This window comes from Lampetra fluviatilis, unplaced genomic scaffold (genome assembly GCF_964198595.1).
Source record: "Lampetra fluviatilis unplaced genomic scaffold, kcLamFluv1.1 SCAFFOLD_253, whole genome shotgun sequence".
Lineage (NCBI taxonomy): Eukaryota > Metazoa > Chordata > Hyperoartia > Petromyzontiformes > Petromyzontidae > Lampetra > Lampetra fluviatilis.
Genome location: NW_027621807.1, coordinates 36,275 through 108,363, shown reverse-complemented (window position 1 = coordinate 108,363; position 72,089 = coordinate 36,275). Strand labels below are relative to the sequence as shown.

The following is a 72,089-nucleotide window of genomic DNA, read 5'->3' as shown; positions in this document are numbered from 1 at the left end:
TAATTCCTGCAGTCACGAAAGTTCTAAAATTAAGACGGGGTAGGTTAAAAACGGCCGGTAGATATCTTCCGGAAGAAGTAGAGAGACGGGGTAGGTTAAAAACGGGCGGTAGATATCTTCCGGAAGAGGCAGAGAGACGGTGGTAGGTTAAAAAAAAACAGGCGGTAGATATCTTCCGGAAGAGGCAGAAAAACGGGGTAGGTTAAAAAAAACGGGCAGTAGATATCTTCCGGAAGAGGCAGAGAGACGGGGTAGGTTCAAAGAAACAGGCGGTAGATATCTTCCGGAAGAGGTAGAGAGAAGGGGTAGGTTAAAAGAAACGGGCGGTAGATATCTTCCGGAGGAGGCAGCGATCTTCCGGAAGATGGTAGATATCTTCCGGAAGACGGCAGTCTCACACAAAAACAAACGGAAGACATCTTCCGGAAGATGTCAAACGGCTTCCGGACGTCGTCACTTAAAACAAATAAATAAATAAAATCCCCGCCACGCCATTGGTCGCCCGCGAAGCTCCTCCCCTTCCCCGACCCGCCTCACGTGACCGATCGCCAGCCAATCGCTGAGCTCCCCACCCCCCCCCCCCAACACCCACGGCGCTGTCGTTCCAGGCGGTCTTCGCAACCTTCGCAGGCCGATTTCATTAATCGATCGATTAATTATCGGTTCTTATTTGTTTCTGTTCGATCGAATCGTCATGTCGGCCGTCGCCGCCGGTCGCCTGGGGCTTCTGACGAGAGCGGCTCGAGCGTTGGTGACGAAAAACTGCGCCTACAGCGTCAGGTGAGACACCCCGGGGGGTGTTCAGGCCGAAGCCTCGGGCTCGCCTGAATTGCCTGCGGGGATCGAGCCCACCGGGCCCGGCGGGGGCTGAAGGGCGAAGTCGGCGGTTGCGATTCGCGGCCGACTCGAGAAGAAACAAACGGCGTCCGGGTTTCTGCGCGCGTGTGGGAGGGTCTGCGGGCCTCTGTGTGTGCGCGTCTGTGTGAGTGTGAGTCTGTGTTTTTGTGTGTGTGTGTGAGTCTGTGTGTGTGAGTCTGTGTGTGTGTGAGTCTGTGTGTGTGTGTGAGTCTGTGTGTGTGTGTGAGTCTGTGTGTGTGTGTGAGTCTGTGTGTGTGTGAGTCTGTGTGTGTGTGAGTCTGTGTGTGTGTGTGAGTCTGTGTGTGTGTGAGTCTGTGTGTGTGTGTGAGTCTGTGTGTGTGTGTGAGTCTGTGTGTGTGAGTCTGTGTGTGTGTGTGTGTTTAAGACTGTGACTCATGCAGCTGCAATGGCTGCTTTGGGTACGCGGTCCAGACCTCCCCGGGAACCCTGGCTGACGGAGGAGGTGTTCAGGTTAATTGAGAAAAAGCGACAGGCCCACTCTCATCGCCTACAGCATCCCACGTCAGAGAATGAGGAGGTTTACCGCAGCCTTCGCTCGGAGGTTCGGAGAGCCGTAAGGCGCTGTAAGGATGGGTGGTGGTCGCGGGTTGCTGAGGAGATGGAGTCTGCCTCAGTGGCCCGCGATCACAAATCACTATTTAACTCCATCAAAAAAGTAACCTGCAGCGCCACACCTATTACCATCATTAGAGGAAAAAACGGTGATCCAATCTCCGACCCCCAGGAACAGGTTTGCAGATTTGCTGAGCATTTCTGTGAGGTCCTGGGGGAGGGAAAATCTCTCAGCCAGGAAAACATCATGGCACAAAGTGGGGATAACCCTGCTGAGGCTGCGGTGCCTCAAATATTGGAAGAGGTCACCCCCTGTGAGTGGCTGGCTGAGGTACCGGCTGTTGAGGAAGTACTGAGGGCGATCCGGAGTCTGAGACCAGGGAAGGCACCGGGCAGAGATGATCTCCCAGGCGAAATGCTGAGGGAGGGTGGCGTTTGTGCACAGACTGCCCTATATGACATCATAACAACAGTCTGGACCACTGGACGGGTTCCGCAGGACTGGAAGGATGCCCTGGTGGTCCCCCTCTTTAAGAAGGGGGACCGCACAGACTGTAACAACTACAGGGGCATCTCACTCCTCAGTGTGCCGGGTAAGGTCCTGGCAAGGATTATTCAACATCGCCTTGCTAGGCATGCTGAGGAGAGGCTTGCGGAGCCCCAATGTGGTTTCAGGAAAGGGCGGTCCTGCACAGATGCCATATTTTCTGTCCGTCTGCTACAGCAGAGGTGTAGGGAATTCCAACAAGACCTACAACTCTGCTTTATTGACCTGGTCAAGGCCTATGATACCATCAGTAGGACTGGGCTCTGGGTTGTTCTTCGTGCTTTCGGAGTCCCTGACCCTCTGCTCACGATCATTAAGGACCTTCATGATGGTGAGCGGGCCCGGGTAAAACTACGTGGCCGGGAGTCGGAGCCTTTCCCTGTACACCTTGGGGTGCGACAAGGATGTCCTCTGGCTCCCACATTATTTAACATCTATTTCGACTGCGTAGTTCGTGAAGCCTTCAATAGCTGTACCGGGGGAATTACCATTTGGTACAGATATAATGGGAGGCTGATCGACGCCCGGGTGCGATCAAGGGATGGCTCCCTATTGGTCAACCACGTTATGTATGCCGATGATTTGGTAATAGCTGCTCATTCAGAAGAGGAGTTGGAGACGCTGCTGCTGAGACTGGAGTGTGCCACTAAGAGGTGGGGCCTTACCATCAGCCCCACCAAAACTAAGCACCTGCCTGGGTATTTTGTACCATCGGGCACTCCGCCCCCACAACTCCCAATCGGTGATGGGGCAGTTGTGGAGAGAGTAGAGAGTTTCCCATACCTGGGCAGTGTGCTCATGACCGGCTCCAGTTTATCAGCAGAGGTCTCACTCCGAATCAGTCGAGCGGCAATATCTTTTCATTGGTTGCGTAACGCTGTGTGGAAGCTACCTGGTCTGTCGCTCCGCACGAAGCTTCAGGTCTTCTCGGCCACGGTCATTCCCTCCCTTCTCTACGCTTGCGAAACGTGGACCCCCCTAGTGGAGCATCTTCGCCGGTTGGAAACATTTAGGCTGGCCTGCCTACGATCCATCCTGGGTTTAACCAGGCTGGATTGTGTGAGGAGCTCACAAGTCCTTGAAAGATCTGGGCAAAGTCCCATCAGTGAGCTCCTCCGGCAGGCAAGGCTGCGTTGGCTGGGTCATGTAGCCCGCATGCCCAGCCACCGCATGCCTAAACAGCTTTTGTTCGGCCGGATCGAGGGGGCTAAACGGGCGCGGCACGGGCTAGAGAAGAGATGGAGTGATGTGGTACAGGAGGACGTGGAGCTGAGTGGACTTGCCGATGACTGGTACCAGCGGTGTCAAGATCGGCCTCAGTGGAGGAGGCTCGTGAAGGACGCTACTGGGCAGTTGGAGGCAGTCGCCCTCCAACAACAACGGAGGGCGGAGGAGCGACGCTCACAACAACGAGCGGAGCGCCGGGTGGCTAAAGCACAGCAAGTTGGCACAGTAGGGGGCACAGGTGGTGCATCAGCCAGTCATCTCGGTCATCTCGGTCAGTCGACCCGTGGCACCTGGGTCTGCCCCGTGACCTCCTGCCAGCGGGCGTTCGACACTTCACGTGGCCTCAAGGTGCACATGGCCTGGCACAAGCGTCGTGGTGACGTCACCGCCACTTAGTGGCGAATGGCGGTTGTTGTTGTTGTTGTGTGTGTGTGAGAGTCTGTGTGTCTGTGTGTGAGTCTCTGTGTGTGTGTGAGTCTGTGTGTGTGTGAGTCTGTGTGTGTGTGAGAGTCTGTGTGTGTGAGTCTGTGTGTGTGTGTGAGTCTGTGTGTCTGTTTCTTTGTGTGTGAGTCTGTGAGTCTGTTTGTGAGTCTGTGTGTTTGTGTGTCTATGTGCGTGTATCTATGTGTGTGTGTGTGAGTCTGTGTGTGTGTGTGAGAGTCTGTGTGTGAGAGTCTGTGTGTGTGTGAGTCTGTGTGTCTTGTGTCTTTGTGTGTGAGTCTGTGTGTTTGTGTGTCTATGTGCGTGTATCTATGTGTGTGTGTGTGTGAGTGTGTGAGTGTGTGTGTGTGAGTCTGTGTGTGTGTGTCTATGTGCGTGTATCTATGTGTGTGTGTCTGTGTGTGTGTGTCTGTGTGTGTGAGTCTGTGTATGTGTCTGAGTCTGTGTGTGTGTGTGAGTCTGTGTGTGTGTGTGAGTGTGTGTGTGTGTGAGAGTCTGTGTGTGTGTGTCTATGTGCGTGTATCTATGTGTGTGTGTGTCTGTGTGTGTGTGTCTGTGTGTGTGAGTCTGTGTGTGTGTCTGAGTCTGTGTGTGTGAGTCTGTGTGTGTGTGAGAGTCTGTGTGTGTGTCTATGTGCGTGTATCTGTGTTAGTCTGTGTGTGTGTCTATGTGTGTCTGTGTGTGTGAGTCTGTGCTTGTGTGTGAGTCTGTGTGTGTGAGTCTGTGTGTGTGTGTGAATCTGTGTGTCTGTGTCTTTGTGTGAGTTTTTGTGTGTGAGTCTGTGTGTGTGTGTGTGAGTCTGTGTGTATGTGTGTGTGTGAGTCTGTGTGTCTGTGTGTGTGTCTGTGTGTGTGAGTCTGTGCGTGTGTGTGAGTCTGTGTCTGTGTGTGTGAGTCTGTGTGTGTGTATGTGTGTCTATGTGCGTGTATCTATGTGTGTGTGTATCTGTGTGTGAGAGTCTGTGTGTGTGCGTGTGAGTCTGTGTGTGCGTGTGAGTCTGTGTGTGCGTGTGAGTCTGTGTGTGTGCGTGTGAGTCTGTGCGTGTGTGTGTGTCTGTGTGTGTGAGTCTGTGTGTGTGTGTGTGTGTGAGTCTATGTGCGTGTATCTATGTGTGTGTGTATCTGTGTGTGAGAGTCTGTGTGTGTGCGTGCGAGTCTCTGTGTGCGTGTGAGTCTGTGTGTGTGCGTGTGAGTCTGTGTGTCTATGTGCGTCTATCTATGTGTGTCTGTGTGTGAGAGTCTGTGTGCGAGCCTGTCTGTGTGTGTGCATGTGAGTGTCTCTGTGTGAGACTCTGTGTGAGACTGTGTGCGAGTCTGTGTGTGTGTCTCTATGTGTGAAGCTATCGGACGGTGTGAATCTGTTTGTGTGTCAGTGTCTCTGTGTGTGAGTCTATGGGACTGTGTGAGTCTATTGTGTGTGTGTCTGTGTCTCTGTGTGTGAGTCTGTGTCTCTGTGTGTATGTCTCTGTGTGCGAGTCTATGGGACTGTGTGAGTCTATTGTGTGTGTGTCTGTGTCTCTGTGTGTGAGTCTGTGTCTCTGTGTGTATGTCTCTGTGTGTGAGTTTGTGGGACTGTGAGTCTATTGTGTGTGAGTCTGTGTCTCTGTGTGTGAGTCTGTGTCTCTGTGTGTATGTCTCTGTGTGTGAGTCTATGGGACTGTGTGAGTCTATTGTGTGTGTGTCTGTGTCTCTGTGTGTGAGTCTGTGTCTCTGTGTGTATGTCTCTGTGTGTGAGTCTATGGGACTGTGTGAGTCTATTGTGTGTGTGTCTGTGTCTCTGTGTGTGAGTCTGTGTCTCTGTGTGTATGTCTCTGTGTGTGAGTCTATGGGACTGTGTGAGTCTATTGTGTGTGTGTCTGTGTCTCTGTGTGTGAGTCTGTGTCTCTGTGTGTATGTCTCTGTGTGTGTCTATGGGACTGTGTGAGTCTATTGTGTGTGTGTCTGTGTCTCTGTGTGTGAGTCTGTGTCTCTGTGTGTATGTCTCTGTGTGTGAGTTTGTGGGACTGTGTGAGTCTATTGTGTGTGTGTCTGTGTCTCTGTGTGTGAGTCTGTGTCTCTGTGTGTATGTCTCTGTGTGTGAGTCTATGGGACTGTGTGAGTCTATTGTGTGTGTGTCTGTGTCTCTGTGTGTGAGTCTGTGTCTCTGTGTGTATGTCTCTGTGTGTGAGTCTATGGGACTGTGTGAGTCTATTGTGTGTGAGTCTGTGTCTCTGTGTGTATGTCTCTGTGTGTGAGTTTGTGGGACTTTGAGTCTATTGTGTGTGAGTCTGTGTCTGTGTGTGTGTCTCTGTGTGTGAGTCTGAGACTGTGAGTCTGTCTCTATGTGTGAGTGTCTGTGTGTGTGAGTCTGTGTGCGTGTCTATTTGTGTGAGTCTGTGTGTGAGTGTGTCCACTTGTCTTTGTTTTGTGTTTGAGTCTATGGGTCCTCAGTATGAGTCTATGGGTCTCAGTATGAGTCTATGGGTCTCAGTATGAGTCTATGGGTCTCAGTATGAGTCTGTGGGTCTCAGTATGAGTCTATGGGTCTCAGTATGAGTCTATGGGTCTCAGTATGAGTCTGTGGGTCTCAGTATGAGTCTATGGGTCTCAGTATGAGTCTATGGGTCTCAGTATGAGTCTATGTGTCTCAGTATGAGTCTATGGGTCTCAGTATGAGTCTATGGGTCTCAGTATGAGTCTATGGGTCTCAGTATGAGTCTGTGGGTCTCAGTATGAGTCTATGGGTCTCAGTATGAGTCTATGGGTCTCAGTATGAGTCTATGGGTCTCAGTATGAGTCTATGGGTCTCAGTATGAGTCTATGGGTCTCAGTATGAGTCTATGGGTCTCAGTATGAGTCTATGGGTCTCAGTATGAGTCTATGGGTCTCAGTGTGAGTCTATGGGTCTCAGTGTGAGTCTATGGGTCTCAGTATGAGTCTATGGGTCTCAGTATGAGTCTGTGGGTCTCAGTATGAGTCTGTGGGTCTCAGTATGAGTCTATGGGTCTCAGTATGAGTCTGTGGGTCTCAGTATGAGTCTGTGGGTCTCAGTATGAGTCTATGGGTCTCAGTATGAGTCTGTGGGTCTCAGTATGAGTCTGTGGGTCTCAGTATGAGTCTGTGGGTCTCAGTATGAGTCTATGGGTCTCAGTATGAGTCTATGGGTCTCAGTATGAGTCTATGGGTCTCAGTATGAGTCTATGGGTCTCAGTATGAGTCTATGGGTCTCAGTATGAGTCTATGGGTCTCAGTATGAGTCTATGGGTCTCAGTATGAGTCTATGGGTCTCAGTATGAGACTATGGGTCTCAGTATGAGTCTATGGGTCTCAGTATGAGTCTATGGGTCTCAGTATGAGTCTATGGGTCTCAGTGTGAGTCTATGGGTCTCAGTGTGAGTCTATGGGTCTCAGTGTGAGTCTATGGGTCTCAGTATGAGTCTATGGGTCTCAGTATGAGTCTATGGGTCTCAGTATGAGTCTATGGGTCTCAGTTTGAGTCTATGGGTCTCAGTTTGAGTCTGTGGGTCTGTTACTCTGTGGGTCTGCGTCTGTATGAGTCAATAGGACTGTGTGAGTTTGTCTCTGTGTGAATCTGTGTCTCTGTGTGAGTCTGTGTCTCTGTGTGTGAATATGTCTCTGTGTGAGTCTGTGTGTCTCTTTGTGAGTCTGTGTGTGTCTCTGTGTGAGTCTGTGTGTCTCTGTCCGTGTCTGTGTGTCTCTGTGTGAGTCTGTGGGTCTCTGTGTGTCTCTGTGTGTGTATCTGAGTCTCTGTGTGAGTCTGTGTGTCTCTGTGTGTGTCTCTGTGTGAGTCTGTGTGTCTCTGTGTGAATCTGTGGGTCTCTGTGTGAGTCTGTGTGTCTCTGTGCGTGTCTGTGTGTCTCTGTGTGAGTCTGTGTGTCTCTGTGTGAGTCTGTGGGTCTCTGTGTGAGTCTGTGAGTCTGTGTCTCTGAGTCTCTGTGAGTCTCTGTGTGAATCTGTGTGTCTCTGTGTGAGTCTGTGTGTCTCTGTGTGAGTCTGTGTGTCTCTGTGTGTGTCTGTGTGTCTCTGTGTGTGTCTCTGTGTGTGTCTCTGTGTGAGTCTATGTGTGTCTGTGTGTCTCTGTGTGTGTCTCTGTGTGTGTCTCTGAGTCTCTGTGTGAGTCTGTGTGTCTCTGTGTGTGTCTGTGTGTCTCTGTCTGTGTCTCTGAGTCTCTGTGAGTCTCTGTGTGAATCTGTGTGTCTCTGTGTGAGTCTGTGTGTCTCTGTGTGTGTCTCTGTGTGTGTCTTTGTGTCTCTGTGTGTGTCTCTGTGTGAGTCTGTGTGTGTCTGTGTGTCTCTGTGTGTGTCTCTGTGTGTGTCTCTGAGTCTCTGTGTGAGTCTGTGTGTCTCTGTGTGTGTCTGTGTGTCTCTGTGTGTGTCTCTGAGTCTCTGTGTGTGTCTCTGAGTCTCTGTGTGTGTCTGTGTGTCTCTGTGTGTGTCTCTGTGTGTCTCTGTGAGTCTGTGTGAGTCTGTGTGAGTCTGTGTGTGTCTGTGTGAGTCTGTGTGTGTCTCTGTGTGTGTCTCTGTGTGTCTCTGTGTGTCTCTGTGTGAGTCTGTGTGAGTCTGTGTGAGTCTGTGGGACCGATTGAGACACAGACGGAGTATTAACTCCCCCTACTCCCTCCCCTCCCTCCCTCCCTCTCCTCCCTCGCCTCTCTCCCCTCCCTCCCCTCCCTCCCCTCCCTCCCCTCCCTCCCCTCCCTCCCCTCCCTCCCCTCCCTCCCCTCCCTCCCCTCCCTCCCCTCTCTCCCCTCTCCTCTCTCCCTCTCTCCCTCTCCTCCCTCCCCTCCCCTCCCTCCCCTCTCTCCCCTCTCTCCCCTCCCTCCCCTCTCTCCCCTCTCTCCCTCTCCTCCCTCCCTCCCCTCCCCTCCCTCGCCTCTCTCCCCTCCCTCCCCTCTCTCCCCTCCCTCTCCTCCCTCTCCTCCCTCTCCTCCCTCCCTCCCCGCCCTCTCCTCCCTCCCTCTCTCCCCTCCCCTCCCTCCCCTCTCTCCCCTCCCTCCCCTCTCTCCCCTCCCTCTCCTCCCTCCCCTCCCCTCCCTCGCCCGCCTCTCTCCCCTCTCTCCCCTCCCTCTCATCCCCCCTCCCTCCCCCCTGCAAGGCGTTACCAGCGCAGCCTCCACACGGCAGTGGCTGACGGGTCACAGCGAGGAGTGAGCGGCCGACGAGTCGCCACCACCACCACCGCACCGATCACCACCATCACCACCACCACCGCACCGATCACCGCCATCACCACCACCACCGCACCGCTCACCACCACCACCGCCACACCGTTCACGACCTCCACCACCACACCGATCACCACCACACCGCTCTCCACCACCACCAACACCACCCGCCAACACCACCACACCACTCACCGCCACCAACACACCGCTCACCGCCACCACCACACCCCTCACCGCGCCCGACGACGCTCCGATGGCGTTCCTGAGCGGGCCCGGTGCCCCCGTCCGTTGGTCCGTGGCCAGGAGCTTCGGCCACGGACAGGAGCAGCCGCTGTGGCGCGCGGCGCTGCTCAGCGGGGCCATGGCGGCACTGCTGCTGTGGTGCGCCCTGCGCGGGGAGAGCGACGTGGACGCAAAGCTGGGACAGGTGCTAGCGCTGGGAGAAGGGGTGGACACGGGGGTGGACGCTAGGGTGGACGCGGGGGGGGTGGTTGTGGGGGTGGGGAAATGAGCGACGTGTGTGGAGAGGGGGGGTGGTGGAGTGGACACGGGGAGGCGGAGGAGGCGGTGGTGGTGATGGTGGTGGAGTTTGGTGGAGGCGGTGGTGGTGATGGTGGTGGAGTTTGGTGGAGGTGGTGATGGTGGTGGCGGTGGTGGTGATGGTGGTGGAGTTTGGTGGAGGCGGTGGTGGTGATGGTGGTGGAGTTTGGTGGTGGTGATGATGGCGGTGGAGTTTGGTGGAGGCGGTGGTGGAGTTTGGTGGAGGTGGTGGTGGTGATGGTGGTGGAGTTTGGTGGAGGTGGTGGTGGTGGTGGAGTTTGGTGGTGGTGATGGTGGTGGAGGCGGTGGTGGTGGAGTTTGGTGGTGGTGGTGATGGCGGTGGAGTTTGGTGGAGGTGGTGGTGGTGGAGTTTGGTGGAGGTGGTGGTGGTGATGGCGGTGGAGTTTGGTGGAGTTTGGTGGTGGTGATGGTGGTGGAGTTTGGTGGAGGCGGTGATGGTGGTGGTGATGGTGGTGGAGTTTGGTGGTGGTGATGGTGGTGGAGTTTGGTGGTGGTGATGGTGGTGGAGTTTGGTGGAGGCGGTGGTGGTGATGGTGGTGGTGATGGTGGTGGAGTTTGGTGGAGGTGATGGTGGTGGAGTTTGGTGGAGGCGGTGGTGATGGAGTTTGGTGGAGTTTGGTGGTGGTGATGGTGGTGGAGTTTGGTGGAGGCGGTGGTGGTGGAGTTTGGTGGAGGCGGTGGTGGTGATGGTGGTGGAGTTTGGTGGAGGCGGTGGTGGTGATGGTGGTGGAGTTTGGGTGAGGTGGAGGATACGGTGGTGGAGTTGTGTTTGTGTGAGTGTGTATGTGTGTGTGTGTATGGGTGTATGGGAGTGTGTGTGTATGGGGGTGTGTGTATGTGAGTGTGTGTGAGTGTGATTATGGGAGTGTGTGTGTAGTGTGTGTGTGTATGTGAGTGTGAGTTTGGGAGTGTGTGTGTATGTGAGTGTGTGTAGTGTGTGAGTTTGGGAGTGAGTGTGTATGTGAGTGTGTGTAGTGTGTGAGTGTGTGTGTGTAGTGTGTGAGTGTGTGTGTGTAGTGTGTGAGTGTGGGAGTGTGTGTGTGTAGTGTGTGAGTGTGTGTGAGTGTGAGTTTGGGAGTGTGTGTGTATGTGAGTGTGTGTAGTGTGTGAGTTTGGGAGTGAGTGTGTATGTGAGTGTGTATGTGAGTGTGTGTAGTGTGTGAGTGTGTGTGTGTAGTGTGTGAGTGTGTGTGAGTGTGAGTTTGGGAGTGTGTGTGTATGTGAGTGTGTGTAGTGTGTGAGTTTGGGAGTGAGTGTGTATGTGAGTGTGTATGTGAGTGTGTGTAGTGTGTGAGTGTGTGTATGTGAGTGTGAGTTTGGGAGTGTGTGTGTATGTGAGTGTGTGTCGTGTGTGAGTGTGGGAGTGAGTGTGTATGTGAGTGTGTATGTGAGTGTGTGTAGTGTGTGAGTGTGTGTGTGTGTGTAGTGTGTGTAGTGTGTGAGTGTGTGTGTGTAGTGTGTGAGTGTGTATGTGAGTGTGTATGTGAGTGTGTATGTGTGTGTGTGTGTAGTGTGTGAGTGTGTGTGTGTAGTGTGTGTAGTGTGTGAGTGTATGTGAGTGTGTATGTGAGTGTGTTTGTGAGTGTGTATGTGAGTGTGTGAGTGTGTGTGTGTAGTGTGTGAGTGAGTGTGTGTAGTGTGTGAGTTTGGGAGTGAGTGTGTATGTGAGTGTGTATGTGAGTGTGTGTAGTGTGTGAGTGTGTTTGTGAGTGTGTATGTGAGTGGTGGGTGTAGTGGTTAGCGCTACGCTGCGCTATGAACCTGTCGACCCGAGTTCGATTCCCGCTCACTGCCAACGCCGGTGACGATTATCTGAACGGTCCTGGGCCTCCCCTAGGTCGACTCAGCCTCAAATGAGTACCTGGTGCGGTGTGTGAGCATCGCCACTGGGGAGACAAAGGCGGCCGGGCGTGGTGCTGGGCACCCACCCCTCGTGTGCCGTGCCGGCCTTCATAGGTGCTCGCTAACAGCACTTGCCCCTACAGCCCTGCAAGAGGCTACCTGGGGGAGCTTTGTCTGTGTGTGGTGTGTGTGTGTAGTACATAGACACTGCTGCTGCTGCTAACAGCACTTGCCCCTACAGTCTGCAGGAGGCTACCTGGGGGAGCTTTGTCTGTGTGTGGTGTGTGTAGTACATAGACACTGCTGATACTACTCACTGCTACTCACAGCACTTGCCCCTACAGTCTGCGAGAGGCTACCTGGGGGAGCTTTGTCTGTGTGTGGTGTGTGTGTGTAATACATAGACACTGCTGCTGCTCTACTCACAGCACTTGCCCCTACAGTCTGCGAGAGGCTACCTGGGGGAGCTTTGCCTGTGTGTGGAGGTGCTGCATCTGCATTAAACGCCCTGTGCACTGCGAGTGTTGGAGCTGCAGGGATTGATCGTTGCCTCAGTGTCTCTGTGTGTGTGTCTGTGTGTGTGTCTGTGTGTGTGTGTGTGTCTGTGTGTGTGTGTCTGTGTGTGTGTCTGTGTGTGTCTGTGTGTGTGTGTGTGTCTGTGTGTGTCTATGTGTGTGTGTGTGTGTGTGTCTGTGTGTGTTTGTGTGTGTGTCTGTCTGTGTGTGTGTGTGTCTGTGTGTGTGTGTGTCTGTGTGTCTGTGTGTGTCTGTGTGTGTCTGTGTGTGTGTCACTGTGTGTGTCTATGTGTGTGTGACTGTGTGTGTCTGTGTGTGTGTCTCTCTGTCTGTGTCTGTGTGTGTGTGTGTCTGTGTGTGTGTCTGTGTGTGTGTCTGTGTGTGTGTGTGTCTGTGTGCGTGTGTGGAGCTGAGTGGACTTGCCGATGACCGCTTGCAAAAGGTGGACCCCCCCTAATGGAGCATCTTCGCCGGTTGGAAACATTTAGGCTGGCACTGCCTACGATCCATCCTGGGTTTAACCCGCAGGCTGGATTGTGTGAGGAGCTCACGAATCCTTGAAAGATCTGGGCAAAGTCCCATCGGTGAGCTCCGGCAGGCAAGGCTGCGTTGGCTGGGTCATGTAGCCCGCATGCCCAGCCACCGCATGCCCAAGCAGCTTTTGTTCGGCCGGATCGAGGGGGCTAAACGGGCGCGGCACGGGCTGGAGAAGAGATGGAGTGATGTGGTACAGGAGGACGTGGAGCTGAGTGGACTTGCCGATGACCGGTACCAGCGGTGTCAAGATCGGCCTCAGTGGAGGAGGAGGCTCGTGAAGGACGCTGCTGGGCAGTTGGAGGCAGTCGCCTCCAACAACAACGGAGGGCGGAGGAGCGACGCTCACAACAACGAGCGGAGCGCCGGGTGGCTAAAGCACAGCAAGTTGACTCGTGAAGGACGCTGCTGCTGCTGCTGCTACTGGGCCGTGCCAGGCTAGGTGCACCTTGAGGCTACTGGGGCAGTTGGGAGGCAGTCGCCCTCCAGCAACAACGAGCGGAGTGGCGGGCCACCGTCCCTCAGCAGTTCACTTTGTCCCACCACTCCTCCTTTGAACCTGTCCCTGTGGTCCAGACGCTTGTAGCGATGTCATCACAGATGTCACCCTCAGCAATTCGGCGGAGGTCATCCACATCTCCGGCGCAATTAACCAATTTCAAGACCCGGATCGCATTGCCTCAACAGATGGCGGACCGCTGTTTTATTTCCTTAAAGCAGGGCTGCGGGAGATTTTATATCTGCCAAGAGCTATTTGGATATTTGTAACAATGATGCGGGACATGCGAAATTAACAACTTAAAAATCAGCCTGTTAAATTTCGATGTCAAGCTTTCGTGACTGCAGGGGTTCATCTTCTTGGTTCTTTCGGTAAAGTCATCACGTAGAAGGGAAATAATAAAATAATAAAAATAAAACTTTTTAAAATACATTTCTCACGACGTTTCGGCCACAACGCAAGCAGCCGACCTCAGGTGAAGAACAGGTCTGTCGGAAAGACAGCGTCTGAATGAGCACCACCAAGCTTGGCAGCGTATATACTTAAATATATACTTAAATATACGCTGCCAAGCTTGGAGGTGCTCATTCAGACGCTGTCTTTCCGACAGACCTGTTCTTCTGAACACCACCAAGTTTGGCAGCGTATATATTTAAGTATATATTTAAGTATATACGCTGCCAAGCTTGGTGGTGCTCATTCAGACGCTGTCTTTCCGACAGACCTGTTCTTCACCTGAGGACGGCTGCTTGCGTTGTGGCCGAAACGTCGTGAGAATTGTATTCTATTATGTTTTATTTTTATTATTTTATTATTCCCTTCTACGTGGCGACTTTACCCAAAGAACCAAGAAGATGAATCAGCCAGTTATTTTTGGCCAAACATTTAATTAACTCGCCCCTAATGCGATGGCTGGAACAGACCAAATGATTTCGCGGACCGGACGATCCCCCCCCCCCCCGCCTCAGAGGGTTGGCGATAGGTGCAGGTGGCATTAAAAACAAGTATAACCCGTAAAAACAAAGTGTTTCACTCTAAATCCTTTATATGCGTGGCGGCTAGAGTCCTCTCGTCCTCTGGCTTGAGATGGCTGCCACCTATGGGTCAGATGATTGCATTGCACCATTAAGCAATTGGTAATTCAATATAATATTTTTGTCCTAAAAAGTGTAAAATTTTGGAATTTTTTTTTCAGGAACATCAATCGTCACGCACAACGAGTCTGTGTGCGAAATGTCAGCTCGATTGGATCACGGGAAGTGGGTTAAAAAACGACCGAAAGATTTGCACGGTCCTAAGCAAGCAAGCAAGTGAACTTAATATAAAGGATTTAAAAAACAAAGTTTTTTAAATCCTTTACATGCGTGGCGGCTAGAGTCTTCTCGTCCTCTGGCTTGAGATGGCTGCCACCTATGGGTCAGATGATTGTCTGCCATCATTAAGCAATTGGTAATTACATATTTAAAAAAAATTCCCTAAAAAGTGTAACATTTAGGAAAAAATTTTTCACGAAAATTAATTGTCACGCACAACGAGTCTGTGTGCAAAATGTCAGCTCGATTGGATCACGGGAAGTGGGTTAAAAAACGACCGAAAGATTTGCACGCTCCTAAGCAAGCAAGCGAGTGAACTTAATATAAAGGATTTAAAAATCTCCTTAAAAAGTTTTTTTTTTTTAAAACTCTTTGGTTCTTTGGGTAAAGTCCACGTAGGTAGAAATAAAGTTGTTCTATTTATAAAATAAAAATTGGTTTATAAAATAAATAAAATATTTACTCGCTTGAGGCTGAGTCGAAATAAAATATTTTATTTATAAAGTAAATATTTATAAAATACTTATAAAGTAAATATTTATTTAATAAATAAAATGTTATTTATTCAATAAATATTTGGTTATAAAATAAATACAATATTTATTTATAAAATACATATTTGGTTATAAAGTAAATATTTACTTATAAAATAAATAAAATATGTTTTCATAAAATACACATGTGTATAAAGTAAATATTTATAAAATAAATAAAACATGTATTTATAACATAAATATTTGCTTATAAAGTAAATATTTATTTACAAAATAAACAAAATATTTTGTTTCCCCCATCGCCCCTCCCCCCTCCTTCCACATGCCCCGCCCCTGGGCGTGGCTATCCGAGGCTTGCCGTGACGTCAGGGACCACGTGGTGAGTTGCAGGCAACGCGAGTTGAGCGTGGACAATCGCAGGCGTTGAAAACGATTGTTTAAAAATATATTTTATTTGTAACGATATAATATCGTATTATCGTCAGTATGAGTCAGTATGACGCAGCAAAATACCAAGTTTGCAGTCGATAGCGCATTGGGAATACGGTTAAAATTGTAATGGTAGGTTTTTACCCTTTTAACTGGTACAAAACTGACACCTTCATTCAAGGCATCATGTTTGCAATGACCACAACACAAGTAGTCAATAAAGCAAACAAAAAGAAGCAACTCTGATAAGGATGATAATATGCACTGTCCTTGAAGTTGATTGGCCCACACCCGAGACGGCTTTCTTTAGAGCCTAGTCCCCATTGGTGTAGGGCCAGATGACACCAGAAGGCGTACAACTCAAACACAGTGCAATATCAGAGTATTGAGAGTTCGGGTGAAACATTTACACTATGAGATCTCTTTTACCAGTGGCAAAATATAATGGTAGGTTTTTACCCTTTTAACTGGCACAAAACTGACACCTTTATTCAAGGCATCATGTTTGCAATGACCACAACACAAGTAGTCAATAAAGCAAACAAAAAGAAGCAACTCTGATAAGGATAATAATATGCACTGTCCTTGAAGTTGATTGGCCCACACCCGAGACGGCTTTCTTTAGAGCCTAGTCCCCATTGGTGTAGGGCCAGATGACACCAGAAGGCGTACGACTCAAAAACAGTGCAATATCAGAGTATTGAGAGTTCGGGGTAAACATTTACACTATGAGATCTCTTTTACCAGTGGCAAAATATAATGGTAGGTTTTTACCCTTTTAACTGGTACAAAATTGACACCTTGCAAACATGATGCCTTGAATAAAGGTGTCAATTGTGTACCAGTTAAAAGGGTAAAAACCTACTATTATATTTTGCCACTGGTAAAAGAGATCTCATAGTGAGGTTAAAATTGTGTTACAAGATTTGTGGATACACATAGCAAGTTGAATAAAAGCGTGCAAAAAGTTTAAACATACATGTTTTGGATTTGTTACGATAGAATATTGTGTTGTCATCAGTGATGCATTCATATACCAAGTTTGCAGTCGATAGCACATTGGGAAATAGGTACAAATTTAGTTACGAGACGTCTTTTTTGACGATACAATCTGCAAAGAACCCAAACGTCGTGATTTTTATTTTATTTTTATTTACTTAAATGTTTTACCTACGTCACTTTACCCCCCAAAAAAACCCTAAAAATATCACAGAGTTCTGCCATTACTCGTACGGTACATCAGAGGTTCGCAAACGGGTTTTGATTCCTTACCCGTACCTGTACCCGGCCGCACCAGGGTCGCAAACGGGTACCCGTACCCGGCCGTACCCGTACCCTACCCGGCCGGGTAACAGGTAGGGTACGGGTAGGGTACGGGTATCGGGTAGGGTACGGGTATCGGGTAGGGTACGGGTATCGGGTAGGGTACGGGTACGGGTAGGGTACGGGTAGGGTACGGGTAGGGTACGGGTATCGGGTAGGGTACGGGTATGGTACGGGTACGGGTACGGGTATCGGGTAGGGTATCGGGTAGGGTACGGGTATCGGGTAGGGTACAGGTATCGGGTAGGGTACGGGTATGGTACGGGTATCGGGTAGGGTACGGGCATCGGGTAGGGTACGGGCATCGGGTAGGGTACGGGTATCGGGTAGGGTACAGGTATCGGGTAGGGTACGGGTATCGGGTAGGGTACGGGCATCGGGTAGGGTACGGGCATAGGGTACGGGTATCGGGTATGGTACGGGTATCGGGTAGGGTACGGGTATCGGGTAGGGTACGGGTATCGGGTATGGTACGGGCATCGGGTAGGGTACGGGTATCGGGTATGGTACGGGCATCGGGTAGGGTACGGGCATCGGGTACCCGGTTGCAACCTCTGCCCCACAGCCCCCCAGGGTGTTCACCGTTTGCGGACGTGCTTGTGGACACCCCCCCCGTGTGCTTGACCGTGTTCCTTCCGGAACATCCACGGACACACGGCGGCACGCGTAGTCACCGCACCTGAGTAGGTGCCGCAAAGTTGTGGAATTGATTGGACGCCGGGAAGTGGACGAACTTCTGACTGCGAGATTTGACCACGAGAGGGGGATTTTCCATTTTCGATTGAAAGCTTTGCCAATTGCACACGCTAATTTCTCACTTTGACATCCTGCCAATTGTCTCACATGAACACGGCTTATTCAATGCTAAATTCCTCCGTTGATATGTAATCTCCTTTGTCAAGGCGCTCAGCATCCTCCCGACCGGCTTAAATATACGCTGCCGAGCTTAGCGGGTGTTCATTGGGGACGCTGTCTTTACGACAGCTACCTGTGTTTTCATCACCTGAGGACGGCTGCTTGCGTTGTGGCCGAAACGTCGTGAGAAATTAATGTTCTATTACACTGGTCAACACACTTTGTCCGGCACGAGGAAATTCCAATGGTTTTAAGGTAATTTTTGGGGTGCCGATTCCAAATCTGGCATCAGTTTTTGAGATATCACATCACGTTTTTGAGATGTCAAATATTTTAAATGAATGTGGATATCTACATAAAATGATATTATAAACACACTATCCTAAAAACACAGCACCGTATTTTAACACTAAAGCAAGTCACCGATTCGCAACCACTTACAATCATAAGCGACAGAGTTAATTTCGGGTAAAATCAATGAAAACGGGGTATGCCGATAGCATCAAAACGAGATGTGATCGAGCAAATCTGAGATCAGATTTGGAATCGGCACCCTGAACTTAGTCTAGAACAGCTGCAAAAGTCCAGGCCAAAAAAACACGTTTTTCTTTTGGTTGACCAGTGATATTTTATTATTTCCCTTCTACGTGACTTTACCGAAAGAACCACGAACACGACAGCGAAGTCAAGTTATACTAATGTGGTTTTTTCCCCTTTTTTCTGGCGACAAAACTGACGCCTTTTGCAAGGGAATCATGTTTAGGTTAAGCAAAACACACGCAGTCAGATGCAGACATCTGCTCGAACACCATATGAGACTAGGCTCTAAGGAAAGCTGTCTCTGGTGTGGACCAATCAGTTTCAAGGACAACGCATACATTATAAGAGTATTGGGGCAAAAGGAACCGAGGGGATTTACCATTGTAGCTCATTTGGAATATTTGATAACTCTAGACTGCTGTGCCAGGCTAGGTGCAGGAGGAGGTCACGGGACAGACCCAGCAGGTGCCGTGGTTTGACTGCTGTGCCAGGCTAGGTGCAGGAGGAGGTCACGGGACAGACCCAGCAGGTGCCGTGGTTTGACTGCTGTGCCAGGCTAGGTGCAGGAGGAGGTCACGGGACAGACCCAGCAGGTGCCGTGGTTTGACTGCTGTGCCAGGCTAGGTGCAGGAGGTCACGGGACAGACCCAGCAGGTGCTGTGGTTTGACTGCTGTGCCAGGCTAGGTGCAGGAGGTCACGGGACAGACCCAGCAGGTGCCGTGGTTTGACTGCTGTGCCAGGCTAGGTGCAGGAGGTCACGGGACAGACCCAGCAGGTGCCGTGGTTTGACTGCTGTGCCAGGCTAGGTGCAGGAGGTCACGGGACAGACCCAGCAGGTGCCGTGGTTTGACTGCTGTGCCAGGCTAGGTGCAGGAGGTCACGGGACAGACCCTGCAGGTGCCGTGGGTTGACTGCTGTGCCAGGCTAGGTGCAGGAGGTCACGGGACAGACCCAGCAGGTGCCATGGGTTGACTGCTGTGCCAGGCTAGGTGCAGGAGGTCACGGGACAGACCCAGCAGGTGCCATGGGTTGACTGCTGTGCCAGGCTAGGTGCAGGAGGTCACGGGACAGACCCTGCAGGTGCCATGGGTTGACTGCTGTGCCAGGCTAGGTGCAGGAGGAGGTCACGGGACAGACCCAGCAGGTGCCATGGGTTGACTGCTGTGCCAGGCTAGGTGCAGGAGGAGGTCACGGGACAGACCCAGCAGGTGCCATGGGTTGACTGCTGTGCCAGGCTAGGTGCAGGAGGTCACGGGACAGACCCAGCAGGTGCTGTGGTTTGACTGCTGTGCCAGGCTAGGTGCAGGTCACGGGACAGACCCAGCAGGTGCCATGGGTTGACTGCTGTGCCAGGCTAGGTGCAGGTCACGGGACAGAGCCTGCAGGTGCTGTGGTTTGACTGCTGTGCCAGGCTAGGTGCAGGTCACGGGACAGAGCCTGCAGGTGCTGTGGTTTGACTGCTGTGCCAGGCTAGGTGCAGGAGGTCACGGGACAGACCCATCAGGTGCCATGGGTTGACTGCTGTGCCAGGCTAGGTGCAGGAGGAGGAGGTCACGGGACAGACCCAGCAGGTGCCATGGGTTGACTGCCGTGCCAGGCTAGGTGCAGGAGGTCATGGGTTGACTGCTGTGCCAGGCTAGGTGCTGGGGGTCATGGTACAGACCCAGCAGGTGTCATGGGTCGACCGACCTGAGACGACTGGCTGATGCACCACCTGTGCCCCCTACTGTGCCAACTTGCTGTGCTTTAGCCACCCGGCGCTCCGCTCGTTGTTGTGAGCGTCGCTCCTCCGCCCTCCGTTGTTGTTGGAGGGCGACTGCCTCCAACTGCCCAGTAGCGTCCTTCACGAGCCTCCTCCACTGAGGCCGATCTTGACACCGCTGGTACCGGTCATCGACAGATAAACTCGGCTCCACATCCTCCCGTACCGCATCAACCCATCCCTTCTCCAGAGCCCTTGCCATTTAATCAACCACTCACCCACACACCGACCAGTCCATCCATTCTCCAGCCCGTGTCACTCACACACCCACCAACCCATCCCCCCTTCGACAGCCCGTGCCACTCACACACCCACCAACCCATCCCCCCTTCTCCAGCCAGTGCCACTCACACACCCACCAACCCATCCCCCCTTCTCCAGCCAGTGCCACTCACACACCCACCAACCCATCCCCCCTTCTCCAGCCAGTGCCACTCACTCACCCACCAACCCATCCCCCCTTCGACAGCCCATGCCACTCACACACCCACCAACCCATCCCCCCTTCTCCAGCCAGTGTCACTCACACACCCACCATCCCATCCCCCCTTCGACAGCCTGTGCCACTCACACACCCACCAACCCATCCCCCCTTCTCCAGCCAGTGCCACTCACACACCCACCAACCCATCCCCCCTTCTCCAGCCCTTGCCACTCACACACCCACCAACCCATCCCCCCTTCGACAGCCCTTGCCACTCACACACCCCACCAACCCATCCCCCCTTCGACAGCCCGTGTCACTCACACACCCACCAACCCATCCCCCCTTCGACAGCCTGTGCCACTCACACACCCACCAACCCATCCCCCCTTCTCCAGCCCTTGCCACTCACACACCCACCAACCCTTCCCCCCTTCGACAGCCCTTGCCACTCACACACCCACCAACCCATCCCCCCTTCTCCAGCCAGTGCCACTCACACACCCACCAACCCACCCCCCCTTCTCCAGCCCTTGCCACTCACACACCCACCAACCCATCCCCCCTTCGACAGCCAGTGCCACTCACACACCCACCAACCCATCCCCCCTTCTCCAGCCTGTCCCACTCACACACCCACCAACCCATCCCCCCTTCTCCAGCCCTTGCCACTCACACACCCACCAACCCATCCCCCCTTCGACAGCCAGTGCCACTCACACACCCACCAACCCATCCCCCCTTCGACAGCCCGTCCCACTCACACACCCACCAACCCATCCCCCCTTCTCCAGCCAGTGCCACTCACACACCCACCAACCCATCCCCCCTTCTCCAGCCAGTGCCACTCACACACCCACCAACCCATCCCCCCTTCGACAGCCCGTGCCACTCACACACCCACCAACCCATCCCCCCTTCGACAGCCCATGCCACTCACACACCCACCAACCCATCCCCCCTTCGACAGCCTGTGCCACTCACACACCCACCAACCCATCCCCCCTTCGACAGCCCGTGCCACTCACACACCCACCAACCCATCCCCCCTTCTCCAGCCAGTGCCACTCACACACCCACCAACCCATCCCCCCTTCTCCAGCCAGTGCCACTCACACACCCACCAACCCATCCCCCCTTCTCCAGCCAGTGCCACTCACTCACCCACCAACCCATCCCCCCTTCGACAGCCCATGCCACTCACACACCCACCAACCCATCCCCCCTTCGACAGCCTGTGCCACTCACACACCCACCAACCCATCCCCCCTTCTCCAGCCTGTGCCACCCACACACCCACCAACCCATCCCCCCTTCTCCAGCCAGTGCCACTCACACACCCACCAACCCATCCCCCCTTCTCCAGCCAGTGCCACTCACACACCCACCAACCCATCCCCCCTTCTCCAGCCCATGCCACTCACACACCCACCAACCCATCCCCCCTTCTCCAGCCCTTGCCACTCACTCACACACCCACCAACCCATCCCCCCTTCTCCAGCCCTTGCCACTCACACACCCACCAACCCATCCCCCCCTTCGACAGCCCGTCCCACTCACACACCCACCAACCCTTCCCCCCTTCGACAGCCCTTGCCACTCACACACCCACCAACCCATCCCCCCTTCTCCAGCCAGTGCCACTCACACACCCACCAACCCACCCCCCCTTCTCCAGCCCTTGCCACTCACACACCCACCAACCCATCCCCCCTTCGACAGCCAGTGCCACTCACACACCCACCAACCCATCCCCCCTTCTCCAGCCTGTCCCACTCACACACCCACCAACCCATCCCCCCTTCTCCAGCCCTTGCCACTCACACACCCACCAACCCATCCCCCCTTCGACAGCCAGTGCCACTCACACACCCACCAACCCATCCCCCCTTCGACAGCCCGTCCCACTCACACACCCACCAACCCATCCCCCCTTCTCCAGCCAGTGCCACTCACACACCCACCAACCCATCCCCCCTTCTCCAGCCAGTGCCACTCACACACCCACCAACCCATCCCCCCTTCGACAGCCCGTGCCACTCACACACCCACCAACCCATCCCCCCTTCGACAGCCCATGCCACTCACACACCCACCAACCCATCCCCCCTTCGACAGCCTGTGCCACTCACACACCCACCAACCCATCCCCCCTTCGACAGCCCGTGCCACTCACACACCCACCAACCCATCCCCCCTTCTCCAGCCAGTGCCACTCACACACCCACCAACCCATCCCCCCTTCTCCAGCCAGTGCCACTCACACACCCACCAACCCATCCCCCCTTCTCCAGCCAGTGCCACTCACTCACCCACCAACCCATCCCCCCTTCGACAGCCCATGCCACTCACACACCCACCAACCCATCCCCCCTTCGACAGCCTGTGCCACTCACACACCCACCAACCCATCCCCCCTTCTCCAGCCTGTGCCACCCACACACCCACCAACCCATCCCCCCTTCTCCAGCCAGTGCCACTCACACACCCACCAACCCATCCCCCCTTCTCCAGCCAGTGCCACTCACACACCCACCAACCCATCCCCCCTTCTCCAGCCCATGCCACTCACACACCCACCAACCCATCCCCCCTTCTCCAGCCCTTGCCACTCACTCACACACCCACCAACCCATCCCCCCTTCTCCAGCCCTTGCCACTCACACACCCACCAACCCATCCCCCCTTCTCCAGCCCTTGCCACTCACCCACACACCCACCAACCCATCCCCCCTTCTCCAGCCCTTGCCACTCACACACCCACCAACCCATCCCCCCTTCGACAGCCCGTCCCACTCACACACCCACCAACCCATCCCCCCTTCGACAGCCCGTCCCACTCACACACCCACCAACCCATCCCCCCTTCGACAGCCCGTGCCACTCACACACCCACCAACCCATCCCCCCTTCGACAGCCCGTCCCACTCACACACCCACCAACCCATCCCCCCTTCGACAGCCCATGCCACTCACACACCCACCAACCCATCCCCCCTTCGACAGCCTGTCCCACTCACACACCCACCAACCCATCCCCCCTTCGACAGCCCATGCCACTCACACACCCACCAACCCATCCCCCCTTCGACAGCCCGTCCCACTCACACACCCACCAACCCATCCCCCCTTCTCCAGCCAGTGCCACTCACACACCCACCAACCCATCCCCCCTTCGACAGCCAGTGCCACTCACACACCCACCAACCCATCCCCCCTTCTCCAGCCGTGCCACTCACACACCCACCATCCCATCCCCCCTTCGACAGCCAGTGCCACTCACACACCCACCAACCCATCCCCCCTTCGACAGCCTGTGCCACTCACACACCCACCAACCCATCCCCCCTTCGACAGCCAGTGCCACTCACACACCCACCAACCCATCCCCCCTTCTCCAGCCAGTGTCACTCACACACCCACCAACCCATCCCCCCTTCGACAGCCAGTGCCACTCACACACCCACCAACCCATCCCCCCTTCTCCAGCCCATGCCACTCACACACCCACCAACCCATCCCCCCTTCGACAGCCCGTCCCACTCACACACCCACCAACCCATCCCCCCTTCTCCAGCCCGTGCCACGCTCGTTTATCCGCCTCTATCCATCCAACCAAACAGAAGCATGTGTTGGCTGGGCATGCGGTGGTGCATGACCACTCGTACAAAGACACCCCCCTACCCCCCCCCATACAGCCTCAACAGACTGTTGGCACGAGAGGTGTTGGGCAGCAGCAGCAGCAGCAGCTGTGAAGAGCAGTCCTGGGCAACACAAGGGGATGTGGGGGGGTGGCACCACGCCCGACCGCCTTTGTCTCCCCAGTGGCGACGTTTATACACCGCACCAGGTACTCGTTTGAGGACGAGTGGACCTAGGGGGAGGCATGGCGCCCCACACAGCACACACTCGCCCACACGCTCGCCCACACGCTCACCCACACACTCACCCACACTCGCCCCCACGCTCACCCACACTCGCCCACACACACAGCGCCCCCACGCTCACCCACACTCGCCCCCACGCTCACCCACACTCGCCCACACACACAGCGCCCCCACGCTCACCCACACTCGCCCACACACACAGCGCCCCCCACGCTCACCCACACTCGCCCCCACGCTCACCCACACTCGCCCACACACACAGCGCCCCCACGCTCACCCACACTCGCCCACACACACAGCGCCCCCACACACTCGCCCACACACTCGCAGCACACACAGCGCTCCCACACACTCACCCACCCCACACACACAGCACACACCCCACACACCCCACACCCACACAGCTACGCAAAGGAGCCTGCTGCTGTTGTGAACCGGATCGTCATCTTTATTGTGGGCGGTGCAGCAGGAGACTGCTGCAGGAGACAGCTACAGCAGTAGCAGCTGCTGCAGCAGCTGCAGCAGCTGCTACTGCAGCAGCTGCTACAGCTGCAGCTGCTACAGCTGCAGAAGCAGCAGCAGTAGCAGCAGCAGTAGCAGCTGCAGCAGTAGCAGCTGCAGCAGCTGCAGCAGTAGCAGCTGCAGCAGCAGCAGTAGCAGCTGCTACTGCAGCAGTAGCAGCTGCTACTGCAGCAGTAGGAGGAGGGGCCCACAAGCCCCCACCACCACCCTCCACACACCACCCCACACACCCCCCAGCTCAGTTCTTGTAGCCTCTGCTCGCTCTGCGCCCACGAGCTCGCTCAAACTTGCGGCCCTTGGAGCGCACGTACGGCCTGCGGGTGGAGGGTGGGACAGACACAGTGGGTGGTGAGGGTGGGACAGACACGGTGAGGGTGGCGAGGGTGGTGAGGGTGGTGGGGGTGGTGAGCGTGGTGAGGGTGGTGAGGGTGGTGAGGGTGGTGAGCGTGGTGGGGGTGGTGGGGGTGGTGAGGGTGGGACAGACACGGTGAGGGTGGCGAGGGTGGCGAGGGTGGTGAGGGTGGTGAGCGTGGTGAGCGTGGTGAGGGGTGGTGAGGGTGGTGGGGGTGGTGAGGGTGGGACAGACACGGTGAGGGTGGTGAGGGTGGTGAGGGGTGGTGAGGGTGGTGGGGGTGGTGAGGGTGGTGAGGGTGGACAGACACGGTGAGGGTGGCGAGGGTGGCGAGGGTGGCGAGGGTGTTGAGGGTGGGACAGACACGGTGTGGGTGGCGAGGGTGGTGAAGGTGGTGAGGGTGGTGAGGGGTGGGACAGACACAGCGGGTGGTGAGGGTGGTGAGGGTGGGACAGACACAGCGGGTGGTGAGGGTGGTGAGGGTGGCACAGACACAGCGGGTGGTGAGGGTGGGACAGACACGGTGAGGGTGGCGAGGGTGGCGAGGGTGGTGAGGGTGGTGGGGGTGGCGAGGGTGGCACAGACACAGCGGGTGGTGAGGGTGGGACAGACACGGTGAGGGTGGTGAGGGTGGTGAGGGTGGTGGGGGTGGTGGGGGGTGGTGAGGGTGGCGAGGGTGGCGAGGGTGGTGAGGGTGGCACAGACAGCGGGTGGTGAGGGTGGGACAGACACGGTGAGGGTGGTGAGGGTGGTGAGGGTGGTGAGGGTGGTGGGGGTGGTGGGGGTGGTGAGGGTGGCGAGGGTGGCGAGGGTGGTGAGGGTGGCACAGACACAGCGGGTGGTGAGGGTGGGACAGACACGGTGAGGGTGGCGAGGGTGGTGAGGGTGGTGGGGGTGGCGAGGGTGGCGAGGGTGGCACAGACACAGCGGGTGGTGAGGGTGGGACAGACACGGTGAGGGTGGTGAGGGTGGTGAGGGTGGTGAGGGTGGTGAGGGTGGTGGGGGTGGCGAGGGTGGTGAGGGTGGCACAGACACAGCGGGTGGTGAGGGTGGGACAGACACGGTGAGGGTGGTGAGGGTGGTGAGGGTGGGACAGACACAGCGGGTGGTGAGGGTGGGACAGACACGGTGAGGGTGGTGAGGGTGGTGAGGGTGGTGAGGGTGGGACAGACACAGCGGGTGGTGAGGGTGGCGAGGGTGGGACAGACACAGCGGGGAGAGACACAGCGGGGTAGTGAGCGTGATGACGTGAGACCCGTGTGTGTAGGCGTCCCTGTACGTGTCGTCGTCCGTGTGTGTGGGCGTCCGTGTGTGTGGGCGTGTGTAGTGTCTGTGTGTGAGAGTGTGTGCCAGTGTGTGTGTAACTTTGTGCGTGACTGTCACTGTGTGAGTGTGTCTGTGCGTGTGTGTATGCCACTGTCAGCGTGTGTTTTGTTGTGTGACTGTGTGTGTGACTGTGTGTGTGACTGTGTGTGCGAGTACACTGTGTGACTGTGTGTGTGTACACTGTGTGACTGTGTGTGTGTACACTGTGTGACTGTGTGACTGTGTGTGTGTACAGTGTGACTGTGTGTGTGTGACTGTGTGTGTGTGTGTGACTGAGTAACTCACTTGGTGTGCGAGTGTGTACACTGTGTGTGTGACTGTGTGTGTGTGTGACTGTGTGTGCGACTGTGTGTGCAAGTGTGTGCAAGTGTGTGTGTGTACACTGTGTGTGTGACTGTGTGTGTGTGACTGTGAGTAACTCACTTGGTGTGCGAGTGTGTGTGCGAGTGTGTGTGTGTACACTGTGTGTGGCTGTGTGTGTGAGTGACTGTGTGTGACTGTGTGTGTGTGTACACTGTGACTGAGTGACTCACTTGGTGTGCGAGTGTGTGCACTGTGTGTGACTGTGTGTGACTGTGTGTGTGTGACTGTGTGTGTGTGTGTACACTGTGACTGAGTGACTCACTTGGTGTGCGAGTGTGTGCACTGTGTGTGACTGTGTGTGTGTGACTGTGTGTGTGTGTACACTGTGACTGAGTGACTCACTTGGTGTGCGAGTGTGTGCACTGTGTGTGACTGTGTGTGTGTGACTGTGTGTGTGTGTACACTGTGACTGAGTGACTCACTTGGTGTGCGAGTGTGTGCACTGTGTGTGACTGTGTGTGTGTGACTGTGTGTGTGTGTACACTGTGACTGAGTGACTCACTTGGTGTGTGACTGTGTGTGTGTGACTGTGTGTGTGTGTACACTGTGACTGAGTGACTCACTTGGTGTGCGAGTGTGTGCACTGTGTGTGACTGTGTGTGTGTGACTGTGTGTGTGTGTACACTGTGACTGAGTGACTCACTTGGTGTGTGACTGTGTGTGTGTGACGGTGTGTGTGTGTACACTGTGACTGAGTGACTCACTTGGTGTGCGAGTGTGTGTGTGTGACTGTGTGTGTGTGTACACTGTGACTGAGTGACTCACTTGGTGTGCGAGTGTGTGCACTGTGTGTGACTGTGTGTGACTGTGTGTGTGTGACTGTGTGTGTGTGTACACTGTGACTGAGTGACTCACTTGGTGTGCGAGTGTGTGCACTGTGTGTGACTGTGTGTGTGTGACTGTGTGTGTGTGTACACTGTGACTGAGTGACTCACTTGGTGTGCGAGTGTGTGTGTGTGACTGTGTGTGTGTGTACACTGTGACTGAGTGACTCACTTGGTGTGCGAGTGTGTGCACTGTGTGTGACTGTGTGTGACTGTGTGTGTGTGACTGTGTGTGTGTGTGTACACTGTGACTGAGTGACTCACTTGGTGTGCGAGTGTGTGCACTGTGTGTGACTGTGTGTGTGTGACTGTGTGTGTGTGTACACTGTGACTGAGTGACTCACTTGGTGTGCGAGTGAGGCACGCCGGGTGCCGGCCCAAAGTGGCGGTAGGCTTCACGCCCTTTACGTGGCCCTGGGGGGGAGGGCAGGAGGAGAGACGGGGGGGGGGAGAGACACGGGGGAGGGGGGGAGGAGAGACGGGGGGGGGGGGGAGGAGAGACGGGGGGGGGGGACACGGGGGAGGGGGGGGGAGACACGGGGGGGGGGGGGAGGAGAGACGGGGGAGGGGGGGAGGAGAGACGGGGGGGGGGGGAGGAGAGACGGGGGGGGGGGGACACGGGGGAGGGGGGGGAGACACGGGGGGGGGGGGAGGAGAGACGGGGGGGGGGGACACGGGGGAGGGGGGGGGAGACACGGGGGGGGGGGGAGGAGAGACGGGGGGGGGAGGGACACGGGGGAGGGGGGGAGGAGAGACGGGGGGGGAGGGAGGAGAGACGGGGGGGGGGACACGGGGGAGGGGGGGGAGACACGGGGGGGGGGGGAGGAGAGACGGGGGGGGGGGGAGGAGAGACGGGGGGGGGGGACACGGGGGAGGGGGGGGAGACACGGGGGGGGGGGGAGGAGAGACGGGGGGGGGAGGGACACGGGGGAGGGGGGGAGGAGAGACGGGGGGGGGGGGGAGGAGAGACGGGGGGGGGGGACACGGGGGAGGGGGGGGAGACACGGGGGGGGGGGGAGGAGAGACGGGGGAGGGGGGGAGGAGAGACGGGGGGGGGGGGAGGAGAGACGGGGGGGGGGGACACGGGGGAGGGGGGGGAGACACGGGGGGGGGGGGGAGGAGAGACGGGGGGAGGGGGGGAGGAGAGACGGGGGGGGGGGGGAGGAGAGACGGGGGGGGGGGGACACGGGGGAGGGGGGGGAGACACGGGGGGGGGGGGAGGAGAGACGGGGGGGGGGGACACGGGGGAGGGGGGGGAGACACGGGGGGGGGGGGGAGGAGAGACGGGGGGGGGAGGGACACGGGGGAGGGGGGGAGGAGAGACGGGGGGGGAGGGAGGAGAGACGGGGGGGGGGGACACGGGGGAGGGGGGGGAGACACGGGGGGGGGGGGAGGAGAGACGGGGGGGGGGGGAGGAGAGACGGGGGGGGGGGACACGGGGGAGGGGGGGGAGACACGGGGGGGGGGGGGAGGAGAGACGGGGGGGGGAGGGACACGGGGGAGGGGGGGAGGAGAGACGGGGGGGGGGGGAGGAGAGACGGGGGGGGGGGACACGGGGGAGGGGGGGGAGACACGGGGGGGGGGGGAGGAGAGACGGGGGAGGGGGGGAGGAGAGACGGGGGGGGGGGGAGGAGAGACGGGGGGGGGGGACACGGGGGAGGGGGGGGAGACACGGGGGGGGGGGGGAGGAGAGACGGGGGAGGGGGGGAGGAGAGACGGGGGGGGGGGGAGGAGAGACGGGGGGGGGGGACACGGGGGAGGGGGGGGAGACACGGGGGGGGGGGGGAGGAGAGACGGGGGGGGGGGACACGGGGGAGGGGGGGGGAGACACGGGGGGGGGGGGGAGGAGAGACGGGGGGGGGAGGGACACGGGGGAGGGGGGGAGGAGAGACGGGGGGGGAGGGAGGAGAGACGGGGGGGGGGGACACGGGGGAGGGGGGGGAGACACGGGGGGGGGGGGGAGGAGAGACGGGGGGGGGGGGAGGAGAGACGGGGGGGGGGGACACGGGGGAGGGGGGGGGAGACACGGGGGGGGGGGGAGGAGAGACGGGGGGGGGAGGGACACGGGGGAGGGGGGGAGGAGAGACGGGGGGGGGGGGGAGGAGAGACGGGGGGGGGGGACACGGGGGAGGGGGGGGGAGACACGGGGGGGGGGGGAGGAGAGACGGGGGGGGGAGGGACACGGGGGAGGGGGGGAGGAGAGACGGGGGGGGGGGACACGGGGGAGGGGGGGGAGACACGGGGGGGGGGGGAGGAGAGACGGGGGGGGGAGGGACACGGGGGAGGGGGGGAGGAGAGACGGGGGGGGGGGGGGAGACACGGGGGGAGGGGCAGGAGACGGGGGGGGGGGGGAGACACGGGGGGGAGGGGCAGGAGACGGGGGGGGGGGAGGGGCAGGAGAGACAGGGGGGGGGGGGAGAGAGACGGGGGAGGGGGGGGGGGACACGGGGGGAGGGGCAGGAGACGGGGGGGGGGGGCAGGAGAGACAGGGGGGGGGGAGAGAGACGGGGGAGGGGGGGGGGGACACGGGGGAGGGGGGGGGAGACGGAGGGGCAGGAGAGACACGGGGGGGAGGGGCAGGAGAGACGGGGGGGGGGGGCGAGGTGGTCAAGCAATGCTCACCGACACACCAGAACCTTTGCGAAGGTACCAAACAAAATAGACTAAACTGACCGAGGCAATTTGATATTTTATTTCTGCGACACTTTTTTTCCCCCAGCCAGGGGGGGGTGTGGACTCAAAACTCCGCGACTGGGGTACCCACCCAATCAATCGGAAATCTGTGACACAATCCGCGATGACGAAACGGCAAACATTAGCAGGAGAGAATATCCGTCATCGAAAAATGTCTCACTTTCAAGAGCGCGCACAGTGTACAGACGAGACGATTGCCGACCATCAGACTAAAGATGACTGCATCACGGACATTGCACTGTGCATCAACAAACTACATTCACCATTGGAACCTCATTTGCCAGTAGCAAAATATGATAATTGGTTGTTTACCCTTCTATCTGGCAACAAAACTGACACCTTTTTTACAAGGAGTCATGTTTGCATAGACCACAATACCTGCAGTCGTAATGCAAACAAAACACACAACTCTGATAATGTGTGTGCACTGTCCTTGAAGTTGATTGGTCCACACCCGAGACAGCTTTCCTTAGAGCCCAGCCTCACATGGTGTTGGACCAGATGACGCCAAAAGGCGCACAACTCAAAGACAATGCACCATTTATATCATTGGAACCTCCTTTGCCAGTAGAAAATATGATAATAGTTTTTTTACCCTTCTATCTGACAACAAAACTGACACCTTTTTTACAAGGAGTCATGTTTGCATTGACCACAATACCTGCAGTCGTAATGCAAACAAAAAACACACAACTCTGATAATGTATGCACTGTCCTTGAAGTTGATTGGTCCACACCCGAGACAGCTTTCCTTAGAGCCTAGTCTCACATGGTCCTTGAAGTTGATTGGTCCACACCCGAGACAGCTTTCCTTAGAGCCTAGTCTCACATGGTCCTTGAAGTTGATTGGTCCACACCCGAGACAGCTTTCCTTAGAGCCCAGTCTCACATGGTCCTTGAAGTTGATTGGTCCACACCCGAGACAGCTTTCCTTAGAGCCTAGTCTCACATGGTCCTTGAAGTTGATTGGTCCACACCCGAGACAGCTTTCCTTAGAGCCTAGTCTCACATGGTCCTTGAAGTTGATTGGTCCACACCCGAGACAGCTTTCCTTAGAGCCCAGTCTCACATGGTCCTTGAAGTTGATTGGTCCACACCCGAGACAGCTTTCCTTAGAGCCTAGTCTCACATGGTCCTTGAAGTTGATTGGTCCACACCCGAGACAGCTTTCCTTAGAGCCTAGTCTCACATGGTCCTTGAAGTTGATTGGTCCACACCCGAGACAGCTTTCCTTAGAGCCCAGTCTCACATGGTCCTTGAAGTTGATTGGTCCACACCCGAGACAGCTTTCCTTAGAGCCTAGTCTCACATGGTCCTTGAAGTTGATTGGTCCACACCCGAGACAGCTTTCCTTAGAGCCTAGTCTCACATGGTCCTTGAAGTTGATTGGTCCACACCCGAGACAGCTTTCCTTAGAGCCCAGTCTCACATGGTCCTTGAAGTTGATTGGTCCACACCCGAGACAGCTTTCCTTAGAGCCTAGTCTCACATGGTCCTTGAAGTTGATTGGTCCACACCCGAGACAGCTTTCCTTAGAGCCCAGTCTCACATGGTCCTTGAAGTTGATTGGTCCACACCCGAGACAGCTTTCCTTAGAGCCTAGTCTCACATGGTCCTTGAAGTTGATTGGTCCACACCCGAGACAGCTTTCCTTAGAGCCCAGTCTCACATGGTCCTTGAAGTTGATTGGTCCACACCCGAGACAGCTTTCCTTAGAGCCTAGTCTCACATGGTGTTGGACCGGATGATGTTACAATTATCCAAATGCCCCTTGGCAGAAAAAAGCTCCCCCCACCGCTGACGTGGTGAGCGAGTGGTGGGTGAGCGCGTGGGGGGTGAGCGCGTGGGGGGTGAGCGCGTGGGGGGTGAGCGAGTGGGGGGGTGAGCGTGTGGGGGGTGAGCGTGTGGGGGGTGAGCGCGTGGGGGGTGAGCGCGTGGGGGGTGAGCGAGTGGGGGGTGAGCGTGTGGGGGGTGAGCGTGTGGGGGGTGAGCGTGTGGGGGGTGAGCGTGTGGAGGGTGAGCGTGTGGAGGGTGAGCGTGTGGGGGGTGAGCGTGTGGGGGTGAGCGTGTGGGGGTGAGCGTATGGGGTTGAGCGTGTGGTGACTGAGCATGTGGGGGGTGAGTGGGGGGTGAGTGGGGGGTGAGTGGTGAGTGAGTGGTGAGCGTGAGTGGTGAGCGTGAGTGGTGAGCGTGAGTGGTGAGCGCGAGTGGTGAGCGAGTGGTGAGCGAGTGGTGAGCGGGTGGTGAGTGGGTGGTGAGTGAGTGGTGAGTGAGTGGTGAGTGAGTGGTGAGTGAGTGGTGAGCGTGTGAGTGGTGAGCGTGTGAGACTCACCAGACAGCAGCACAGTGTTCTGGCCACGGGGAGACAGCAGGGCGAGCTGGTCCAGGGTGAGTGGTGAGTGAGTGGTGAGTGAGTGGTGAGTGAGTGGTGAGTGAGTGGTGAGCGAGTGGTGAGTGAGTGCTGAGTGAGTGGTGAGTGAGTGGTGAGTGAGGGGTGAGCGTGTGAGACTCACCAGACAGCAGCACAGTGTTCTGGCCGCGGGGAGACAGCAGGGCGAGCTGGTCCAGGGTGAGTGGTGAGTGAGTGGTGAGTGAGTGGTGAGTGAGTGGTGAGCGAGTGGTGAGCGAGTGGTGAGTGAGTGCTGAGTGAGTGGTGAGTGAGTGGTGAGTGAGGGGTGAGCGTGTGAGACTCACCAGACAGCAGCACAGTGTTCTGGCCGCGGGGAGACAGCAGGGCGAGCTGGTCCAGGGTGAGTGGTGAGTGAGTGGTGAGTGAGTGGTGAGTGAGTAATGAGTGAGTGGTGAGCGAGTGAGTGGTGAGTGAGGGGTGAGCGTGTGAGACTCACCAGACAGCAGCACTGTGTTCTGGCCGCGGGGAGACAGCAGGGCGAGCTGGTCCAGGGTGAGCACCTCGCCGCCGGCTCTCAGAATTCGGTCTCTCGCCTTCGCCGTCACACGCAGAGCGCACACCTACACCACCACCACAACAACCACCACAACCATTACCACCACCACCACCACCACAGTAGCAGCGCACACCTAAACACAACAACCACCACCACTACAACAACCACCACCACCACAACAACCACCACAACCATTACCACCACCACCACCACAGTAGCAGCGCACACCTACACACAACAACCACCACCACAACAACCACCACAACCATTACCACCACCACCACCACAGTAGCAGCGCACACCTACACACAACAACCACCACCACAACAACCACCACAACCATTACCACCACCACCACCACCACAGTAGCAGCGCACACCTACACACAACAACCACCACCACAACAACCACCACAACCATTACCACCACCACCACCACCACAGTAGCAGCGCACACCTACAACAACGCACCACAACCACAACAACCACCGTCACCACCACCACATCATCAACCACAGTAGCAGAGCGCACACCTGAGCGAGTGAGTGGTGAGCGAGTGCGTGAGTGTTGGTGAGTGGGTGAGTGTTGGTGAGTGGGTGAGTGTTGGTGAGTGGGTGAGTGTTGGTGAGTGGGTGAGTGTTGGTGAGTGGGTGAGTGTTGGTGAGTGGGTGAGTGTTGGTGAGTGGGTGAGTGTTGGTGAGTGGGAGTGGTGAGCGAGTGAGTGGTGAGCGAGTGGGTGAGTGTTGGTGAGTGGGTGAGTGTTGGTGAGTGGGTGAGTGTTGGCGAGTGGGTGAGTGTTGGTGAGTGGGTGAGTGGGTGAGTGTTGGTGAGTGGGTGAGTGTTGGCGAGTGGGTGAGTGTTGGCGAGTGGGTGAGTGTTGGCGAGTGGGTGAGTGTTGGTGAGTGGGTGAGCGAGTGGGTGAGCGAGTGGGTGAGTGTGTGTAGTGAGCGAGTGGTGAGCGAGTGAGTGAGTGGTGAGCGAGTGAGTGGTGAGCGAGTGGGTGAGTGTTGGTGAGTGGGTGAGTGTTGGTGAGTGGGTGAGTGTTGGTGAGTGGGGGTAGTGAGCGAGTGAGCGAGTGGGTGAGTGTTGGTGAGTGGGTGAGTGTTGGTGAGTGGGAGTGGTGAGCGAGTGAGTGGTGAGCGAGTGGGTGAGTGTTGGTGAGTGGGTGAGTGTTGGCGAGTGGGTGAGTGTTGGCGAGTGGGTGAGTGTTGGCGAGTGGGTGAGTGTTGGCGAGTGGGTGAGTGTTGGCGAGTGGGTGAGTGTTTGTGAGTGGGTGAGTGTTGGTGAGTGGGTGAGTGTTGGTGAGTGGGTGAGTGTTGGTGAGTGGGGGTAGTGAGCGAGTGAGCGAGTGGGTGAGTGTTGGTGAGTGGGAGTGGTGAGCGAGTGAGTGGTGAGCGAGTGGGTGAGTGTTGGTGAGTGGGTGAGTGTTGGTGAGTGGGTGAGTGTTGGTGAGTGGGTGAGTGTTGGTGAGTGGGTGAGTGTTGGTGAGTGGGTGAGTGTTGGTGAGTGGGTGAGTGTTGGTGAGTGGGTGAGTGTTGGTGAGTGGGTGAGTGTTGGTGAGTGGGTGAGTGTTGGCGAGTGGGTGAGTGTTGGCGAGTGGGTGAGTGTTGGCGAGTGTTGGTGAGTGTTGGTGAGTGGGAGTGGTGAGCGAGTGGGTGAGTGTTGGTGAGTGGGTGAGTGTTGGTGAGTGGGTGAGTGTTGGTGAGTGGGTGAGTGTTGGTGAGTGGGTGAGTGTTGGTGAGTGGGTGAGTGTTGGTGAGTGGGTGAGTGTTGGTGAGTGGGTGAGTGTTGGTGAGTGGGTGAGTGTTGGTGAGTGGGTGAGTGTTGGTGAGTGGGTGAGTGTTGGTGAGTGGGTGAGTGTTGGTGAGTGGGTGAGTGAGTGTTGGTGAGTGGGAGTAGTGAGCGAGCGAGCGGTGAGCGAGTGGGTGAGCGAGTGGGTGAGCGAGTGTTGGTGAGTGGGAGTAGGAGTGGTGAGCGAGCGGGCGAGCGGTGAGCATCGCACCTTGATCTTGGGAATGGTGAAGATCCTGGGGTCATCGGTGATGGTGCCAATCACCACGGCAACCTTCCCCTCCCGACCGCCCATCTTCATCTTGCGTACCTACAGAGACAAAGGTCCCCCGTACAGCCATCAATAGACTGTTGGGGCAAGTGGTGTCCCGTAGCGAGTAGCAGCACCTATGTACGCAGACACACACACACTAGTAGACACACACGCAGACACACACTAGTAGACACACACACTAGCAGACACACACACTAGCAGACACACACACTAGCAGACACACACACTAGCAGACACACACACTAGCAGACACACACACTAGCAGACACACACACTAGCAGACACACACACTAGCAGACACACACACTAGCAGACACACACACTAGCAGACACACACACTAGCAGACACACACACTAGCAGACACACACACTAGCAGACACACACACTAGCAGACACACACACTAGCAGACACACACACTAGCAGACACACACACACGTGTAGACACACACACAGTGGCAGACACACACACACAGTGGCAGACACACACACAGTGACAGACACACACACACAGTGGCAGACACACACACTAGCAGACACACACACTGGCAGACACACACACTGGCAGACACACACACACACAGACACACACAGAGACACACACACACAGTGACAGACACACACACTAGCAGACACACATACTAGCAGACACACATACTAGCAGACACACATACTAGCAGACACACACACTGGCAGACACACACACACAGTGGCAGACACACACACACACAGACACACACAGAGACACACACACACAGTGACAGACACACACACTAGCAGACACACATACTAGCAGACACACATACTAGCAGACACACATACTAGCAGACACACACACTGGCAGACACACACACACACTGGCAGACACACACACACACAGACACACACAGAGACACACACACACAGTGACAGACACACACACTAGCAGACACACATACTAGCAGACACACATACTAGCAGACACACATACTAGCAGACACACACACTGGCAGACACACACACACAGTGGCAGACACACACACACAGTGGCAGACACACACACACAGACACACACACAGAGACACACACACACTAGCAGACACACACAGTGGCAGACACACACACACTAGCAGACACACACAAAGATAAAGATCCCCCGTGTAGCCTTAACAGACTGTAGGGGCAAGTGCTGTTAGCGAGCACCTATGAAGGCCGGCACGGCACACGAGAGGGTGGGTGGCCAGCACCACGCCCGGCCGCCTTTGTCTCCCCAGCGGCGATGTTTACACACCGCTACACCAGGTACTCATTTAAGGCTGAGTCGACCTAGGGGAGGCCCAGGACCGGTTCAGATTATCGCCACTGGTGTTAGCCGTGAGCGGGAATCGAACCCGGGTCGCCAGGTTCATAGCGCAGCGCTACACCACCGCAGACACACACACTGGCAGACACACAAACACAGTGGCAGACACACACAGAGACACACACACATACAGAGACACACACACACGAGCAGACACACACACAGAGACACACACACAGAGACACACACACACACTAGCAGACACACACACTAGCAGACACACAAACACAGTGGCAGACACACACAGAGACACACACACAAGCAGACACACACACTGACAGACACACACACACACTGGCAGAGACACACACACACAAGCAGACACACACACAGAGACACACACACAAGCACCAGACATCTGTGAAAACACCAGCCCATTTGTGAAAGAGCTTCATAAGCTCATCGGATTCCTCCAGTACAACAACATTTTCCCGTTCGTTCGGCCTCTAAAACGCGCGCAGACGCGCACGCTAGCATCCCCTCAGCCTCGTTTAAATCAGATCAGCCCCCCACTCCCACACAGACCCCCCCAGCTCGCATGGGCCCCCCCCCAGCGCAGGACGCGCCAATTGGGGGGGGCACGCGGCACGGAGGGGCGGAGAGGGGGGTCAGGTGACACGCACGAAGGACTCATCATCGGGGAGCCGTGTGGGCAATTAGACACCCTCCTTCCGTTCTCTGGAGTAGCCACTGCCGTTAGCTACCGTCACCGCTACCGTCACCGCCACCGCCACCGTCACCGCCACCACCACCGTGAACTACCGTCACCACTAGCGTCACCACTAGCGTCACCACTAGCGTCACCACCAGCGTCACCACCAGCGTCACCGCCAGCGTCACCGCCAGCGTCACCGCCAGCGTCACCGCCAGCGTCACCGCCAGCGTCACCGCCAGCGTCACCACCAGCGTCACCACCAGCGTCACCACCAGCGTCACCACTAGCGTCACCACTAGCGTCACCACTAGCGTCACCACTAGCGTCACCACTAGCGTCACCACTAGCGTCACCACTAGCGTCACCACCAGCGTCACCACTAGCGTCACCACCACCGTCACCACCACCGTGAACTACCGTCAACTACCATCACCATCAACTACTGAAACTACCATCACCACACGTCCGTCGCCTACACCCCCACGCTCTACAACGTCACCACCATCACCACCATCACTCACCATCTCCACCACAATCACCGCAATAATCACCTTCGCACAATGCACAGCAACAAGAGTTGACGGCAGTGGTGGTTGATGATGTGGATATAGGTGGGCGATGGAGATGGGTGGGATGGGTGGTACGAGATAAGATGTTGATGTAGGTGACGTGGTAGTGATGTAGTGGTGACGGTAGCAATGGTGGCGATGGTAGGTGACTACCTTAGTGATGGTGGTGATGTCGTAGCGATGTAGGTAGCGATGTAGGTAGTGATGTAGGTAGTGATGTAGGTAGTGATGTAGGTAGCGATGTAGGTAGCGATGTAGGTAGTGATGTAGGTAGTGATGTAGGTAGTGATGTAGGTAGCGATGTAGGTAGCGATGTAGGTAGTGATGTAGGTAGTGATGTAGGTAGTGATGTAGGTAGTGATGTAGGTAGTGATGTAGGTAGCGATGTAGGTAGCGATGTAGGTAGTGATGTAGGTAGTGATGTAGGTAGTGATGTAGGTAGTGATGTAGGTAGTGATGTAGGTAGTGATGTAGGTAGTGATGTAGGTGGTGATGTAGGTAGCGATGTAGGTAGTGATGTAGGTAGCGATGTAGGTAGTGATGTAGGTAGTGATGTAGGTAGTGATGTAGGTAGCGATGTAGGTAGCGATGTAGGTAGTGATGTAGGTAGTGATGTAGGTAGTGATGTAGGTAGTGATGTAGGTAGTGATGTAGGTAGCGATGTAGGTAGCGATGTAGGTAGTGATGTAGGTAGTGATGTAGGTAGTGATGTAGGTAGTGATGTAGGTAGCGATGTAGGTAGCGATGTAGGTAGTGATGTAGGCAGTGATGTAGGTAGTGATGTAGGTAGTGATGTAGGTAGTGATGTAGGTAGTGATGTAGGTAGCGATGGTGGTGATGTAGGTAGCGATGTAGGTAGTGATGTAGGTAGTGATGTAGGTAGCGATGTAGGTAGCGATGTAGGTAGTGATGTAGGTAGTGATGTAGGTAGCGATGTAGGTAGCGATGTAGGTAGTGATGTAGGTAGTGATGTAGGTAGCGATGTAGTAGCGATGTAGGTAGTGATGTAGGTAGCGATGTAGGTAGTGATGTAGGTAGCGATGGTGGTGATGTAGGTAGTGATGTAGTAGTGATGTAGGTAGTGATGTAGGTAGTGATGTAGGTAGCGATGTAGGTAGTGATGTAGGTAGTGATGTAGGTAGCGATGTAGGTAGCGATGTAGGTAGTGATGTAGGTAGTGATGTAGGTAGTGATGTAGGTAGTGATGTAGGTAGTGATGTAGGTAGTGATGTAGGTAGCGATGTAGGTAGCGATGTAGGTAGTGATGTAGGTAGTGATGTAGGTAGTGATGTAGGTAGTGATGTAGGTAGTGATGTAGTAGTGATGTAGGTAGTGATGTAGGTAGTGATGTAGGTAGTGATGTAAGTAGCGATGTAGGTAGCGATGTAGGTAGTGATGTAGGTAGTGATGTAGGTAGCGATGTAGGTAGCGATGTAGGTAGCGATGTAAGTAGCGATGTAGTAGTGATGTAGGTAGTGATGTAAGTAGCGATGTAGGTAGCGATGTAGGTAGTGATGTAGGTAGCGATGTAGGTAGCGATGGTGGTGATGTAGGTAGCGATGTAGGTAGCGATGTAGGTAGCGATGTAGGTAGCGATGTAGGTAGCGATGTAGGTAGTGATGTAGGTAGCGATGTAGGTAGTGATGTAGGTAGCGATGTAGGTAGTGATGTAGGTAGCGATGTAGGTAGCGATGTAGGTAGCGATGTAGGTAGCGATGTAGGTAGTGATGTAGGTAGTGATGTAGGTAGCGATGTAGGTAGCGATGTAGGTAGCGATGTAGGTAGTGATGTAGGTAGTGACGTAGGTAGCGATGTAGGTAGTGATGTAGGTAGTGACGTAGGTAGCGATGTAGGTAGCGATGTAGGTAGTGATGTAGGTAGCGATGTAGGTAGTGATGTAGGTAGTGATGTAGGTAGTGATGTAGGTAGCGATGTAGGTAGCGATGTAGGTAGCGATGTAGGTAGCGATGTAGGTAGCGATGTAGTAGTGATGTAAGTAGCGATGTAGGTAGCGATGTAGGTAGCGATGGTGGTGATGTAGGTAGCGATGTAGGTAGCGATGTAGGTAGCGATGTAGGTAGTGATGTAGGTAGTGATGTAGGTGGCGATGTAGGTGGCGATGTAGGTAGCGATGTAGGTAGCGATGTAGGTAGCGATGTAGTAGTGATGTAGGTAGTGATGTAGGTAGTGATGTAGGTAGCGATGTAGGTAGTGATGTAGGTAGCGATGTAGGTAGCGATGTAGGTAGCGATGTAGTAGTGATGTAAGTAGCGATGTAGTAGCGATGTAGGTAGCGATGTAGGTAGCGATGTAGGTAGCGATGTAGGTAGCGATGTAGGTAGCGATGTAGGTAGCGATGTAGGTAGTGATGTAGGTAGTGATGTAGGTAGTGATGTAGGTAGCGATGTAGGTAGCGATGTAGGTAGCGATGTAGGTAGCGATGTAGGTAGTGATGTAGGTAGCGATGTAGGTAGCGATGTAGGTAGCGATGTAGGTAGTGATGTAGGTAGTGATGTAGGTAGCGATGTAGGTAGCGATGTAGGTAGCGATGTAGGTAGCGATGTAGGTAGCGATGTAGGTAGCGATGTAGGTAGTGATGTAGGTAGTGATGTAGGTAGTGATGTAGGTAGTGATGTAGGTAGCGATGTAGGTAGCGATGTAGGTAGCGATGTAGGTAGTGATGTAGGTAGTGATGTAGGTAGCGATGTAGGTAGCGATGTAGGTAGCGATGTAGGTAGTGATGTAGGTAGTGATGTAGGTAGCGATGTAGGTAGCGATGTAGGTAGCGATGTAGGTAGCGATGTAGGTAGTGATGTAGGTAGCGATGTAGGTAGCGATGTAGGTAGCGATGTAGGTAGTGATGTAGGTAGTGATGTAGGTAGTGATGTAGGTAGTGATGTAGTAGTGATGTAGGTAGCGATGTAGGTAGCGATGTAGGTGGTGATGTAGGTAGCGATGTAGGTAGCGATGTAGGTGGTGATGTAGGTAGTGACGTACCAGGCGTGCGATGAGATAGGGGGGCAGGGTTGATACGAGACACGGAGTAGGTGATGGTGGTAGTAGCTACCTTAGTGATGGTGATGTAGTAGCGATGTAGGTAGTGATGGTGGTGATGTAGGTAGTGATGGTGGTGATGTAGTAGCGATGGTGGTGATGTAGGTAGCGATGTAGGTAGTGATGTAGGTAGCGATGGTGGTGATGTAGGTAGCGATGTAGGTAGTGATGTAGTAGTGATGTAAGTAGCGATGTAGGTAGCGATGTAGGTAGCGATGTAGTAGTGATGTAAGTAGCGATGGTGGTGATGTAGGTAGCGATGGTGGTGATGTAGGTAGCGATGGTGGTGATGTAGGTAGCGATGTAGGTAGTGATGTAGGTAGCGATGGTGGTGATGTAGGTAGCGATGTAGTAGTGATGTAGTAGTGATGTAAGTAGCGATGTAGGTAGCGATGTAGGTAGCGATGTAGTAGTGATGTAAGTAGCGATGGTGGTGATGTAGGTAGCGATGGTGGTGATGTAGGTAGCGATGTAGGTAGTGATGTAGTAGTGATGTAAGTAGCGATGTAGGTAGCGATGTAGTAGTGATGTAAGTAGCGATGTAGGTAGTGATGTAGTAGTGATGTAGGTAGCGATGTAGTAGTGATGTAAGTAGCGATGTAGGTAGCGATGTAGGTAGCGATGTAGTAGTGATGTAAGTAGCGATGTAGGTAGCGATGTAGGTAGCGATGTAGGTAGCGATGTAGGTAGCGATGTAGGTAGCGATGTAGGTAGCGATGTAGTAGTGATGTAGGTAGCGATGTAGGCAGTGACGTACCAGGCGTGCGATGGAGATAGGGGGCCGGTTGGTACGAGACATGAACAGCCTCTTGAGCACCACCTTGTTGAAGGGGGAGCTTGTGCGGCGAGCGAGGAAGCGGTAAAGCTGAGAACACAACAGCGACATCAGTCAACACAACACACACAACATCGTCAGCGTGGGGCACCTACGGAGGCCGGCAAGGAAACACGAGGGGGTGGGTGGCCAACTTACGTACACACAGCCACACGCACGTACAGCCACACGCACACACACACACACGCACACACATACAACCACACACACACGTACAGCCACACGCACACACACAACCAAACACACACACAACCACACACACATACAACCACACACACACACGTACAGCCACACGCACACACACACAGCCACATGCACACATACACACACATAACCACACAGCCACATACACAACCACACACACACACATACAAACACATACATACATACAACCACACACACACGTACAGCCACACACACACAACCACACAAACACACAACCACACACACACACAATGTCGTCACAACACAACAACGCCACAACACACATCACATCAAACACCACAACGATACAACACGGTGAAACAACATCGAACACAATTCTAGATTTGAAGCTTTCGTGACTGCAAGGATTCGTATTCTTAGGGTTGTTTTTTAAGGTAAAGTTACCATGTAGGTACAAAAATTAAAATTAATAAAATACAAATAAAAGAAAAATCACGACGTTTCGTATTTGTTTATTAAATTTTATTAATTTTAATTTTTTACTCATGTGACTTAACCGAAACAACCTAACAATATTAAACACAATATCATCACAGCAACAACAAACACCACCACCACATCACCACACACCACCACACAGCATAACAATACTACATCATCACACCATAACACCACCACCACATCACCACACACCACCACACAGCATAACAATACTACATCATCACACCACCACCACATCACCACACACCATAACGCAGCATAACAATACTACATCATCACACCATAACACCACCACCACATCACCACACACCACCACACAGCATAACAATACTACATCATCACACCACCACCACATCACCACACACCATAACGCAGCATAACAATACTACATCATCACACCGTAACACCACCACCACATCACCACACAGCATAACACAGCATAACAATACTACATCACACCGTAACACCACCACCACATCACCACACAGCATAACACAGCATAACAATACTACATCTTCACACCATAACACCACCACCACATCACCACACAGCATAACACAGCATAACAATACTACATCATCACACCGTAACACCACCACCACATCACCACACACCACCACACAGCATAACAATACTACAACCTCACACCACAACACCATCACCACATCACCACACACCATAACACAGCATAACAATACTACAACCTCACACCGTAACACCACCACCACATCACCACACACCATAACACAGCATAACAATACTACAACCTCACACCGTAACACCACCACCACATCACCACACACCATAACACAGCATAACAATACTACAACCTCACACCGTAACACCATCACCACATCACCACACACCATAACACAGCATAACAATACTACATCATCACACCATAACACCACCACCACATCACCACACACCACCACACAGCATAACAATACTACATCATCACACCATAACACCACCACCACATCACCACACACCACCACACAGCATAACAATACTACATCATCACACCATAACACCACCACCACATCACCACACACCACCACACAGCATAACAATACTACATCATCACACCATAACACCACCACCACATCACCACACACCACCACACAGCATAACAATACTACATCATCACACCACAACACCATCACCACATCACCACACACCATAACACAGCATAACAATACTACATCATCACACCATAACACCACCACATCACCACACAGCATAACAATACTACATCATCACACCATAACACCATCACCACATCACCACACACCATAACACAGCATAACAATACTACATCATCACACCGTAACACCACCACCACATCACCACACACACCATAACACAGCATAACAATACTACATCATCACACCATAACACCACCACCACATCACCACACACACCACCACACAGCATAACAATACTACACACACCATAACACCACCACCACATCACCACACACCATAACACAGCATAACAATACTACATCACCACACCATAACACCACCACCACATCACCACACACCATAACACAGCATAACAATACTACATCACCACACCATAACACCACCACCACATCGCCACACACACCATAACACAGCATAACAATACTACATCATCACACCATAACACCACCACCACATCACCACACAGCATAACAATACCACAACTTCACACCATAACACCACCACCACACCACCACCACATCACCACACACCATAACAATACTACAACATCACACCATAACACCACCACCACACAGCATAACACAGCCTAACAATACCACAACTTCACACCATAACACCACCACCACATCACCACACACCATAACACAGCATAACAATACTACAACTTCACACCATAACACCACCACCACGACAGCAAAAACACAATCGGCAAACAAGACAAGAAGTCTCACACGCACAGGCCAAAGAGGTTACAGCCGACAACGCTAATGTAACACAATCAACACGCTAACGGAACATTCATTCATCCGTGAGCAGAGGTCGCAAACCGGTTTTGGTTCCTTACCCGTACCCGGCCGCACACGGGTACCCTACCCGTACCCTACCCGGCTACCCGTACCCTACCCGTACCCGGCTACCCGTACCCGGCCAGGTAGGGTACGGGTATCGGGTACCCGATTGCGACCTCTGTGATGAAGCCACGTTGCAGGCGTGGGTGGGTTGATTCTAGGAACTTGAATTGTGAGAAGAGACAAGACGTTGGGAAATGAGTGACAATCCCGGTGACTCACCAGTGACTCACGGCCTACCCGTACCCGGCTGGGTACGGGTAGCCGGGTATCGGGTAGGGTATCGGGTAGGGTACGGGTATCGGGTAGGGTACGGGTATCGGGTAGGGTACGGGTATCGGGTAGGGTACGGGTATCGGGTAGGGTACGGCTATCGGGTAGGGTACGGCTATCGGGTAGGGTACGGGTATCGGGTAGGGTACGGCTATCGGGTAGGGTACGGGTATCGGGTAGGGTACGGGTATCGGGTAGGGTACGGGTAGGGTACGGGTATCAGGTAGGGTACGGGTATCGGGTAGGGTACGGGTATCGGGTAGGGTATCGGGTAGGGTATCGGGTAGGGTATCGGGTAGGGTATCGGGTAGGGTATCGGGTAGGGTACGGGTATCGGGTAGGGTATCGGGTAGGGTATCGGGTAGGGTATCGGGTAGGGTACGGGTATCGGGTAGGGTATCGGGTAGGGTACGGGTATCGGGTAGGGTACGGGTATCGGGTAGGGTACGGGTATCGGGTAGGGTACGGGTATCGGGTAGGGTACGGGTATCGGGTAGGGTACGGCTATCGGGTAGGGTACGGCTATCGGGTAGGGTACGGGTATCGGGTAGGGTACGGCTATCGGGTAGGGTACGGGTATCGGGTAGGGTACGGGTATCGGGTAGGGTACGGGTAGGGTACGGGTATCAGGTAGGGTACGGGTATCGGGTAGGGTACGGGTATCGGGTAGGGTATCGGGTAGGGTATCGGGTAGGGTATCGGGTAGGGTATCGGGTAGGGTATCGGGTAGGGTACGGGTATCGGGTAGGGTATCGGGTAGGGTATCGGGTAGGGTATCGGGTAGGGTACGGGTATCGGGTAGGGTATCGGGTAGGGTACGGGTATCGGGTAGGGTACGGGTATCGGGTAGGGTACGGGTATCGGGTAGGGTACGGGTATCGGGTAGGGTACGGGTATCGGGTAGGGTACGGGTATCGGGATAGGGTACGGGTATCGGGTAGGGTACGGGTATCGGGTAGGGTACGGGTATCGGGATAGGGTACGGGTATCGGGTAGGGTACGGGTATCGGGTAGCCGGGTATCGGGTACCCGGTTGCGACCTCCGGGAGGCATCCCATGATGCCCAGCAGCGTACACAACCAACGCACCACCACCGTTACACACGCACATACAAAGACAACTAACCCCCCTGTAGCCTCTTGACTGTAGGGGCAAGTGCTGTTAGCGAGCACCTATGAAGGGCGGCACTGTGGCACACGAGGGGATGGGGGGGGTGGCCAGCACCACGCCCGGCCGCCTTTGTCTCTCCAGTAGCTATGCTTAGTACACACCGCACCCGGTAGTCACTTGAGGCTGAGTCGACCTAGAGGAGGCCCAGAAACGGGTTCTTAGCGCGGCTTAGCGTCAACCGCTGCACCACCGCTCCCCACAATACACAAAGATCCCCCATGTAGCCTTGACAGATTGTTGGGGCAAGTGCTGTTAGCGTGTAGCACCTACGAAGGCCGGTACGGAAACACGAGGGGGTGGGTGGCCAACATACGTACACACAGCCACACGCACGTACAGCCACACACACACACATACAGCCACACACACACACATACAGCCACACACACACACATACAGCCACACACACACAGCCACACACACAGCCACACACACACATACAGCCACACACACACATACAGCCACACACACACACATACAGCCACACACACACACATACAGACACACACACACAACCACACACACACATACAGCCACATACACACACATACAGACACACACACACAACCACACACACACACATACACACACACACATACAGACACACACATACAGACACACACACACATACATACACACACATACATACAACAACAACAACCGCCATTCGCCACTAAGTGGCGGTGACGTCACCACGACGCTTGTGCCAGGCCATGTGCACCCTGAGGCCACGTGAAGTGTCGAACGCCCGCTGGCAGGAGGTCACGGGGCAGACCCAGGTGCCACGGGTCGACTGACCGAGATGACTGGCTGATGCACCACCTGTGCCCCCTACTGTGCCAACTTGCACACATACAACCACACACACACATACAGCCACTCACACACAACCACACACACACACAACCAACCACACGCACACACAACCAACCACACGCACACACAACCACACGCACACACATGCACAACCACACACACACAAACACATACAACCACACACACATACAGCCACACACACACACAACCACACATACCTGTGAACGTATTCTTGTACAGGGAAATTGAATTCAGGTCCACATGGCGTACAGCCGTGTCAATACGGACAACATTTGTTGTGTCTATGTGTTTCTCCCTTGTGATGGTGGGACTTTGTAGGATGAACGTTGAGATGCATAAGAGGCACGGGGTGACCGGTAAGGTCTGAGTTGGTCTGTAATGAGGTAGGGCCACTGATAAGGGGTTGACTGGTATGTAGTGGTGAGTGTACTAGTGAGTGTAGTGGTGAGTGTAGTGGTGAGTGTGGTGGTGAGTGTAGTGGTGAGTGTGGTGGTGAGTGTGGTGGTGAGTGTAGTGGTGAGTGTACTAGTGAGTGTGCTAGTGTTAAGTGTAGTGGTGAGTGAACTAGTGAGTGTAGTGGTGAGTGCAGTGGTGAGTGTAGTGGTAAGTGTAGTAGTGAGTGTACTAGTCAGTGTACTAATGAGTGTGCTAGTGGTGAGTGTAGTAGTGAGTGGTGAATGCTAGTGAGTGTAGTGGTAAGTGTACTAGTGGTGAGTGTAGTAGTGGTGATTGTCTATGTGTGTGTGTTTATCCCTTGTGATGGGACTTTGTAGGATAAACGTTGAGATGTATATAAGGGGCACGGGGTGACCAGTAAGATCTGAGTTGGTCTGTAATGAGGTAGGGCACTATGAGACATCCCTTTACCAGTGGCAAAAAATAGTAGTAGGTTTTTACCCTTTCAACTGGTACACAAACTGACACCTTTATACAAGGCATCGTGTTGGCAATAACCGCAACACAAGCAGTCAAAATGCAAACAAAAAGAAACAACTCTGATGATGATAATGATATGCACTGTCCTTGAAGTTGATTGGTCCACACCCGAGACAGCTTTCCTTAGAGCCTAGTCTCACATGGTGTTGGACCAGATGACGCCAAAAGGCGCACAACTCAAAGACAATGCACCATCAGAGTATTGAGAGCTCGGGGTAAAGCATTTACACTATGAGACATCTCCTTACCAGTGGCAAAATATAATAGTAGGTTTTTACCCTTTCAACTGGTACACAAACTGACACCTTTATACAAGGCATCATGTTTGCAATAACCACAACACAAGCAGTCAAAATGTAAACAAAAAGAAACAAGTCTGATGATGATTTGAGTTGTGCGCCTTTTGGCGTCATCTGGTCCAACACCATGTGAGACTGGGCTCTAAGAAAAGCTGTCTCGGGTGTGGACCAATCAACTTCAAGGGCAGTGCATATCATTATCATCAGAGTTGTTTCTTTTTGTTTGCATTTTGTCGGCTTGTTTTGCGCTTATTGCAAACACGATGCCTTGTATAAAGGTGTCAGTTTGTGTACCAGTTGAAAGGGTAAAAACCTACTACTACACTAAGGTAGTCCACTGATAAGGGGTTGACAGGTGTCCACACGTGTGTCCACATCATCCACAAGCAACATTGAATGATCTTACGCACTCTTCATTTGCGATGGACCAATTAACGAGTTAATTAATTAACAGCAGACTACCCGCGGCTCAAACCTTCTACGTAGCCAGGCGCCTCAGTAACGAGGAATTCAACTTTTCCATTCTCAGCCAAGAGCTCAGGTGAGAGAAGGATCATCATCGGCGCCTTTGTCTGGCTCTGTGAGCCTCGGTGATCAACACTGAACCCTGTGCGAGCCTCAGTCTGGCTCTGTGAGCCTCGGTGATCAACACTGAACCCTGTGCGAGCCTCAGTCTGGCTCTGTGAGCCTCAGTGATCAACACTGAACCCTGTGCGAGCCTCAGTCTGGCTCTGTGAGCCTCGGTGATCAACACTGAACCCTGTGGGAGCCTCAGTCTGGCTCTGTGAGCCTCGGTGATCAACACTGAACCCTGTGGGAGCCTCAGTCTGGCTCTGTGAGCCTCGGTGATCAACACTGAACCCTGTGGGAGCCTCAGTCTGGCTCTGTGAGCCTCGGTGATCAACACTGAACCCTGTGGGAGCCTCAGTCTGGCTCTGTGAGCCTCGGTGATCAACACTGAACCCTGTGGGAGCCTCAGTCTGGCTCTGTGAGCCTCGGTGATTAACACTGAACCCTGTGGGAGCCTCAGTCTGGCTCTGTGAGCCTCGGTGATCAACACTGAACCCTGTGGGAGCCTCAGTCTGGCTCTGTGAGCCTCGGTGATTAACACTGAACCCTGTGGGAGCCTCAGTCTGGCTCTGTGAGTCTCGGTGATCAACACTGAACCCTGTGGGAGCCTCAGTCTGGCTCTGAGCCTCGGTGATTAACACTGAACTCTGTGGGAGCCTTAGTCTGGCTCTGTGAGCCTCAGTGATTAACATTGAACCCTGTGGGAGCCTCAGTCTGGCTCTGTGAGTCTCAGTGATTAACACTGAACCCTGTGGGAGCCTCAGTCTGGCTCTGTGAGCCTCGGTGATTAACATTGAACCCTGTGGGAGCCTCAGTCTGGCTCTGTGAGTCTCAGTGATTAACACTGAACCCTGTGGGAGCCTCAGTCTGGCTCTGTGAGCCTCGGTGATTAACACTGAACCCTGTGGGAGCCTCAGTCTGGCTCTGAGCCTCGGTGATTAACACTGAACTCTGTGGGAGCCTTAGTCTGGCTCTGTGAGCCTCAGTGATTAACATTGAACCCTGTGGGAGCCTCAGTCTGGCTCTGTGAGTCTCAGTGATTAACACTGAACCCTGTGGGAGCCTCAGTCTGGCTCTGTGAGCCTCGGTGATTAACATTGAACCCTGTGGGAGCCTCAGTCTGGCTCTGTGAGTCTCAGTGATTAACACTGAACCCTGTGGGAGCCTCAGTCTGGCTCTGTGAGCCTCGGTGATTAACACTGAACCCTGTGGGAGCCTCAGTCTGGCTCTGTGAGCCTCGGTGATTAACACTGAACCCTGTGGGAGCCTCAGTCTGGCTCTGTGAGCCTCGGTGATTAACACTGAACCCTGTGGGAGCCTCAGTCTGGCTCTGTGAGCCTCGGTGATTAACATTGAACCCTGTGGGAGCCTCAGTCTGGCTCTGTGAGTCTCAGTGATTAACACTGAACCCTGTGGGAGCCTCAGTCTGGCTCTGTGAGCCTCGGTGATTAACACTGAACCCTGTGGGAGCCTCAGTCTGGCTCTGTGAGCCTCGGTGATTAACACTGAACCCTGTGGGAGCCTCAGTCTGGCTCTGTGAGCCTCGGTGATTAACACTGAACCCTGTGGGAGCCTCAGTCTGGCTCTGTGAGCCTCGGTGATTAACACTGAACCCTGTGGGAGCCTCAGTCTGGCTCTGTGAGCCTCGGTGATTAACACTGAACCCTGTGGGAGCCTCAGTCTGGCTCTGTGAGCCTCGGTGATTAACACTGAACCCTGTGGGAGCCTCAGTCCGGCTCTGTGAGCCTCAGTGATTAACACTGAACCCTGTGGGAGCCTCAGTCTGGCTCTGTGAGCCTCAGTGATTAACACTGAACCCTGTGGGAGCCTCAGTCTGGCTCTGTGAGTCTCAGTGATCAACACTGAACCCTGTGGGAGCCTCAGTCCGGCTCTGTGAGCCTCAGTGATTAACACTGAACCCTGTGGGAGCCTCAGTCTGGCTCTGTGAGCCTCGGTGATCAACACTGAACCCTGTGGGAGCCTCAGTCCGGCTCTGTGAGCCTCAGTGATTAACACTGAACCCTGTGGGAGCCTCAGTCTGGCTCTGTGAGCCTCAGTGATTAACACTGAACCCTGTGGGAGCCTCAGTCTGGCTCTGTGAGTCTCAGTGATCAACACTGAACCCTGTGGGAGCCTCAGTCCGGCTCTGTGAGCCTCAGTGATTAACACTGAACCCTGTGGGAGCCTCAGTCTGGCTCTGTGAGCCTCGGTGATCAACACTGAACCCTGTGGGAGCCTCAGTCCGGCTCTGTGAGCCTCAGTGATTAACACTGAACCCTGTGGGAGCCTCAGTCTGGCTCTGTGAGCCTCGGTGATCAACACTGAACCCTGTGGGAGCCTCAGTCTGGCTCTGTGTAATATACACCACACTACTATTACAACTACTTCACACTACACTACTATATACACTACGATATACTTGCTACACACTGCTACACACTATACACTGCTATACACTACTATACACTATACACTACTATACACTACTATACACTACTATACACTACTATACACTACACTATACACTACTATACACTACACACTACTATACACTGCTATACACTACACACTGCTATACACTACACACTGCTATACACTACACACTATACACTGCTATACACTAGACTCTACACGCTACTATACATTATACACTACACACTACTATACACTAGACTCTACACACTACTATACATTATACACTACACACTGCTATACACTACTTTACACTAGACTCTACACGCTACTATACATTATACACTACACACTACTATACACTAGACTCTACACACTACTATACATTATACACTACACACTACTATACACTAGACTCTACACACTACTATACATTATACACTACACACTGCTATACACTACTATACACTAGACTCTACACACTACTATACATTATACACTACACACTACTATACACTACACACTACTATACATTATACACTACACACTACTATACACTAGACTCTACACTACTATACACTACTATACACTAGACTCTACACACTACTATACATTATACACTACACACTACTATACATTACACACTACTATACATTATACACTACACACTGCTATATAATATACACTAGACTCTACACTACTATACATTACACTACACACTACTATATACTACTATACATTATACACTACACACTACTATACATTATACACTACACACTACTATATAATATACACTAGACTCTACACACTACTATACATTATACACTACACACTACTATACATTATACACTACTATACACTAGACTCTACACACTACTATACATTATACACTACTATACACTAGACTCTACACACTACTATACATTATACACTACTACACACTGCTATATAATATACACTAGACTCTACACACTACTATACATTATACACTACACACTACTATACACTGCTATACACTAGACTCTACACACTACTATACATTATACACTACTACACACTGCTATATAATATACACTAGACTCTACACACTGCTATACATTATACACTACTACACACTATACATTATACACTACTACACACTATACATTATACACTACTACACACTATACATTATACACTACTACACACTATACATTATACACTACTACACACTATACATTATACACTACTACACACTATACATTATACACTACTACACACCAGAGGTGGGACAAAGTCATTGTTATGCAAGTCCAAGTCGAGTCGCAAGTCATCAAATTCATGACTCGAGTCTGACTCGAGTCCAAGTCACATGACTCGAGTCCACACCTCTGCTACACACTATACATTATACACTACTACACACTATACATTATACACTACTACACACTGCTATATAATATACACTAGACTCTACACACTACTATACATTACACTATACACTGCTATACACTACACACTACTATACATTATACACTACACACTACTATACATTATACACTACTATACACTACACACTACTATACATTATACACTACACACTGCTATATAATATACACTAGACTCTACACTACTATACATTACACTACACACTACTATATACTACTATACATTATACACTACACACTACTATACATTATACACTACACACTACTATATAATATACACTAGACTCTACACACTACTATACATTATACACTACTATACACTAGACTCTACACACTACTATACATTATACACTACTACACACTGCTATATAATATACACTAGACTCTACACACTACTATACATTATACACTACACACTACTATACACTAGACTCTACACACTACTATACATTATACACTACTACACACTGCTATATAATATACACTAGACTCTACACACTGCTATACATTATACACTACTACACACTATACATTATACACTACTACACACTATACATTATACACTACTACACACTATACATTATACACTACTACACACTATACATTATACACTACTACACACTATACATTATACACTACTACACACTGCTATATAATATACACTAGACTCTACACACTACTATACATTACACTATACACTGCTATACACTACACACTACTATACATTATACACTACACACTACTATACATTATACACTACACACTACTATACACTACACACTGCTATATAATATACACTAGACTCTACATGCTACATTCTAAACTCATTGTCTGTAGAACCGCTTCTCCACCTCGTAGTTGTGAGGAGTTTGCGTACGGTGCCATAGAAATTCTGCGTACTGTACGTACAGTGGCAGCAGCGCGCCACCTCCACTGCTGGATGAGCTCCACGTGGAGCAATATTGTTGTTGTTGTTTTAAGCGATTTTTTATTAACTAAAACATCACTTTTCACGTGAAACGTTACCACGTTTAGCCGTCACCAATGGCCCATTAATCGTCGTTTTAAGTTAAACTTCATTCGCATTTAAAGCGGGGAGGGGGAGATTTTAAATAAATTAACCCGTTAAAAACAAAGTTTTTCACTATAAATTCTTTATATGCGTGGCATCGGTTTTATTTTATTATTCATTTCTGTTTTTCTTGAGTAACAGTTTCATTTTGATCACATTGGTATTTTAAATTAAATATGCATTTTTTTTACCTAAAAAGTGTGGCTTAAAAAACGACCGAAAGATTTGCACGGTCGTAAGCGCGCAAGCAAGCGAACTTAAAAAATAAATTTTTTTGCCATTAACGTTGTAAAAAAATAAAATAAAAATTCACGTCGCACGTACCTTGACGAGCGCGCGCAAGTAACAACTTTAATTTATTCCAATGAAGGGGGGAGGGAAATGTAAAATAAATACAAATCCTTATTCAATTGCACAGTACAACGGCCTAGCGCCCTAAGGCTTTGCCTAACCACCAACTCCCCTCTGTTTTGCCGAGGGAAATTTTTTATTACAAAAAATGTCAATGCCGCACATCCCTTGACGAGCAGGCGCAATTTACAACTTTATTCACCTTGAGGAGGGATACAAAATACATTTTTACAAATCCCCATTCAATTGAATAGACCGCGGCCTAGCGCCTAAGGCTTTGCCTAACCACCCCTCCACCGGATTTTGCTGAGGCGATTTTTGTTGCAATTTCAACACTTTAAATTGTAGGGCAACTAAACACAACATCTCGCACGTCCCACGCACCTTGACGAGCAATCGCAGGTAGATGTCCTCGCTTCGCGGCTCCGTGCGCCGGACCTTACGGTCCTTGTTATGGCGAATGTCGATACCCTACACACGGGACACATCGCGAGGAGAGACGTTCGCGTTAAAGAAGCCGCGGGGAAACCCATCGCGGCCCGCCCGCACGCCGCCATCGCCGCCGCTCGACGCGCGAGAATCTCCCGCGTCGACCGAGACGTCTTTGGGCGTCGATACGACACGAGGCGACGTGGATGTCGGCGGATTCGTGCGAGGAGCGACGCGAAGCCGCCTGCACTCACCATCTTGCCTGCGCGGGAAAGGGAGGGCGGAAGAGGAGGGGGGAAGAACGCAGCGAGGGATTTGTGGGTAATGGGGCGGTAGGTGGGGGTTGGGGGGGGCTTGGGGGTGTACCGCGACGTTTGGATGAGGGGAATTTTGACCCGGCTCGCTCAAAAGGGGTGCACACAAACAACGCGAATAGGTTAAAAATTGAAACTTCGGGTTGTGGTGGGTAAGGGGGTGGGTGAGACTGAAGAGATGAAGGGTGGTCGTTGACCACCACGCAAGGCTTTTGTCGCTTGTTGTGAACGGCAATGCGGGAGGACGCTAGTTGAAAATCGTGACTTCGGAATGAGCGGTGGATCGGTGGAGCAGCGACTACTGTCTGAGTAGTCCGTGCTCACTGTTACGGAGTCTGACACCCACCCAGTCACTCACTCAGTCACTCACCCAGTCACTCACCCAGTCACTCACCCAGTCACCCACCCACTCAGTCACCCAGTCACCCACCCTGACACTCACCCATTCACTCACCCACCCAGTCACCCAGTCACTCACTCAGTCACTCACCCTGACACTCACCCATTCACTCACCCACCCAGTCACCCAGTCACTCACTCAGTCACTCACCCTGACACTCACCCATTCACTCACCCACCCAGTCACCCAGTCACTCACTCAGTCACCCACCCTGACACTCACCCATTCACTCACCCACCCAGTCACCCAGTCACTCACCCAGTCACTCACCCTGACACTCACCCATTCACTCACCCACCCAGTCACCCAGTCACTCACCCAGTCACCCACCCTGACACTCACCCATTCACTCACCCACCCAGTCACCCAGTCACTCACTCAGTCACTCACCCTGACACTCACCCATTCACTCACCCACCCAGTCACCCAGTCACTCACTCAGTCACCCACCCTGACACTCACCCATTCACTCACCCACCCAGTCACCCAGTCACTCACTCAGTCACTCACCCTGACACTCACCCATTCACTCACCCACCCAGTCACCCAGTCACTCACTCAGTCACCCACCCTGACACTCACCCATTCACTCACCCACCCAGTCACCCAGTCACTCACTCAGTCACTCACCCTGACAATCACCCATTCACTCACCCACCCAGTCACCCAGTCACTCACCCAGTCACCCACCCTGACACTCACCCATTCACTCACCCACCCAGTCACCCAGTCACTCACTCAGTCACCCACCCTGACACTCACCCATTCACTCACCCACCCAGTCACCCAGTCACTCACTCAGTCACTCACCCTGACACTCACCCATTCACTCACCCACCCAGTCACCCAGTCACTCACTCAGTCACCCACCCTGACACTCACCCATTCACTCACCCACCCAGTCACCCAGTCACTCACTCAGTCACTCACCCTGACACTCACCCATTCACTCACCCACCCAGTCACCCAGTCACTCACTCAGTCACTCACCCTGACACTCACCCATTCACTCACCCACCCAGTCACCCAGTCACTCACTCAGTCACCCACCCTGACACTCACCCATTCACTCACCCAACCAGTCACCCAGTCACTCACTCAGTCACTCACCCTGACACTCACCCATTCACTCACCCACCCAGTCACCCAGTCACTCTCTCAGTCACCCACCCTGACACTCACCCAGTCACTCACCCAGTCACCCACCCACTCAGTCACCCAGTCACCCACCCTGACACTCACCCATTCACTCACCCACCCAGTCACCCAGTCACTCACTCAGTCACTCACCCTGACAATCACCCAGTCACTCACCCACCCAGTCACCCAGTCACTCACTCAGTCACCCACCCTGACACTCACCCAGTCACTCACCCAGTCACCCACCCACTCAGTCACCCAGTCACTCACCCAGTCACCCACCCTGACACTCACCCATTCACTCACCCACCCAGTCACCCAGTCACTCACTCAGTCACTCACCCTGACACTCACCCATTCACTCACCCACCCAGTCACCCAGTCACTCACTCAGTCACCCACCCTGACACTCACCCATTCACTCACCCACCCAGTCACCCAGTCACTCACTCAGTCACTCACCCTGACACTCACCCATTCACTCACCCACCCAGTCACCCAGTCACTCTCTCAGTCACCCACCCTGACACTCACCCAGTCACTCACCCAGTCACCCACCCACTCAGTCACCCAGTCACCCACCCTGACACTCACCCATTCACTCACCCACCCAGTCACCCAGTCACTCACTCAGTCACTCACCCTGACACTCACCCAGTCACTCACCCACCCAGTCACCCAGTCACTCACTCAGTCACCCACCCTGACACTCACCCAGTCACTCACCCAGTCACCCACCCACTCAGTCACCCAGTCACCCACCCTGACACTCACCCATTCACTCACCCACCCAGTCACCCAGTCACTCACTCAGTCACTCACCCTGACACTCACCCATTCACTCACCCACCCAGTCACCCAGTCACTCACTCAGTCACCCACCCTGACACTCACCCATTCACTCACCCACCCAGTCACCCAGTCACTCACTCAGTCACTCACCCTGACACTCACCCATTCACTCACCCACCCAGTCACCCAGTCACTCACTCAGTCACCCACCCTGACACTCACCCATTCACTCACCCACCCAGTCACCCAGTCACCCAGTCACTCACTCTGACACTCACCCATTCACTCACCCACCCAGTCACCCAGTCACTCACTCAGTCACCCACCCTGACACTCACCCATTCACTCACCCACCCAGTCACCCAGTCACTCACTCAGTCACTCACCCTGACACTCACCCATTCACTCACCCACCCAGACACTCACACAGTCACTCACCCAGTCACTCATTCAGTCACTCACCCAGTCACTCACCTAGTCACTCACCCACCCAGTCACTCACTCAGTCACCCACCCTGACACTCACCCATTCACTCACCCACCCAGACACTCACACAATCACTCACCCAGTCACTCATTCAGTCACTCACCCAGTCACTCACCTAGTCACTCACCCACCCAGTCACTCACTCAGTCACCCACCCTGACACTCACCCATTCACTCACCCACCCAGACACTCACACAGTCACTCACCCAGTCACTCATTCAGTCACTCACCCAGTCACTCACCTAGTCACTCACCCACCCAGTCACTCACTCAGTCACCCACCCTGACACTCACCCATTCACTCACCCACCCAGACACTCACACAGTCACTCACCCAGTCACTCATTCAGTCACTCACCCAGTCACTCACCTAGTCACTCACCCACCCAGTCACTCACTCAGTCACCCACCCTGACACTCACCCATTCACTCACCCACCCAGACACTCACACAGTCACTCACCAGTCACCCACCCAGTCACTCACACAGTCACCCACCCTGACACTCACCTATTCACTCACCTACCCAGACACTCACACAGTCACTCACCAGTCACTCACCCAGTCACTCACCCACTCAGTCACCCAGTCACCCAGTCACTCACCCAGTAACTCACTCAGTCACTCACCCACCCACCCAGTCACTCACACAGTCACCCACCCTGACACTCACCCATTCACTCACCCACCCAGACACTCACACAGTCACTCATTCAGTCACTCACCCAGTCACTCACCTAGTCACTCACCCACCCAGTCACTCACTCAGTCACTCACCCAGTCACTCATTCAGTCACTCACCCTGACACTCACCTAGTCACTCACCCACCCAGTCACTTACTCAGTCACTCACCCAGTCACTCATTCAGTCACTCACCAAGACACTCACCCAGTCACTCATTCAGTCACTCACCCAGTCACTCATTCAGTCACTCACCAAGACACTCACCCAGTCACTCATTCAGTCACTCACCCAGTCACTCACCTAGTCACTCACCCACCCAGTCACTCACTCAGTCACTCACCCAGTCACTCACCCAGTCACTCACTCAGTCACTCACCCTGACACTCACCCATTCACTCACCCACCCAGACACTCACACAGTCACTCACCAGTCACTCACCCAGTCAATCACCCACCCAGTCACCCAGTCACTCACCCAGTAACTCACTAAATCACTCACCCAGTCACTCACCCAGTCACCCAGTCACTCACCCACTCACCCAGTCACCCACTCAGTCACTCACCCAGTCACTCACCCAGTCACTCATTCAGTCACTCACCCTGACACTCACCCATTCACTCACTCACCCAGGCACTCACCCAGTCACTCATTCAGTCACTCACCCAGTCACTCACCTAGTCACTCACCCACCCAGTCACTCACTCAGTCACTCACCCAGTCACTCACCCAGTCACTCACCCTGATACTCACCCATTCACTCACTCACCCAGACACTCACACAGTCACTCACCCACCCACCCAGTCACTCACACAGTCACCCACCCTGACACTCACCCATTCACTCACTCACCCAGACACTCACACAGTCACTCACCAGTCACTCACCCAGTCACTCACCCACCCAGTCACCCAGTCACTCACCCAGTAACTCACTCAATCACTCACCCAGTCACTCACCCACCCAGACACTCACACAGTCACTCACCAGTCACTCACCCAGTCACTCACCCACTCAGTCACCCAGTCACCCAGTCACTCACCCAGTAACTCACTCAGTCACCCACCCACCCAGTCACTCACACAGTCACCCACCCTGACACTCACCCATTCACTCACTCACCGAGTCACTCACCCAGTCACTCACCAGTCACTCACCCAGTCACTCACCCACCTAGTCACCCAGTCACTCACCCAGTAACTCACTCAATCACTCACCCAGTCACTCACCCAGTCACTCACCCACCCAGTCACCCAGTCACTCACCCAGAAACTCACTCACCCACTCACCGATTCACTCACCCAGTCACTCACCCACTCACCCAGTCACTCACCCAGTCACTCACCCACTCACTCAGTCACTCACCCAGCCACTCACCCAGTCACTCACCCACTCACCCAGTCACCCATTCAGTCACCCACTCAGTCACTAACTCAGTCACTCATCTAGTCACTCACCCACTCACCCAGTCACTCACCCAGTCACTCACCCACACAGTCACTCACCAAGACACTCACCCAGTCACTCACCCAGTAACTCACTCAATCACTCACCCACCCACCCAGTCACTCACCCAGTCACCCACCCTGACACTCACACAGTCACTCACCAGTCACTCACCCAGTCACTCACCCACCCAGTAACCCAGTCACTCACCCAGTAACTCACTCAATCACTCACCCAGTCACTCACCCAGTCACTCACCCACTCACCCAGTCACTCACCCAGTCACTCACCCAGTCACTCACCCACACAGTCACTCACCAAGACACTCACTCAGTCACTCATCCAGTCACTCACCAAGACACTCACTCAGTCACTCACCCAGTCACTCACCCAGTCACTCACCCACTCACCGATTCACTCACCCAGTCACTCACCCACACGGTCACCTACACGGTCACTCACCCACTCACCCAGACACTTACCCAGACACTCACTCAGTCACTCACCCACCCCAGTCACTCACCCACTCACTCGCTCACCCAGACACTCACCCAGTCATTCAGTCACTCACCCACTCACTCAGTCACTGACTCAGTCACTCACCCAGACACTCAGTCAGTCACTCTCCCAGTCACTCACCCAGTCACTCATCTAGTCACTCACCCACTCACCCAGTCACTCACCCAGTCACTCACCCACACAGTCACTCACCAAGACACTCACCCAGTCACTCACCCAGTCACCCACCCTGACACTCACACAGTCACTCACCAGTCACTCACCCAGTCACTCACCCACCCAGTCACCCAGTCACCCAGTCACTCACCCAGTAACTCACTCAGTCACCCACCCACCCAGTCACTCACACAGTCACCCACCCTGACACTCACCCATTCACTCACTCACCGAGTCACTCACCCAGTCACTCACCAGTCACTCACCCAGTCACTCACCCACCTAGTCACCCAGTCACTCACCCAGTAACTCACTCAATCACTCACCCAGTCACTCACCCAGTCACTCACCCACCCAGTCACCCAGTCACTCACCCAGAAACTCACTCACCCACTCACCGATTCACTCACCCAGTCACTCACCCACTCACCCAGTCACTCACCCAGTCACTCACCCACTCACTCAGTCACTCACCCAGCCACTCACCCAGTCACTCACCCACTCACCCAGTCACCCACTCAGTCACCCACTCAGTCACTAACTCAGTCACTCATCTAGTCACTCACCCACTCACCCAGTCACTCACCCAGTCACTCACCCACACAGTCACTCACCAAGACACTCACCCAGTCACTCACCCAGTAACTCACTCAATCACTCACCCACCCACCCAGTCACTCACCCAGTCACCCACCCTGACACTCACACAGTCACTCACCAGTCACTCACCCAGTCACTCACCCACCCAGTAACCCAGTCACTCACCCAGTAACTCACTCAATCACTCACCCAGTCACTCACCCAGTCACTCACCCACTCACCCAGTCACTCACCCAGTCACTCACCCAGTCACTCACCCACACAGTCACTCACCAAGACACTCACTCAGTCACTCATCCAGTCACTCACCAAGACACTCACTCAGTCACTCACCCAGTCACTCACCCAGTCACTCACCCACTCACCGATTCACTCACCCAGTCACTCACCCACACGGTCACCTACACGGTCACTCACCCACTCACCCAGACACTTACCCAGACACTCACTCAGTCACTCACCCACCCCAGTCACTCACCCACTCACTCGCTCACCCAGACACTCACCCAGTCATTCAGTCACTCACCCACTCACTCAGTCACTGACTCAGTCACTCACCCAGACACTCAGTCAGTCACTCTCCCAGTCACTCACCCAGTCACTCATCTAGTCACTCACCCACTCACCCAGTCACTCACCCAGTCACTCACCCACACAGTCACTCACCAAGACACTCACCCAGTCACTCACCCAGTCACCCACCCTGACACTCACACAGTCACTCACCAGTCACTCACCCAGTCACTCACCCACCCAGTCACCCAGTCACTCACCCAGTAACTCACTCAATCACTCACCCAGTCACTCACCCAGTCACTCACCCACTCACCCAGTCACTCACCCAGTCACTCACCCAGTCACTCACCCACACAGTCACTCACCAAGACACTCACTCAGTCACTCACCCAGTCACTCACCCAGTCACTCACCCACTCACTCAGTCACTCACCCAGCCACTCACCCAGTCACTCACCCACTCACCCAGTCACCCACTCAGTCACCCACTCAGTCACTCACTCAGTCACTCATCCAGTCACTCACCAAGACACTCACTCAGTCACTCACCCAGTCACTCACCCAGTCACTCACCCACTCACCGATTCACTCACCCAGTCACTCACCCACACGGTCACCTACACGGTCACTCACCCACTCACCCAGACACTTACCCAGACACTCACTCAGTCACTCACCCACCCCAGTCACTCACCCACTCACTCGCTCACCCAGACACTCACCCAGTCATTCAGTCACTCACCCACTCACTCAGTCACTGACTCAGTCACTCACCCAGACACTCAGTCAGTAACTCTCCCAGTCACTCACCCAGACACTCACCCAGTCACTCACCCAGTTACTCACTCAGTCACTCACCCAGTAACTCACCCAGTCACTCACCCATTAACTCACCCAGTCACTCACCCACTCACTCGCTCACCCAGACACTCACCCACTCAGTCACCCAGTCACTCACTCAGTCACTCACCCAGTCACCCACACAGTCACCCACCCAGTCACTCACTCAGTCATTCACCCAGTCACTCACCCACCCAGTCACTCACTCAGTCACTCACCCAGTCACTCATTCAGTCACTCACCCAGTCACTCACCTAGTCACTCACCCACCCAGTCACTCACTCAGTCACTCACCCAGTCACTCACCCAGTCACTCACTCAGTCACTCACCCTGACACTCACCCATTCAATCACCCAGTCATTCACCCACACGGTCACTCACCCTCTCACTCACCCAGTCACTCACTCAGTCACTCACCCAGTCACTCACCCAGTCACTCACTCAGTCACTCACCCTGACACTCACCCATTCAATCACCCAGTCACTCACCCACACGGTCACTCACACTCTCACTCACCCAGTCACTCACCCAGTCACTCACCCAGTCACTGACCCAGTCACCCACTCACTTACTCAGTCACTCACCCAGTCACTCACCCAGTCACTCACTCAGTCACTCACCACAAAGTCACTCACCCACTCAGTCACTCACCCAGTCACTCACCCACTCACTCAGTCACTCACCCAGTCACTCACCCACTCACCCAGTCACCCACTCAGTCACTCACCCAGTCACTCACCCAGTCACTCACCCACTCACCCAGTAACCCACTCAGTCACCCACTCACCCACTCACCCAGTCACTCACCCACTCATTCAGTCACTCACCCAGTCACTCACTCAGTCACTCACCCACTCAGTCACCCAGTCACTCACTCAGCCACTCACTCACTCAGTCACTCACCCAGTCACTCACCCACTCAGTCACCCAGTCACACAGTCACTCACTCAGTCACTTACCACAAAGTCACTCACCCAGTCACTCACCCACTCACTCACCCACATAGTCACTCACCCACACAGTCACTCACCCAGCCACTCACCCAGTCACTCACCCACCCAGTCACTCACCCACATGGCCACTCACCCACATGGCCACTCACCCATTCACTCAATCACCCAGACACTCACACAGTCACTCACCAGTCACTCACCCACTCACTCACCCAGTCACTCACCCAGTCACTCACCCAGTCACTCACCCACATGGTCACTCACCCTCTCACTCACCCAGTCACTCACCCAGTCACTCACTCACTCACTCACTCACTCACTCACTCAGTCACTCACCCACTCACTCAGTCACTCACCCACTCAGTCACTCACCCAGTCACTCACCCACCCACCCAGTCACTCACCCAGACACTCACCCAGTCACTCACCCAGCCACTCACCCAGTCACTCACCCAGTCACTCACCCAGTCACTCAGTCAGTCACTCACCCAGTCACTCACCCACTCACTCACCCAGTCACTCACCCAGTCACTCACCCACACGGTCACTCACCCTCTCACTCACCCAGTCACTCACCCACTCACTCACTCACTCACTCACCCAGTCACTCACCCACTAACCCAGTCACTCACCCACTCAGTCACTCACCCAGTCACTCACCCACCAACCCAGTCACTCACCCAGACACTCAGTCAGTCACTCACCCAGTCACTTACCCAGTCACTCACCCACACGGTCACTCACCCAGTCACTCACTCACCCAGTCACTCACTCACTCACCCAGTCACTCACCCACACGGTCACTCACCCTCTCACTCACCCAGTCACTTACCCAGTCACTCACTCACTCACTCACTCACCCAGTCACTCACCCACTCACCCAGTCACTCACCCACTCAGTCACTCACCCAGTCACTCACCCACCAACCCAGTCACTCACCCAGACACTCAGTCAGTCACTCACCCAGTCACTCACCCAGCCACTCACCCACACGGTCACTCACCCAGTCACTCACTCACCCAGTCACTCACCCAGTCACTCACTCACTCACCCAGTCACCCAGTCACTCACCCAGCCACTCACCCACATGGCCACTCACCCAGTCACTCACTCACCCAGTCACTCACCATCTCACTCACCCACCCACCCAGTCACTCACCCAGTCAAATCGTAACTCACCCACACAAAAGACAAAGATCCCCCGTGTAGCCTTAAAAAACTGTAGGGGCAAGTGCTGTTAGCGAGCACCTATGAAGGCCGGAACGGTACACGAGGGGGTGGGTGGCCAGCACCACGCCCGGCCGCCTTTGTCTCCCCTAGCGGCGATGTTTACCGAACACCGCACCAGGCACTCATGTGAGGCTGAGTCGACCTAGGGGTGGCCCAGGACCGTTTCAGACAATCGTCACTGGCGGTGTTGGCCGTTGAGACGGGAATCGAACTCGTGTCGCCGGGTTCGTAGCGCAGCGAAACGATAACCGCGACACGAATGCTCCCCACACACAGTGACACCCACACACAGACACACACACACACAGACACACACACACACACAGACACACACACACACACAGACACACACACACACAGTGACACCCACACACAGACACACACACAGACACACACACACACACACAGTGACACACACACACAGACACACACACACACAGACACACACACACACAGACACACACACACACACAGACACACACACACACAGTGACACCCACACACAGTGACACCCACACACAGTGACACCCACACACAGACACACACACACAGACACACACACACACACAGACACACACAGACACACACACACAGACACACACACACACAACAACAACAACACAACAACAACAACACAACAACAACAACAACCGCCATTCGCCACTAAGTGGCGGTGACGTCACCACGACGCTTGTGCCAGGCCACGTGCACCTTGAGGCTACCACGTGAAGTGTCGAACGCCCGCTGGCAGCAGGAGGTCACGGGGCAGACCCAGCAGGTGCCATGGGTTGTACTGCTGTGCCAGGCTAGGTGCATGAGGAGGAGGTCACGGGGCAGACCCAGCAGGTGCCATGGGTTGTACTGCTGTGCCAGGCTAGGTGCATGAGGAGGAGGTCACGGGGCAGACCCAGCAGGTGCCACGGGTCGACTGACCGAGATGACCGAGATGACTGGCTGATGCACCACCTGTGCCCCCTACTGTGCCAACTCGCTGCGCTTTAGCCACCCGGCGCTCCGCTCGTTGTTGTGAGCGTCGCTCCTCCGCCCTCCGTTGTTGTTGGAGGGCGACTGCCTCCAGCTGCCCAGCAGCGTCCTTCACGAGCCTCCTCCACTGAGGCCGATCTTGACACCGCTGGTACCGGTCATCGGCAAGTCCACTCAGCTCCACGTCCTCCTGTACCACATCACTCATCCAACTACCCACTCGCTCACTCTACCATTCACTCATTCACCCAACCACTCACTTACCCACCCACTCGTTCACCCAGTCACTCATTCACTTCCCACCCACTCACTCATTCACCCGTTCACTCACCCACTCACCCGCCCATTCACCCACTCACCCGCCCATCCACCCACCCACTCACCCACCCGCCCACCCACTCGCCCACCCACCCACCCACTCGCCCACCCACTCACCCACCCACTCACCCACCCATCCGCCCACTCACCCGCCCATCCGCCCACCCACTAGCCCACCCACCCACTCACTCACCCACCCACCCACCCATCCACTCAATCACCCACCCATCCACTCACCAATCCACTCACTCACCTGCCCGCCCACCCACCCACTCGCCCACCCGCCCATCCACCCACTCACTCACCCACCCACCCACTCACCCACCTACTCACCCACCTACTCACCCACCTACTCACCCACCCACCCACCCATCCACCCACTCACCCACCCACTCACCCACTCACCAACCCACCCATCCACCCACTCACCCACCCATCCACTCACCCACCCACTCACCCACCTACCCACCCACTCACTCACCCACCCACCCACCCATCCACCCACTCACCCACCCACCCATTCACCTACCCACTCACCCACCCACCTACCCACTCACTCACCCACCCACTCACCCACTCACCCAACCACCCACCCACTCACCCAACCACCCACCCACTCACCCAACCACCCACCCACTCACCCAACCACCCACCCACCCACTCACCCAACCACTCACCCACTCACCCACCCACCCACCCACTCACTCACCCACCCACCCACTCACCCACCCACCCACCCACCCACCCACTCACCCACCCACCCACCCACTCACCCACCCACCCACCCACTCACCCACCCACTCACCCACCCACCCACCCACTCACTCACCCACCCACTCACTCACCCATCCACTCACCCACTCACCCACCCACCCACCCACTCACTCACCCACCCACCCACAACTGTACGCACGTACATTCAAAATGTATTTAATGGTTTCTCGAAATACAAGCGGGGCGAGCCCATCCGCGAGTGAGCCTCGGCATCGTGATCACAGCACACGCAGAGTGAGTGGGTGAGTGAGTGAGTGGGTGAGCGGGTGAGTGAGTGGGTGGGAGAGTAGGTAGGTGAGTGAGTGGGTGAGCGGGTGAGTGAGTGGGTGGGTGAGCGGGTGAGTGAGTGGGTGAGCGGGTGAGCGAGTGGGTGGGTGAGAGGGTGGGTGGGTGGGTGGGTGAGAGGGTGGGTGGGTGAATGGGTGGGTGGGTGAGCGAGTGGGTGGGTGAGAGGGTGGGTGAGTGGGTGGGTGAATGGGTGGGTGGGTGGTGGGTGGGTGGGTTGGTGAGTGGGTGGGTGGGTTGGTGAGTGAGTGGGTGGGTGAGTGGGTGGGTGGGTCGGTGAGTGGGTGGGTGAGTGAGTGAGTCGGTGGGAGGGTGGCTGAGTGGGTGAGTGAGTGAGTGGGTGAGTGAGTGGGTGAGTGGGTGGGTGGGTGAGTGGGTGGGTGAGTGGGTGGGTGAGTGGCTGGGTGGGTGAGTGGGTGGGTGGGTTTTTGGGTGGGTGAGTGGGTGGATGGGTGGGTGGGTGAGTGGGTGGGTGAGTGAGTGGGTGAGTGAGTGGGTGGGTGGGTGAGGGGGTGGGTGGGTGAGTGGGTGGGTGGGTGGGTGGGTGGGTGGGTGGGTGAGTGGGTGGGTGAGTGGGTGGGTCGGTGGGTGAGTGGGAGGGTTGGGGAGTAGGTAGGTCGGTGAGTAGGTGGGTGAGTGGGTGAGTGAGTGAGTGAGTGGGTGGGTGAGTGAGTGAGTGGGTGGGTGAGTGAGTGGGTGAGCGGGTGAGCGGGTGAGTGAGTGGGTGGGTGGGTGAGTAGGTGAGCGACTATTCAGGCACACTGTCTCCGATCCAGGCGAGGTAGGCCAGGTTCCCCTGCTCAATGGGAACGGAGATGACTTCGGGGACATCGTAGGGGTGAGCAGACCTGGAGAGACACGGGGAGAGAGACACGGGGAGAGAGAAACGGGGAGGGAGACACGGGGAGAGAGACACGGGGAGAGAGACACGGGGAGGGAGACACGGGGAGAGAGACACGGGGAGGGAGACACGGGGAGGGAGACACGGGGGGGGGGACACGGGGAGGGAGACACGGGGAGAGAGACACGGGGAGGGAGACACGGGGAGAGAGACACGGGGGGGGGGGAGACACGGGGAGGGAGACACGGGGAGGGAGACACGGGGAGAGAGACACGGGGAGAGAGACACGGGGAGAGAGAGACACGGGGAGGGAGACGCGGAGAGAGAGACACGGGGAGAGAGAGACACCGGGAGGGAGACGCGGAGAGAGAGACACGGGGAGAGAGAGACACGGGGAGAGAGAAACGGGGAGGGAGACACGGGGAGAGAGACACGGGGAGGGAGACACGGGGAGGGAGACACGGGGGGGGGGAGACACGGGGAGAGAGACACGGGGAGGGAGACACGGGGAGAGAGACACGGGGAGAGAGACACGGGGAGGGAGACACGGGGAGAGAGACACGGGGAGGGAGACACGGGGAAGGAGACACGGGGAGGGAGACACGGGGAGAGAGACACGGGGAGAGAGACACGGGGAGAGAGAGACACGGGGAGGGAGACGCGGGGAGAGAGACACGGGGAGAGAGACGCGGGGAGGGGAGACACGGGGAGGGAGACACGGGGAGAGAGACGGGGGGAGGGAGACGCGGGGAGGGAGACACGGGGAGAGAGACACGGGGGGAGGGAGACACGGGGGGAGAGACACGGGGAGGGAGACGCGGGAGGGGAGACACGGGGAGAGAGACACGGGGGGAGGGAGACACGGGGGGAGAGACACGGGGAGAGAGACGCGGGAGGGGAGACACGGGGAGAGAGACACGGGGGGAGGGAGACACAGGGGGAGAGAGACGGGGGGAGAGAGACACGGGGAGAGAGACACGGGGAGAGAGACACGGGGAGGGAGACGAGGGGAGAGAGACGCGGGGAGAGAGACACGGGGAGAGAGACACGGGGAGGGAGACGAGGGGAGAGAGACGCGGGGAGAGAGACACGGGGAGAGAGACGCGGGGAGAGAGACACGGGGAGAGAGACACGGGGAGGGAGACACGGGGAGAGAGACACGGGGAGAGAGACACGGGGAGAGAGACGAGGGGAGAGAGACGCGGGGAGGGAGACGCGGGGAGAGAGACACGGGGAGAGAGACACGGGGAGAGAGACACGGGGAGAGAGACGAGGGGAGAGAGACGCGGGGAGGGAGACACGGGGAGAGAGACACGGGGAGAGAGACGAGGGGAGAGAGACGCGGGGAGGGAGACGCGGGGAGAGAGACGGGGGGAGGGAGACACGGGGAGAGAGACACGGGGAGAGAGACACGGGGAGAGAGACACGGGGAGAGAGACGAGGGGAGAGAGACGAGGGGAGAGAGACGCGGGGAGGGAGACACGGGGAGAGAGACACGGGGAGAGAGACACGGGGAGAGAGACACGGGGAGAGAGACGAGGGGAGAGAGACGAGGGGAGAGAGACGCGGGGAGGGAGACACGGGGAGAGAGACACGGGGAGAGAGACACGGGGAGAGAGACACGGGGAGAGAGACGAGGGGAGAGAGACGCGGGGAGGGAGACGCGGGGAGAGAGACGGGGGGAGGGAGACACGGGGAGAGAGACACGGGGAGAGAGACACGGGGAGAGAGACGAGGGGAGAGAGACGCGGGGAGAGAGACGGGGGGAGGGAGACGCGGGGAGGGAGACGCGGGGAGAGAGACGCGGGGAGGGAGACGCGGGGAGGGAGACGCGGGGAGGGAGACGCGGGGAGGGAGACGCGGGGAGGGAGACGCGGGGAGGGAGACGCGGGGAGAGAGACGCGGGGAGAGAGACGCGGGGAGGGAGACGCGGGGAGGGAGACGCGGGGAGGGAGACGCGGGGAGGGAGACGCGGGGAGGGAGACGGGGGGAGGGAGACGAGGGGAGGGAGACGAGGGGAGAGAGACGCGGGGAGAGAGACGCGGGGAGAGAGACGCGGGGAGGGAGACGAGGGGAGAGAGACGCGGGGAGGGAGACGCGGGGAGAGAGACGCGGGGAGGGAGACGAGGGGAGAGAGACGCGGGGAGAGAGACGCGGGGAGGGAGACGCGGGGAGGGAGACGCGGGGAGAGAGACGCGGGGAGGGAGACGAGGGGAGAGAGACGCGGGGAGGGAGACGCGGGGAGGGAGACGCGGGGAGGGAGACGCGGGGAGGGAGACGCGGGGAGGGAGACGAGGGGAGAGAGACGCGGGGAGGGAGACGCGGGGAGGGAGACGCGGGGAGGGAGACGCGGGGAGAGAGACGCGGGGAGGGAGACGAGGGGAGAGAGACGCGGGGAGAGAGACGCGGGGAGGGAGACGAGGGGAGGGAGACCCGGGGAGGGAGACACGGGGAGAGAGACACGGGGAGAGAGACACGGGGAGAGAGACACGGGGAGAGAGACGAGGGGAGGGAGACGCGGGGAGGGAGACGCGGGGAGGGAGACGCGGGGAGAGAGACGCGGGGAGAGAGACGCGGGGAGAGAGACGCGGAGAGAGAGACGAGGGGAGAGAGACGAGGGGAGGGAGACGCGGGGAGAGAGACGCGAGGAGAGAGACGCGGGGAGAGAGACACGGGGAGGGAGACGAGGGGAGAGAGACGCGGGGAGAGAGACGCGGGGAGAGAGACGCGGGGAGAGAGACACGGGGAGGGAGACGAGGGGAGAGAGACGCGGGGAGAGAGACGCGGGGAGAGAGACGCGGGGAGAGAGACGCGGGGAGGGAGACGCGGGGAGAGAGACGGGGGGAGGGAGACACGGGGAGGGAGACACAAGAGAGATTAACTTGGACACCTGTGTGTCACTGTGTGTGTCTCTGTGTGTGTCACTATGTGTGTCACTGTGTGTCAGTGTGTCTCTGTGTGTGTGTCACTGTGTGTGCCACTGTGTGTGTGTCTCTGTGTGTCACTGTGTGTGTGCCACTGTGTGTGTGTCTCTGTGTGTCAGTGTGTCACTGTGTGTGTGTCACTGTGTGTGTGCCACTGTGTGTGTCACTGTGTGTGTCACTGTGTGTGTGCCACTGTGTGTGTCTCTGCGTGTCAGTGTGTCACTGTGTGTGTCTCTGTGTGTGTGTCACTGTGTGTGTGTCACTGTGTGTGTGTCACTGTGTGTAAGTCACTGTTTGTGTCAGTGTGTCTCTGTGTGTGTGTCACTGTGTGTGTCTCTGTGTGTGTGTCACTGTGTGTGTGTGTCTCTGTGTGTGTGTCACTGTGTGTGTCTCTGTGTGTGTGTCACTGTGTGTGTGTGTCTCTGTGTGTGTGTCACTGTGTGTGTCACTGTGTGTGTGTCACTGTGTGTGTGTGTCTCTGTGTGTGTGTCACTGTGTGTGTCTCTGTGTGTGTGTCACTGTGTGTGTGTGTCTCTGTGTGTGTGTCACTGTGTGTGTCTCTGTGTGTGTGTCACTGTGTGTGTGTGTCTCTGTGTGTGTGTCACTGTGTGTGTCACTGTGTGTGTGTCACTGTGTGTAAGTCACTGTGTGTGTGTCACTGTGTGTCAGTGTGTCTGTGTGTGTGTGTCTCTGTGTGTGTGTCACTGTGTGTGTGTGTCTCTGTGTGTGTGTCACTGTGTGTGTCTCTGTGTGTGTGTCAATGTGTGTCAGTGTGTCTCTGTGTGTGTGTCACTGTGTGTCAGTGTGTCTCTGTGTGTGTGTGTCTCTGTGTGTGTGTCTCTGTGTGTGTGTCACTGTGTGTGTGTGTCTCTGTGTGTGTGTCACTGTGTGTCAGTGTGTCTCTGTGTGTGTGTCACTGTGTGTGTGTGTCACTGTGTGTGTGTGTCACTGTGTGTGTGTCAGTGTGTCTGTGTGTGTGTCACTGTGTGTGTGTGTCTCTGTGTGTGTGTCACTGTGTGTCAGTGTGTCTCTGTGTGTGTGTCACTGTGTGTGTGTGTCACTGTGTGTGTCACTGTGTGTGTGTGTCACTGTGTGTGTGTGTCACTGTGTGTCAATGTGTGTGTCACTGTGTGTGTGTGTGTCACTGTGTGTGTCACTGTGTGTGTCACTGTGTGTGTGTCACTGTGTGTGTCACTGTGTGTGTGTGTCACTGTGTGTGTGTGTCACTGTGTGTGTGTCACTGTGTGTGTCACTGTGTGTGTGTGTCTCTGTGTGTGTGTCACTGTGTGTGTCAATGTGTGTGTCAATGTGTGTGTCACTGTGTGTGTGTCACTGTGTGTGTGTGTATGTCACTGTGTGTGTCACTGTGTGTGTGTGTCTCTGTGTGTGTCACTGTGTGTGTCACTGTGTGTCACTGTGTGTGTGTGTGTCACTGTGTGTGTGTCACTGTGTGTGTGTATGTCACTGTGTGTGTCACTGTGTGTGTGTGTCACTGTGTGTGTCACTGTGTGCGTGTGTCTCTGTGTGTGTGTCAATGTGTGTGTCACTGTGTGTGTGTGTGTCACTGTGTGTGTGTCACTGTGTGTGTCACTGTGTGTGTGTGTCTCTGTGTGTGTGTCACTGTGTGTGTCAATGTGTGTGTCACTGTGTGTGTGTGTGTCACTGTGTGTGTGTCACTGTGTGTGTCACTGTGTGTGTGTGTCTCTGTGTGTGTGTCACTGTGTGTGTCAATGTGTGTGTCACTGTGTGTGTGTGTCACTGTGTGTGTCACTGTGTGTGTGTCACTGTGTGTGTCACTGTGTGTGTGTGTCACTGTGTGTGTCACTGTGTGTCACTGTGTGTGTGTGTGTCACTGTGTGTGTCACTGTGTGTGTGTGTCTCTGTGTGTGTGTCACTGTGTGTGTCACTGTGTGTCACTGTGTGTGTGTGTGTCACTGTGTGTGTCACTGTGTGTGTGTGTCTCTGTGTGTGTGTCACTGTGTGTGTCACTGTGTGTCACTGTGTGTGTGTCACTGTGTGTGTGTCACTGTGTGTGTGTGTCACTGTGTGTGTCACTGTGTGTGTCACTGTGTGTGTGTGTCTCTGTGTGTG

The 72,089-nt window shown here is 54.8% G+C and overlaps 1 protein-coding gene and 1 pseudogene across 2 annotated transcripts in view; both read right to left on the bottom strand.

Annotated features, from left to right (window-relative positions):
- Positions 1 to 24,214: 24,214 nt before the first annotated feature.
- Positions 24,215 to 54,119, bottom strand: RPL18 (ribosomal protein L18). The gene is made up of 7 exons (XM_078885865.1): positions 54,047 to 54,119; positions 53,748 to 53,834; positions 41,217 to 41,324; positions 34,778 to 34,876; positions 32,717 to 32,840; positions 27,521 to 27,590; positions 24,215 to 24,625 (listed from the first exon to the last, which is right to left on the bottom strand). Exons 1-7 carry the CDS (start codon positions 54,047 to 54,049, stop codon positions 24,550 to 24,552), a joined length of 567 nt encoding a protein of 188 aa, XP_078741991.1. The 5' UTR covers positions 54,050 to 54,119; the 3' UTR covers positions 24,215 to 24,549.
- A 12,850-nt stretch (positions 54,120 to 66,969) lies between these two features.
- LOC144955722 (uncharacterized) overlaps positions 66,970 to 72,089 on the bottom strand; it is a 26,878-nt pseudogene continuing 21,758 nt past the window's right edge. The window contains exon 5 of the transcript XR_013641791.1: positions 66,970 to 67,081. The product of XR_013641791.1 is annotated as an uncharacterized LOC144955722 (transcript). The remainder of the gene's footprint in view (positions 67,082 to 72,089) is intronic.

Excerpts from the sequence above, each read along its gene's own strand:
- RPL18 (XM_078885865.1), bottom strand. Across the intron at positions 32,841-34,777 it reads TCACCATTCCCAAGATCAAG|GTGTGCGCTCTGCGTGTGAC; the intron begins GTGCGATGCTCA and ends GTGGTGGTGTAG. Across the intron at positions 24,626-27,520 it reads GTGCCTCACTCGCACACCAA|GCCGTACGTGCGCTCCAAGG; the intron begins GTGAGTCACTCA and ends CTCCACCCGCAG.